Genomic DNA, 72,089 nt, shown 5'->3' on the forward strand with positions numbered 1-72,089 from the left:
TTAAAATATCTCCACTAATTTAAGTCATTTATTATGTAATCTGCAGGCACAGAATAATATTTGGTTGCAGATAAACATGCTGCTACAATCAGCATCTTTTTAGGCTATATACAGTGTTCTACATATAAATGTCACAGATACATGAATGTATAATGTATACAAAGAAACAAATGATACCTATCTCGAAGACTTCTTTAATGAATTCCGAATTGTGAAATTCAACTGATTTTTGAAATAACAAGACATTTTCCTGATCCACTGCATAAAACAATTATGCTAATTTCTATCAGTCCCCCATTTCTGTAAGGCTTATAACTGAGAGTGCAACATGATCATATTTTGGTTGACCGAGTGACTAGAAAAGAGGCACAAACAAAGGATTGTGCCAAACAGAATCCAAGGCTAGTAAGTAATACAGTATTCATTAACAGCTGCTTCCTCCCAGAGGACTCCCACCAGCCGCAGGGTATCTCACACTCCTGTTTTTAAGAAGGTTGGTTTCTGGTTGATGCAGACTCAAACTTTCTCAGTTAATTGTTTCAAGTTACTCAAGCATTTCAGTGGTGATCATTTGCTAGCACTTTTCCATCAACTTATCTTTTACAGACATGGAACACTGACCAAACAGGCATTTATCACAGGTCTCTAACGACCATTACGTAAGCAAATATAATAGATGCTATTGACCTGATCAGAAAAGCAAACTGCAGACCACGTGCAGTAATTTCCTGCACGTGTATCATGTCTGTAAATGGGACTGGACTCAGTTCTCTGAAAACATAACAGTGATGCTGTGAAAATTTCTTGTACAAGGAGGCACCATGCTGCACTGAGCTGTAGACGTAAAACAAGACACGACAAGTAGGAAAGCAATGGCCCAACTGGGTGAAGTCATCAGACTGCTGACTTCCACTACTGATCATCTGTCCTTTTCACTGAGACATGCAAGTGACTGCACAGTTCCTTAACAGAACAAAGTTCCTAGAACAGACCAAAGGAGGGGGTACACGTGCCTTTATGTACAGTCAGAGAGATCAGGTGTTGTTCTGCCCCTTCTAAGACCCTAATAAACCAAGTCCAACAAATTCTCAAATTAAATAAAAGCCTCATTTGAAGTTTGAAAGTTTTGAACTTACTATAACATCAAGCATGCCTAATGCACACGTGTACATTGCAGAATGAAGAAAGAGAGCAAGGTGAGCAGATTAACTCTTAGATTTATTTGCTAAGGGAGCACCCTAAAACTGGGTAATTTCAAGAAAAAGCAAGCAAGCTTCCCATAGATGTGCGAAGTTCATGCCTGTTATTAGCAGTAGCTTCACCTTGCTCAGTACTCCCCTGCCCTTCAAAGATCAAGCAAAAATCTCTCACGGGCTCTGGTGTGTCTGCTCCTCTGCTGCTGCATTAAAAATGAAGTGCACAGATGAACTGAAGGCTTTTCATTTCTTCCCCTAATTACCAGGCACGGCAGCTGCCTGGTAGAAGAATAACAAGCTTTTTCTTTTTTTTTTTAAACTAAAATGACTAAAATCCTTGACTTATTTCGTGTATTTTTTTAATGCTTTTTTTTTTCCCTTTAAGATTTTAATACTTACTGCTATCAACAGTCGGTTCGGTTTTATTATTTTAGTTAAATACTCTAAGACAGTATAATAAATAGGAAATAATTGGATATGTCTGCCCCACACTTAATAGTTACTGCTGTCATGCCTAAGGATAGGCTTTATGGCACCTCACTGCCATTAGGCTGAAGGTTGTACAGCATCTATCGCTTCTGACCTGAAGCCTTGTAGTGATGCTTCTTCACAGCACTGCAGTATGCGCTGCCTATAGAGCAGGCAGCCAACGATCCCATCAGACCTACCCCTGGCTTACTGACTAAGGATAACAACGACTGCAACAATTAATAACTACTGGGGCAAGACTTGGGGGAATGCGGCAGTCTGCTGTTTGTAACTAAGTGACTCTTTCTCGGTAAAGCAGCTCTATGTAACCTGCCTTTCGGTGCCCTGGACTCATAGGTTTTCCCAGTGAGAAATGTGACTGGCACACACTGAGACACCACACTGGTTTGAAACACGACAGATAACTCAGCCCAAGGCTTACATGAAAGAAGTCAAGCAGGTTCAGCCCTGTGGTCAAGCTTGTGACAAGTCTTCCACTGCACTCAAGGATCAGACCAGCCCTGATTGCAAAACACTTTTGTGACAAATTAATGTTGAGCAGAATCCAAGTTTCATTGCTCAGCTTCAGCTCACAGCTGGATAACAATTTCTGCAGGCTTTCTGCAGAAATCTGTGATTCTTACACATGATGTCAATCATGTAATTCCATTTCTCTCCCTCCTCAATGTGAAAGAAATCAGTAATGCTTCATGAGCTCCAGAACACAATTCAGTGTAATGCACATATTATATGTTAAAGTTTAGGGAAAGATAACAAAATTCCTAAGTCAAAACCTTTATGTTATGTTGACTTCACTCTGAGGGACAGCAAGTTTTAAAAAAAAACTGGGACTCCACTCAAATTACTGGACTAGAACTGAAAATCTGGAGCTAGTCATCAGTATTGCTGTACTCTTTGTGCACTGCTTGAACATCTTCTGAACAAGGATGACGACAAAAGTCTCCTTTCCTCAGGTTAGACCTGCCTTGATCTCGCATGGAACTGAGTCCTTGCAGTTGGTAGATCACCAACAGTAAGTAGGTGGAAGTTACTCGAGACAATTTATTTGCATCTTTATATCTTCAGGGTGTGATCAGATTTCTCTGTACAAAACATCTGTGGGGTTTAATCCCCACAAGTAGTGTAGAATCGAGGAAACAAACCCCAAAAGAGACAATATGCTTCTGTGAAATTAGGTTTGTGTAACAAACTACAACACATTCATAAAGTGTCTCAAACCATACATTAATCCTGCATGAAGCACAAAACAGCACGCGACCAAAGATGCATCTAGGCATGCAGCACAACGGCTACTATCTATCACCGAAATAGATGAGAAAAGTTGCCAGCAAGTGCTGCCAACTGCTGTTCTAATAAACAATATTTCTCTCAACACAAAGGCAGCACCATGTGCTGATTTATGGTAAGTGTGCCACTTTCTCTGTGCTATCAGAACTGAAGACAATAACAAGTAGTTTAGAGCACGAGAATACATTTTTATAAAAGCAAAACAAAGGGTGTTGGCACAGCAGCTTATCTCCTCTATGTGAGCGGAGAAACATTTGATTTGCCCCAGTGGACGCCCTAAGATCCTTTATTACACTTATGCTGCTGATTTCCTGAGCACTGCTTAGAGAATGAAGACCCGTAAATCATCGGTGAACAGTGCTCAGCAATATATTTGACACAGTTGGATCTATGGATAGAAAGTCAAATCAAAGGCTGTGAAGCATAGCAGAGGTTACACCCTGCTGCAGAGGTGAGTCATGCATACAGCCTGAACACAACAGCAGACATTAAGAGCTGAGCAAATGCTCTGCTTCACAGATTAATTTGTTGGAATTCTTTATGTGTTTTCTGAATGCCTGCTATTCAATTACCATTGCTCATAAATGGAAAAGGAGTCTCCAGAACAGTGAGTTCCCTTGTCATCATTAACAGCTGATGAGGAAGCATCCCGTTTAGGAGAGTGCATTAGCCTACACAAGTGTGAAGCTGCAATGTTCCCATCTCCCATGATGTTCAAGATGTTGTCACGGTAGGCTATTAGCGTGGTAGCTGTACTAATGCTGTTACTGCATGGTGTGTGATGTAGGTTGCTCAGTCTCCCAAGAACGCCCTTTGGCTGGCTGTTTCCACAAACAAAACATCCTCCTGAGGCCCCCCACAGCTTCCATTCACATTTTCCCAAGATCTAATACCAAACATGAACTCTGCAGCTCCGCAGCTCTGCTCCGAGCTCTGCTGGAGGCAGCTGTGCTCCGTCCTGAGCCAGCTGCCCAGGAGGTCGAACCACATGGCTGTCTGCAAAAGTATCACACTTAGACCAAGAGCAATTACTTACATCTGACTAAAGCTTAACTCATATTTTGCTAAAGTTAATCTTCCAGAAAGATATTTAACCTTAGCTCAAAGACATTTCGGGGCAGAGAACTATGGATCAATCTCAGCAGTTGTAACATATCTCTGATCTTTTTAATTGGCATATGTTTGCCTTTAGTTTCCATTTTACAGTTTCTATGAAAACATTGTTTAGGACTTAACAGATTTTCCCCATGAAAATGCTTCCTCATTGTAATTGAAACATTCCAATCTCTTAAAAAAATACATTCAATAAAAAAGTGAAAAGCTCAGCTTACTTCCAGTTAAACTTGCAATCTTGGCTATATGCGTTTCCAAACCATCCTCCCTTCCCAAAATGGGATTATACAAATTAATTTTGTTTTAATTTCCCCAAACAACAAGGTTTCAACTGGTGCTGAGAAGCATTCACTGCAGCCTCCTAACAGATCCTCTTCTGACTGGAGATAAAAGGCACTCACTGGGGAGAGTTTGATTGACGAGATCCTGCTTAGAGACGATAGTTATCTTCACAGATTATGATTCTAAAATTTTAATTAACCATGCTTGCAGGAAAATAAGATAGGGATGGTAACATTCACAGCAATTACTGCTCAGGCAGATGCTGGCAGAAATTTCAAGAAAGCCTTCAATTCTTTTGTCTGCTTAAAGCTGCCTTTTTGTATGTTGGTTTCTCCAGAAGCAACTCCTCTTATTTATTTTCATGGAAAATACAACAGGTAAAAAGAGCACAATTTGATGGAGCAAATTCTCAGCTACAAAATATTTTTCAACACAGTCATTACCATTAGCTATGCAATTTTTCTGGCAATGAACAAGAGCCTGCATGCAGCACTCACAAAAATCTGAAGCAGCAGAGGTGACCCAATGTCTCTGATGCCAAAAGGCACCACCCACCTCCTCGCTGGCTTACATCCACTCTTTGGTCCCCAAAAGCATTCAGCAAGCATTGATAAGTGTCAGTGGATGCTATTTTCTCCACATGGAGGAATTCAATGGCACACCTTAGCTTCCTACCCACTTCAGACACCATTCTGTCAGACTGCCCATATGCTGCCATCTGTCACATGGCAACAAAATGTGAGGGAATTTTGTTGGGAAGGTTCAGCCTCTGTTTCCATACCACTAGCATCCGCCTCTGACATCATGGACCAACATAATAAAATAGGAGACATTACTTTCAGAGCAGCCCTCGTACATTTAAAGTCCACGCTTTTTCATTAACAAACAACAGGGGTGGGTAAGAGTAGAATAAATGTATTTTGTCCCACAGATTCCCACCTGGAGAAGTGGGCAGAGCACAACAGTCAGCACTGGCAGGTCTCAGGCTGAGGGCAGCAGCAGGCACTCGTGGGGCAGGAGGCCCCGTTTCTTTCCCAGAGCTTGGCTGAATCTCCGGCTAACACAGAGCAATGCCAATGCGACCATAGCTAGGTGATGCTTAAAAGGAGGCTTTTAGAAGCACAAGGAAGATTAATTTTCACATATTGCATATAAAAGGGAATATTCCTCACGAAAAGAATCTTTTTACAACACATTGTCAAAGAGAGGTTCTGTCTTTTTAATTAAGGCTTTCATATCTCTCAAACACAAGCATTTATTTACAGAGCGGTTCTAAAATAGCATGTTAAGGAGAAACTTAGATGAAATTCGATTTTATTCATCTGAAATCAGAAGAGGTCACAACTGGCTAATAAGCTACTTCTTATTCCTCGTCGCATAGTGTAAGTAATTAGATCAAGAGTAAACTTTTACTTGGTGTTTGAAGACTTTTTAAGCAGAAAATTGACTGTACAATATGCATACATTAAATCATAATCATGAAAATATTTCCTATGCAAATTTTAATTTATTTTAAATTGCAGTTAATTTTGTCCTTAAATTTACAATTAATGAAAAATATATCAGGGAATGAAGTAACTTACACAGGACCACATGTTTGTTTGAGACCTACCAAACCATCTAACAGATCTGGGCAGAGAAAACATACAGTCCTTTAAGTGAAGTGTAAAATTGTGGTTGGCATTATTTGAGAAAACTGAAAGCTGGAGTCTTCCACTATTGAAACGGACAGAATACCTTCCTGACCCTGGCATTAGGCAAAGGCAAACAACAGAGGGGCTTGTGCAGTCAGGTGTAATGTGTGGGAATTATCAAAGAAGACAATAGGTTGAATATGTCTTTAATTGCACTATTTAGTACACCATTTGGCCTTCTTTGGCTTGGTGCTCTCAAGTTAAAAGGAAAAGAACACATCTTTATACACATAATGTTGCCAAAACATGTCACATGTCCCTCACAGTTTTAACTTCTAAAACAGGTTTCGGGGAGAAAAAAATAGAAAAAAAAAAGTAGAAAAAGAAGATTCAGGATGAAAAATTATGCAGAAGTGGAAAGAACCACACTCAACATTGAAGTGCAGTAGTGTGGCAGTTTTGGAAGCTGAACCACACTCAACATTGAAGTGCAGTAGTGTGGCAGTTTTGGAAGCTGAAAATTATTTTTCGGGATACATTTTCAGGCAGCCTTAGAAGAGCTGCAAGGCTAATTTAACACTTTTGGTTTTTTATGTTTTGGTTGGCCAGGTCTGAAGTTATTTATACTCATATTGCACTCAGCTTTCTCTCAGCAATACCTCAGTAACATTGGAGATGGTTGCCTAAGGAAGAAACCAGGTAAAAATGCCAGAATAATTGCACAGAAAATAATTAAACACCATGCTGCAGCTTCACACTAAGAAGTCACACTTCACTAGCTGAATGCACAACATCATTTGGGAATTGTATTTTTATTTATTGTGAGCTTCATTATGTCTGAGGAAGATATGCTCTCAGGGAGATAAGTGGGTTGTAGTGGATTTATGGTACAAATACAAAATCCAGTAAAGGAAAGATGTACTGCAGATCTCGTAAGACTTGTGTTTGTTTTAAAGAAAACCTAAGATCAGATGCAGTGTGGAATTGATGTTGGAGGGGATGAAAAGATTATCATTTCCTTGTCTTGTGAGAACAGCAAGTCTCAGATGAACCCTACTAGTCTTCAGGAGTGGTTAGAGCAGATTACCACAGAGGAGAATAGAGTCATTTCTGGCATTACAGTTCTGGCAGCCTGAACTTTAAGACTTGTTTTGTTAAAAAAAGAAGTCTTATAACATTTAGTTATTCCAAATAACTGCTCAGCATAAGCCTTTGAAAAACAATAATATTAGCAGTAAGAAGAAGAAAGAAATGAACTTTGGTAAAGTTGCATCAAGAACAAGTTGTTGTGGAGTGACAGGAAAGTGTTGCTTCATGAGCCTGCCAATACAGAGACTCCCCAAGAGAAAGTCAGCTTTAAATAATCCAACAGAGTACATGTATGGGAAAGGTTTGTGTGGTCAGATTGAGTCATCTTTGTTGGCAGAAATGCACGCAGTGGTTTCTCAGGTAAAGTATCTCAGCAGACAACTGTGCATTTGAGAACAAAGTGAGATTTGCTTCTTGCATTTATAAAATAGTTTGCCCTCTTCAAATGTACTGCAGTTACTGTGCAGTAAAACTACAAGGAAAAAACATGGACGTGCTCCAAGCAGGTATATTTGATGTGGCTGGAAGTATGACTTTTTTATAAGCACAGTTTGTTTGATTTCTTTTTTCCCCCAAACATCCAGCACTAATTAGGCAGGAACAAATGATTCACTTATGGATTTCTTCTCCCCAAAGGTGAATGATCAGCTAAAATCCTCCCTTGTAAGTTGCTCCAAGTTGCCAAGCCAAGGAGAAATGGAGAAGTGGAGAATTTTCTCTAAGCATTAAGTTTTTTGCAAACGTTTGCAGGACAGATTGCAAGCCAGCTCTTTCTTTTGAAGGTCAGAAAGTGTGGTATGAACAACTGGCATAATGTGAAGATCTCTAGATAGTGCTAATTGCACACAGCCTAAAACTTCAGATTCCTTGGTTGAAAAGTATTAGTTCTGTGAAATGTAGGTTTTGAAATACTACTTTACATGTGAGTTTTACTGTAAGTTTCCCTCTTTACACTGAAAAAAAAAAAAAGAGTGAAAAGCGGGCACATTGCACCAGGCTAGCAAATGCCCAAGGGGTAAAGTGCTTTCTGAAGGGCATTTCACCTCCTGTTCAGAGCCAGGCAAAGCTAAGCCTTGGTTTCCAATGTCTCCACTGAACACCATATCAAGAGTTTTTTCTACTTCAAAATTGTTCACTTCCCATTTCTATTGCCCTCTATGTGCTTAGTTGCTTATGTTCAATGCTGCCAATGAAGAATACAGACAAAGTCTGTTTTGTGAGTGAAGCCGTGAAGACTAACACCACAAACTACTCCACTGCTAGAATATATTCCAAACCATACTGACCCTTCGTGAATACAATTAGTTCAATAATTAATTAATGTAGAATGACCCAGAAACAAATATTATCAAGACAGCAGGTTGTCAGGAATCACCCAGATACGAAACAAGCAAAAAAGCAGAGTGTCTTTGCTCTGTCACAGTATAAAGATGATCCCATTCTGTCTCTAATAAATCACGTAATTTTTTGAGCACAGTAAATTTAGGTTCCTTCAGATTTGCTCAGAAGTTGCTAGGTCTGACAGCAGCTTTTTCTTAAGGTTTTCCTCTGTTGTGGAGGAAAGCCTTCCAGTTTAGTCTGCTGTCCTGTTCCAGTTTTTCTAATCCTGATGTCCTCTTTACATGAACTGATATTTTCCTATGTTTGAGACATTTGTTCTGCTGTCAAAGATCTCCCACAAAAGCTTTCAATTTTAGCCTCTGTGTTTTAAAAGAAAATACGTTCTACATCTTCAGCTTAACGTCTGCATTCCACACAAAGTTTTCACTGCTATAGTTCAATGCCTGGTTTGTACCTCAACCACTCAGCTCAGTGATCAAAGCTGGCTGATGTTCACTCAGCTTCGCAGCTCAAACTCAGTCCCTTCACTGGTTTCTGCACACAGAAGTCCAATGATCAATATTCCTAAGTAAAACACAACCAGTTATTAATACGGTGTAATCCTTGATAGCCTTCCTCTGGTACTCCATTTAAAGGCCCTTTAAATCCACTCTTGGGTCACAAAACAAGAGCAGAAATTTAAGAAAGTAAGTACTCTTCATTCCCCTGTTGCTAGCAAGACAATCATACTCTCTCATCTGTATGGGGGTTACATACCCAAATATGCTATTTAACATTAAGAGCTTTTCATTGATCGGCATCTTGGCGGAAGTGCAGAAAAGTGATTCATGTAGCTGTACTACTGTCCACGTTGCTCAATGAAATGCTAATCTTGAAGCTTGTCATCTCACCTGCTGGCAACAGTGAGTTCCCAGGAAATGCAACAGGGAAAGAATAACTGCTCTGAAAAGCAGGGGAAAAAATGAGGACCCTTCAGCAATGCTAGCTTCCTGCATTGCATGTTTTTTATTTCAGCCTTGATAATAAAGAAAAATGTAACCTCAGTCAAAATGCTGGTGAACAAGTGAAACACTCCAGCTACAGAGGAAAACTTCAAAAGCAAATAAAATCCCTACGGCTCATTTTGGTTTTATAGCAGCATAGTTCCCACTCTCTACTCCTTGCTACCTGCGCGCCCAGGAGACCTACTTGAAATTAATGGGATCCTGTATCCTTCACACCACGTATGTGTCAGTGGAAGAGACGTGTGGATTCACAGGATAATTCAGATCAGAAGAGACCTCAGGAGGTCATCAGTTCAACCTCCTGCCTGAAACAGTGACTATGAGGTCTGACAAAGTTAATCGAGGCTTAAGCCAAATCCTTGGGCTGGATATTCTATGTCTTTCAGAACTTCTTATTTGTTACTATTTTCTGAAGATGCTTTTCTTTCCAGAAACTGATTATATAGAAACTGTATAAAGCTTTCAAAAATCAACATTAAAGCATCCTGGAAAATTAGAGGTTTTCTGTGAAATAGCAACCCAGGACATGAAGAAGAGTTTCATTATTCCAGACTTTAGGGATCTGTGTGGCTGATTCTATTTATTTACTTGGTTTTATCAAAGAGTTAAAGAGTTTTACAATATACTAACATGCATAATTAACATTCTCATTTCAGTTTGCATGTTATTGTTGTCCATCTTAACTTGAGTGCCCATTACCAAAATACTGCTGCATGTGCCATAAATTAGATCTCTAAGACATCAATTTTATTTCCCAAGACACATCAAGCACCTACATTATGTTATTGCTTTATTTCCCTTTGAAACACGAACCAGCTGTCTGATCCAATATTTCAAACCCTTAAGTTCTTAACCAGAAACCACTAAGGTACTGAATATAAATGACTTTTACTGGAAGGAACTTCTGGAATGAGCAACTGCTGAGCAGCATTTATTTCCTTTCTGTGTTAACAACATTTAGGTGTGCTCTCCTTCACTCTGACACCTATTTAACAAGGTAAGATATGAACAAGTTTATGCAGATCAGAACAGAAGTGATACAGAGCTAATTATCGAGTCCTTCTGCCTCAGGTCTCTAGCAGTGGAAACCCTTGGGCTTACTGAAGAAGTTAACACTGATTGACCTTCAACACACCTATTTCTTTTAAAGTTCTTCTTTGACACATCAGGTTATTAAAGAACCAGAATCACAGTGTAACTGAATAATTCTGAGATGAGATTGACTGCCTTCGGTACACACATATTCACATTCAGAATGTGAATAAATAAAGATTTAGGATTGCAAACACTAAAAAGCCATGAAAAAAACTTTACTAAAAGTCTCATCTTACAGCTGGACAAGCACAGGCACAACCTGCCTGGGCGGCAGTGCTGATACACAGATCGTTTGGCCTGCACAGATGCAGATGGTAGGCTGCAGTCTCCCTCTGAAGTTCTCCTGTATTATGATGCCTAGCAAAATAAGAAAAATGACTTAAGACTTGGACTGCTTGTACACTGAGACTTCAACTTATCATGCTGATCAATACTGACTTCTTCTTATGCATACATTCCCTAGATGCTAAAATTACACACAGTTTGGAGATGGTAAATGCATCCTGTCTGCGTGCCTGTAGTAACCATAGCAGATTCTACTAACTTAGCACGATGAAGCATCTGTTTTTGCTTCTCCAGTACAGGTAAGTCATATTGACTGCAATGCCTTCAGCAGTTCAGACTTTCAAGTTAAGAAAACCATAACCATTGCATTGGGCAGAGGGGCATCTTTCAGAAGCATCAAGAGAATCTGGACTGTTTTTTTCCAGATGTGGTAGCTCAGTTTTTTTTTCCACTCAGAGCAATAATGCTTTGAGCCTTACACATAGAATTATACATTATGAAAAGCAGTAATTAAAAACAGCAGAAAGAAGCTGTGGAAAGCAACACCAATAGAGGAAGACAGCAGGACAGGCACCACTTTGAACTCAGTGCCGAGATATTTCTGAGTAGAAAACGATGATTAGGTGATGAAAGAGGCATTCTATATCAGAATTTATTACTCTAAGATTTATTAACGTTTTTTGCAGATTGAAGTATTTGAAATAAATCACAGAATAGTTAGGTTGGAAGGGACTTTAAAGATCACCTAGTTCCACACCCCCTACAAATCACTGGGTACAAGTGCATGCCTGAAAGTACAGCTATCTTCTCCATCTTCATCCATTTTCAGAAATAGATGTTACCTCAATCAAACAGCAGAGGATAAAGCATTTAGGCACACTTCAACAAACAGCTGCACTGAGTTTTTTTGTTACTGCACCATGGAAACGCTGACAGTTTATACACAGCAGATCCAGCATCAAGGTCTGACAGCTCCAATGGACTCCTGTGTTCACCACTTGATCCCAGACAAAGTGTGAATGAGAAAGGCAATAGTTGTGTGCTATGGATGATGACAAATCGCACTAGAGAAAAAAAGCACATGAATAAAGTGGCAAATTACATATGGTTTCACACAGACTGATCTGAAGGCACAGTACATACAATACTCTGAAACCACCACCTGTTGAGCATGAAACTTTTGACACTGCTGAGACACTTGGAAGCTAAATATTTAACACTGAAAGAAAAACCTAAGGAGTTTTCATCCAAGAAAACTTGAAGCATTGGAGAGACAAAAAAGGTCTGATTACTTGAACAGGCAATAACAATATGAAGGCCCTTCAGCCTTCTCATTTGATATCTCTCTGAATCATACAGCCTTACAGAAAGAAGACAGTGCAGCTAAAGGTCTTTGCTCAATAGACAACTTCAGGATGCAGACAACAGTTGCAGCATGTTATCCGACTGTGCCATCTGGCACTGATTAATGCATCATCAGCGACTGCTTTCACACTCCCACCTATGAAACTTTTTATCAGGTTACAGTCAATGATAGGTCTTTGGGAAAATATTTTAAAACTAGGTGCAAATAAAATGAAAAATAATCCACAGAACAGAAGATCAAAGTCCATTAAAGCTAATGAGCAATACAAACTGCTGCTTCCTTATCTTTATTTCTCTAGGAATGAATAGTGGTCTACCAGGCCCAAATCTTTAGTAATTATGTCCACATTGGAGTGCAGCACTGATTTTTTCTAAAGCACACAGCATCATTTAAGAGAGAAGGCTCAAAAAGCAGTGGCACCTTAAGAGTAACATTCATTTCATTTGCAAAAAGAAGAATTTGCAGAACCACAAACTTTGCAAGTAACTAGCTTCTACATTCATTTGATAATGTGAAATGACAGCTATTTGTAATCTGTATTCCCTTGTTGTTACTAGTAATAAATACAGCCTCACAATCCATTAAAGCTAATGAATGTCTTCAGTTCTTTAAGTGTGCTATTATAAATAAATAGTAGTGGTTATAACCCAAGCTTACACGAGGCAGACTTGGATCTTCTGACATATGTATAATCTAACAGTGTAAAGTAAAAAATAAAAATAAAAATCAGACAGCTTTCATTTCCTCATGTATGAAGCGTGGTTCTCTTCAAGCAGCAGATGAACAGTTGCCAAGGTTTGGTTAGGAACGCTATTGCACCACAACAAATGGTGCTCCTCACAGGAAAAATAAGCCTATTTTCCACATGCAATAAACTTACTCAGCTATGACCTTCTGAAAAGAAGAGAGGATTCCTCTTAATGGCTAAGAAGAGATTAAATACAATTGGACAGACTGTACCACAGGGTTGGAAGCTTTGTTGCATAAAGAATTCAGCATAAAAACTCCTTGCAGTAAGACAGATCTGCTATCAACTTTGAAGGTTGCTCTTAAAACATAACTATGGTATCGAGAAAGTAGCAGTCCATTTGATTACTTTATCTGCAAGATGGAACATTACTTTAAAAAACAACACGAACACAAGACATAAAACAGAATGCAAGCTAATTTCCAGTGATATTATGTTTTGCAAACAACTTATGCCATGGGCTTCCACAATAACAACAAAAGCAAATATATAACGAAAGCTGAAACTAAGGAATTTGATTAATTATAAACTGAATATATTTTAAAACTATTTAACTTGCTCTTTAAATCTTTTGGAGAGTAAAAGAAAAGGTTTGTTACACATTTTAACTGCAATGTCTCATACACAAATCACCGTTCTGGGGAAAAAACAGCATGAAAACACAGCTACTGCTATAAGAGAATTCAGGAGCAAATTCAGCATTGATTGTTAGTGCTACTCATAAACCTTAATTTACTCTTTCCAGGCAGACAGTAGTAAAATGCCTTTGATGATACAACAGTGAAGATGATTTTGAATAAAGAAATGGAACGGGAAAAAAAGGACAAGTTTATTTAATTTTGTTGTGTTTTGTCATCAGCTGCACATTAAATTCTAGTCCATCAAAATGAAAGTAACTGAAATTTCTTCAACCAAATGACAGCACCTACTAGCTGAGCTATGTTGTTCAGTCCTGTGACGAGGAGTGTCTGATAGAACCTGATGGGCATTTTCAAGGCAAACACCTCAGGGAAAAACATTACACATTTTCCCAGATGCTCCCCACTCCCTTCCCCCTCCCTTTTATTCCTGCTTTAGTATAACATTTTCTGTTTATATTCATGTGCATCTTTTTTCTTAAAATCACCCTCAATAAAGCAGACCTATGGCCAGAAGATCGTAACCAGATAAATTAGTCATAGAAATTGGCAGCTGTGAAATGCACCTACACAGAAGAAAGAACCCAACAGAGGATACATAAAAAATATATAAAAAACTATTCCTCAATAGATATAATGGTTGCATCAAAAAGAAGAGAGCATTTAACCTTATATTTTTATACAAACAAGCAAATATAAGCTTCACGTAAGCAGTAAGTAACTCTCCAGAAATAAAGTAACTAAACTATGAATTACAGGAAGCTTGTAATAGAAAGAGCCAGAAATCCTCAGCCATTACTCTGTTACTCTGCTCCCAGTCATTAATGTGGCCAGTTACACACTACAGCATTGCCATACCTCTAAGTTGTTTACCTAGACACGTTTCATAGCAATTCTGTGTTTAAAATGTGATAAAATGGACTGGAATTACTGTATGTTTTACATGGGGATTCTACAGTAACGGCAGAAGTAACAGTAACATCTGCTTAAAAAGTCATGATAATCTAGAGCATATCTTCTTTAAGAGATTAATTATATACAATTTTAATGTTCAAGTAAAGCTCACTGATTCTATGCATACTTCCCTAAAGAACGCAGCAGCTCTTTCGTTATAAGATACCACTGAGATAGAATAAAGACATCTGACAGAAGTGTGAGTTCACACCATGTTCTGTAATAAACAAGAAACCTTACATCTTGGCTGCAGCTTAAGTAGAGCATTTTCTACAAAAATAACAAACCTACTTTGAGCCCCAGTCTCAAAACTGATATAATGATATGTAAGCTTTCCATTTTTACTACAAAGGACAGTATGTGTGTGTTGATCAACAATGATCTTTTATGGTAGCACTCTCATATGCAGTTTTGTCTCCCTATAACCAAAATAAAGGAATTGAATCCCTTTCTTTGAATTTATATAAATTCCCACCCCCAAATTGCAGCTTCTTCATTGCCAAAAAATAGCACATTTCTATTTGGAACTGCTTACCCTATCTTTGCTTAGTTTTCAGTGAGGTCTCTTAACTCCAGCACTTGAGATTTCTTTCTTTCCTGTTTGACTGGAGTAACACTGGACGCATTCTTTTGGTACACTTGAAATTTCTTTTATATCGCTGAAGGACAAAAAGTGAGGCAAACAGTATTTTTCTTTAGAGTCAGCCCAACACACTTTTCTTTCAAACCTACTTCAGAAATGAGATATAATATGGTTTTCTACACTTTTAGCTAAAGGTAAACTGCATGATACTAGATGACTACAGTTCTGTGATGGAGGAAAAAAAGATAGGTATGAGCCCCAAAAAGAAGGGCTTCCTACCTCCAACAGAGTGAAAATAGAAAAACCAAGAGGGAGAAAGATTCATATTTACATTTGTTACAGATAGCTGCTCTTTCTCCCAGCCAGTTGAGCCAGAACTGAGTGTCTACATGAAATAATACACGCATTCTACTATACAAAGACCTCAAAATAGAAGCCTGCCATCATTTCAGGTTGTATTTTCTTATTAGCTGGTATTGAAGTTCAATGTCTTTAAATGCAGTAAATAAGAAAACACAACATACCCTACAACTAGCACCAAGTTTCCTTTCCGACTATGATGATGACATATATTAGAATAAAAAATAAAAATGGGTTAGTTTACTTACACTTTAAAAAAAAATCTATTACAGATATTTTTGTTACAGTGCAAATGTACCATCATGTGCTTTCTTAAACTAAGATCTCTAAATGTAGTCTGCTCATGTTCCTACATTTTTCCTTGAGTACTTTACAATTTGAAAGTAATCATTGTGCTGTACACGCCTGTTCTTTGAGCAGGCTAACTACATGTGAACAAATAGCCTAGAACATCACTTGCTGTAATGAACAGTGAGATGATGCTAGAGCCCTTAGGTCTCACTTTATCCTCTTTCAAAAACAGACACACACTTGCTCTTACCCATTTCTCTACATTATTTTCACATCACCAAATAAACACACATTAGCTTTTATAGTCTTGGAGTTAGCATATCCCCTCCTGTTCTTAATAATTCAGTGGAAACATTATCAGCACCTGGTGCCGTATTGTTCCTGGGTGTTCTGATTGCCTCTTGATTCTTCTACAAAAAGCTCAGCTGACTGGAAATTCGCTGTTTGTTCGCCTTTATCCATTTTAACATTAAAGAACTCATTAGAATATTCCCTCCATCTTTCTGTAATTGCATTCTTTGTAACTAAGATTTCCATGTTTGTCCTTTATCTGACTCACGCACAGCTCGCACGCTCATCTCAAATGCTGATATCCTGGTAAAATATTCTGAAGTTCACTTATTAGAAGATCACTTCAGCTGCTCAGAGCCATTTCAGTGCTGTATTATCTTTATGCTGAGACACTTGCATTACCAGACTTAAGGAAGTAATGAAACCATCACCGCATATCAATATTAAATTATTTTCATACACCCTCTCGTAAACAGTCTATTGTTTGTCCTTTGACTTCTGATGTTTTCTCTCTTTTTTTTTTTACTACAAGTTTTCCCAAGGGCACATTGTGAGGTGATGTTCAAGCCTGTTCCCATGCATCTCCTTGGTATTCATATTTTCAAAGAGGAACACAATAATGACTTCTCCCTTTTTTAAAACAATAGATCTTTAACAGATTTCCTCACTGAGGGCTGTGAAGCCATCAGATAGTTACCAAAACTTCCAATATTCATCATGAAGTTTGTTCCTGGGGATTTACAAATTTGTAAACTTCAGGAATTTCACTTTTTAACCATCTTTTATTGGATGTGGAACTGCAGGTGCATTACACCACAACTACCTATAAGAAGTATTATGAAGTTTACTTCAACGTTGCAGTTCAGTGTCACAGATATGGTGGAATCCCAACGGATTCTGTTTTCAATTGCTTGGCCACGATTAAAACAAATAACTGTCCAAAGAAAGCTTTAATTTCTTCAATACAGGCACACGGTAGCAGTATTTCTTGATGCTGACACAAGCTGCATGTTTGCTTCCCAGTGTCCAGGCACTGCTTTTCTCAGCCTGCTTTATGTCTTCCCTTCCACGCAGTGATGTCACTACTCTTTGTACAGGATTAAGAAAGGAAAAAAAAAAAAAAAAAAAAGGAAGAAAGAAAAAACATGTGTGTCCAGAATTGTTGTTAACAAAGGCTATGGACCAACCCCCATTTCAGACTGGGAAACATGATGCGCTTAATTACAACGTTTATTACAACACAGACAACTCATTTCCTCACAGCGAATTCTTGAAGAGCTATGCTTTACTGAGGTGAAGAAAGTCATCACGCTGAGGTAAACACTACTAAAAATTCCGTCCCGGACTACGTGTTTTTAGCAGAAGTGTAGTTTTTCAGAGCAGCTATCCTCCTCCATTCCGGTTCCGGGGTTGCTATGCCCCGACTGTGAGCAAACCCGACGGGCTGCAATTCCCCACAGCCGCACGCCCTGGCCGCGCCGCGCCGCGCCGCTCCTCCTGCTCAGCTCCCGCCCGCGAGCCCGCGCCCCCTCCCTCAGCACAGCGCGCCGCCCCACACGGCCTCAGCGCTTTGCCTGACGCACACGCGAAAGGCGCCTCAAGCAGGCCCGAGCTCCCCCCCCCACTCTGCACTTTCGCCACGCCCTTGACGTTAGAATCCTCTCTAGACAACCGATCGTTCTGGTCACGCCGCCTCGAACTACCCGCACCGCGGCCGTTGGCAGCACGGAGTCCGTCCACGCTGCACGCTCGCTTAATTTCTCGCTCGAGTCCCAGAAATTTGAGGCGAATCTATCGAGTGCCGGAAACCAGGCAGTTCTGTGCCCAGCCAGCGGAAGCGGAAGGCTCGCCATTTTGTTTCGGGTGATGGCGACTGTGCTGTCCTGGAGCTGTGGAGTTTAGCGCGGGCCCGGCCTCCTGGGGGACTCGCAGCTCGGACAGTCATTGTTACTGCGAGTTTCTTCCTCCTCGTCGCGCCCTCCGCCGATATACGGAGGGGTCGGGGGCTTTCGACGGATCGCAGAAGAGGCAGGCCCGCCGCCCCTCATGTTGTTGTCAGGCGGGGGAGCGGCTCCCGGGCCCCCCGGAGGAGGTGGAGGAGGAGGAGGAGGTGGAGGTGGGAATAGCCGTGTGGAGCTGCTGGTGTTCGGCTATGCCTGCAAGCTGTTTCGAGATGATGAGAAGGCTCAGTACCAGGAGCAGGGGCGACACCTTATTCCTTGGATGGGAGACCCCAAGATCATGATCGATAGGTCGGTGTAACACAACCCCTAGACTGTGCTGCGAGATCTCCTGTTATAGCCTCTTTCTGTGCCTCCCCTTGTGCTGTGGGCAAGTGAGGGCGGGGGATGAGCGGAGGGCTCGCTGCCAGATGTGTGGGGATCTTCATTGGCAGCGTTGGAGGGCCGCGCCTCTTGCTAGGCTGCTTCCAGTGCTGTGTGTGGAATGCTGCTGTCCTCGGCAATGGGAACTTGGGGTTCCCCTCTCTGGCAGTGTTGGGAAGTTCCCTTCTTTTTGACACCATTATGCGGGGTCTTCCTCCTCCACTTGCTCGGTCTGAGTTTGCGCAGTGGAAGGGGGGAATGATCTGTTTTCCATGCAAACCACAGACATCTTTTCTCACTCGAAAACCAAGAGAACATGGGAGCTTTTATTAGGAGCGTTATGCATTCTCTTAGCAAGCAGGGTGCAGTGTGGGAAGTGAAAAGATGTCTACCCACCTTGCAGAAAATGAGATTTATTTCTGTATAATCTTGACTACAAGCTGTTGATGGAGTACCCCAAGAGCAATTCTTTGTCTGATCGCATTTTCCTTGTGCCATGTGTGAATCACTGTATCAACCAGAATGGCCCTGGTTTTGGGCGCTTGCTTTTCAAATTTTGTGTTGTAGGTGGCTTTTTAGGTTGTTGAGGAATAGGTACCAGAGAGTACCATGGCTAGAGAGTGTATCAGAATCTGGTGGTTTGAGTTTTGTTCTGGTTTCTTAGCAATATCAGCGGTGCAGAGTGGGATTTAGAAACAGTTTATTCAGATAAATTTTCTGAGCATTTACCTGGAGAAAGAAAATTAGAAGTCAAGTTGGGTATACGTGAGTGGAGCTCTAAAAGTACAGTTCAATACAATTTAAGAAGAGTTATGTCTGAGCCTGACCACCTCACTGGGAAAGATGGCAGGATTTTGGCTTGAAAAGGATCACATGGCATACTCTGCATATTTGTTCCCTCAATTTCATTGTTGATTTAATGCTAAGCGTGATTTTTCTTGTTTCAATTTAATGCAACTCAAGACAATGCAACTGTCTTGAAAAAGAATCCTCAAGAGTGGAGAAAAAAGAAACAACCTTGGTGCAATGTTGGATTCTTATGGTTGAAGTTTATTTGTTAAATTTGAGTAAATGTGAATATGTGAAAAAAACCAATTGTATACTGATATTATGTTGCACTTCTTATTTACATGAGAAGTGTTACGATACAGCAGCTCACTTCTGTGGTAGAGGCCATTTTGTGATTATATACAACAGTAACCCAGTTTGTGGTAGTCACAGAAATTGTTGGGAGCAAAAATAAGTATGTGCATGTACGTACATACGTACAATACCCCAAAAATTGAAATAACATACATGCTTAAGTTAAGGAAGCTTGCATTTACTAATCCTATAGACTCCTTTAGAAGCTTAGATTCTTTTTATCTCCAGCAGCAGGAAGTCTTCATTTTCACCATTTTGAGAAAAGCACGTTGCTGTGGGAAGACATGAGTTGAAGGTTCTCTAACAGAGCTTGATTAACCAGACCTACATGTTTCATTAACTTTTTGCTATTAGAATATTTACTTTCTTTGTTTTTGGTCTAGCAAGTTGGCACAAGTCAAGAGTTGTGTGTGGGAAGACACCTCAGCGGAGTGGACTTTACTGACACTTTTCAATCAGTTTCTTTTATGATGCACACACCTTATCCCAATGCAATGCTTTTCCTGCAAATAAAATTATTTCTGCGTAGTAGAAAGGAAGTGTACATCATTGATCTTTGCCGTTTTTACGGTGAACCTCCTTAAATTGCATGTATATGTTACTGTTCCTATGTATGTGTGTCTCTCTATCACATAACCCAGAACTTATTTCCTCAGCCAAATGGCTAGGGGCCGAGCCTAGCCATGATTTTACCTCCAATGGACGCAAGTTTCTATGGTGAAGATATCTCCTGAGAGTTCGGGACTAGCAGAAAGAAGCGAGGAAATTTCGACCGTTTGGTTCTTACGGATAGGTATTTATGTATTCGGGTTTGTGTGAATGTAAGCTATTTGACTTTCCAGAAAACGATATTTTGCAAGTGACGTTGATTGGTTGGTTGAACCACGTACGGTAAGAGCTGTTAAGGAAATGGATCCCGCTTAACTATTAAAGGATAGCTTTGCCTTTAATTGTAATAATTTTTTAGTTTCTTTGAGAGGAATTTAGACTATTAAACAAATTTTCAATAGTTGGTGACAAATGATAAGCAAAATTAAATGTAAATTCTAAAAGGAAATATGCTTTAACATAAAAGTGCTTTTTTTGTTGTTGTTTTTTTGTTTTTTTTTTTCACTTTTAATGGGTAAGTATTTAAGTAGTCACATGAACTCAAGCCCTAAGTTCTTTGCATTGACCAGCTTTTTCGTCCTGCAGGTATGATGGGCGCGGTCACCTGCATGACCTTTCTGAGTATGATGCTGAATATTCTACGTGGAACAGAGATTATCAGTTATCTGAAGAGGAAGCTAGAATAGAGGCCCTCTGTGATGAAGAGAGGTATTTAGCCTTGCATACGGACTTGCTTGAGGAGGAGGCGAGGCAAGGTATTGCTCAAGGAAACTTCCTTAGTTAGCACATGTTTAAATAAATAATTATGAAATTAAATTAACTCCTACTTATTTTATACTCTCTTTTTTCTGATGTTATCTTGACAGTATCCAGTGGATTCGAAAAACGGGAGTCTTTGCGTATGTGAGAGGACCACAGGATAGTTTAAATATAGATCCACACAGAAATTGCCCTGATTCTGAGGGCACTGGGATTTCAACCCCTCCCCCCAAAAAGAATAAAATAAACACATCCTGCTTCTTTTCCAGTGTCATATAACTGAAAGCCATTGTTCTTGTCTGCATAATTGCGTTAGAGTGTCTTAACCAGCAGCCTTTATCTCTTCAGGGAGATATCAGTAGTCAGCATACGTACGTGCTGCCTTTTTCTATTTAATTTTTAATGAAAGTTAAATTGATTAGGTGAAAACGTCTCATCTGAAAACTTAAGTAAGAGTCATTACCTTTTATTTTATTTTATTTTTTATGATGTAAGCTTTTAAATATGTTGTATTAATTGATAATTGTGTTTTTGTTCAAGAGGAGGAATATAAAAGACTGAGCGAAGCTTTGGCTGAAGATGGTACCTATAATGCAGTGGGATTTCGTTATGGCAGTGATTATTATGACCCTTCAGAACCCACTGAGGAGGAGGAGCATCAGCCTGCAAAACAAAGAGGTAAGGCATAAAAATAGTGAGCCTTAGTGAAGGGGAAGAGCATAGCTCTTCTGTCTCCTGTGATAATCTTTAGTTGAAGTCAGTTGCGTTTTAACATGAAATCTTAAGGAACCTTTCAAGTGTCTTAGTGAAGTTAGGATTGTTTGATTAGTGATTGGGCTTGCTTAACTTATGTTACTGGGTTACTGAGATGGGAGATGTGCTTGTTTTACCAAGGTATGGGATATAATGCAGCATTGATGGTCATTTGTTTGTTCTTGCTGTTGTGTGGGAAGGCTGGCTGTGTCAGAGCAGTGGCACTGGTGCTTGCATTCCACCAAGGGGGCTTTCCTCTTCAGTACTGATGTTGAATTTGCATTGTCGTCTTCAATATATAATAATTTGTTTTATTCCCTTATGTTTGGTAGATTGCATAACTGAATACTTTCCATGTCTTCTTTGCTTACAGTTTTTTAGTGTTTCTTGTCACATATTTGTTTTGCATGTTGTGAGGATTTGTGTACAGCTTGCACTTGCAAAAAAATTGGGGATTGTTAAGAACATGTTTTTAGTTTGGCTGCCACATTAGAGAAGTGAATGTTCTCCTCTCTGTTGGTTGCTAAAAATGGAATCTGTTGAACCGTATAGCATGTCTTCATTGGAAGAAGCATTTGCAAAGCTGTGATAACATGCTGTAGTGTTACAGTAAAAGAGTAAGAGTTGTGAGTTCTAGTTTTATGTGGGTTGCTGTACATGTTTCTCTTTCTGGAATGGTGAGATACCTAAAATGATATATTTCAGTTTTAGTGGAATCATTCTTGCAGGAGTAAGGTACAGCTTGAACATTACTGAGTCATTGAAAAAAAGAGAATTATTCCAATCTTCAAGTTAATATTTATTTAATCAATATTTGATACTGCATGATAGCGCCATACTAAACTATTACAAAATCTTTCATTGTAATGTGAGAGTTCTAATGCTGCTGACAAGAAGCAGAAGTCCTCATAGTAGCTCATGGGAGCATTATCTTAGTTGTTAATTTTCTTATCAGACTATGAATTGAAAACTTATAGTAATGATGGATGACAAAGGGGCACGTCCTAGTGGTATTTGAGAGTAGTTGGAGAAGAAGAGAGAAACATCAGTATCATGTTTTGCTGTAGTTGAAACTGTACAGCTTTTTAATAGATTGTTGTATGGTAGCCATTTCCAATAATACAGGACTATAAATCCTTAAATTGGTTATCATAGATTGTAATAGAGTAAAATTCAGTATTGGAAGATGCATGTAACTGTAACGCGAATTACAGACCGTACTTCTGTGAACACTTCAAATACTGGCTGGAGCTGCTGCCAAATGACACAGAGCTGTTCTTTGTCTGCTGCTTCTTCCTTTCCCTAATGTCGAAATTTCTGCGTACCTTTGTGGACTTAAAATGGTTGAATCCATTAAAAAAAAAAAATTGCATATAACAATAGAGAAGTTTGCTGTCTTTCTTGCATGGTAACAGTTTGCATGCGAGCAGTCACTATGGCTCCTGGTGCACAAGTAGGCTGTTCTGTTGCCTGTGTCCATAGTTTTCCTGACCCATTGGAGCTTACTAGTAGTTTACAGTGTGTAAAAGCATCTAGACTGCACGTGCATTTTCTAAAGGGCACAAAATATTGACTTGAACTTTCCTGCATGTATTACTGTACAAATGTCACTGCTTTATTTACACTTCTTGTCCCTGCAAAGTGAGTGCATTTAACTGTTTGTAACTTCTTGAAGCTGACCAGTAATAAAAATGTAACATCAGAATGATACCATGTTACCTTAAAGTATACACATAGACCTCTGTGTCCAAGTTACATTTTATCTCCCTTAGGGTTTTGTTTTATTTGTACTCTCTACATTGCTAGAATACAACTGAAGTTCATTTTTCCTTAGAATGTTTAAACCATAATTAGAAGAATAGACAATACTGAAAGTTGCGTTTAAATGTAAACCACTTGAATTAGTATATTGTATAAAGCAAGATGTTTTTGGAGTAATATTTCTGATACAGCTCGTAATAGGATGCAACTGACCTTTGTAAGGCAATGGCTATTTTAGATGAGTCATTCATGTAATAAATCTGTTAAATATTTGGCTATGCTGAAGTTGATACGAAAGCAACCATAGCAACTTGAGGCTGAGCTCTAAGATGAATAGCAACGTTTATTTAATCAATTATTAAGGCAACTACTGGTGTATCTCTATAGGTTATGAAAGCGGGTTTTATTCTCTCTATTGCGTTCTTCTACAGTTTTCATTAGGGTAAGGAATTGGTGAAAGTACTTTGGCTTGTTTGTATGTACTAAAATGGTAGATAACAAGGAACCGAAGTCAGACCTGATGCGTGGATCTTAATAGCCTTAGAGATGCTGGGTGTCTATATTTTGTTATGAGAAGATTCACCCAATGCATTAATTTTGTGTAGATTTTCTTGTAAAAACAAGGAGTAACAGTAATGAGAGTGCGTGTTTTCAGTTTGACTTGAGACTTATCTGTCTCCAATTCTGTAGTCAGGTCTGATGTGTATAGGTTTCTCTTCTTCCTAATACCTAATCTATGCAACCTTAGTCAAATTGAGTATAAACAGAACTGCATGTAACATCAGGCAGAGGAATCATATCTGCATGTCTTTAGTGTTACTGTTTACAGTTTCATCTGGGAAATTTCTGCAGTGTGTATCCTTTTAGATAAACTCTGTTGTAGTAATTTTTTGTTAACATTTGGTTACACTGTCATGTTATGTGCTTTAATGTTTTCCTCTGTCATTTGTTGTAGAAACAGCTCAGACAGAAAATGCGGAAGAAAATGAAGAACCTTTTGTTGCCCCTCCAGGACTGAATGTACCTTCTGATGTGGAACTGGTATGTGTGTACTTCTAATATATACTGCATTCCTCTGGATTTTCAAGGAGCTTGTGGTGCTTTTTTTTATTAATTTCATTTTGGTGGACTTGAAATTATTCTCAACTTGTAGCTTCATTTCAAATGTACTTCTTTAATTTTTAAGTTTTCTTCAAGTCTCTTGAATCTTCTTGTTCGTGCTGAAGTTATGACTGTGCTTACACTAAGTGTATTTAGTATCACTTCAGGTCACAGATCATGTGGAAAGATGGATGTGCAGTCCCAGTCTGAAGGGTATAGGAAGTGACTGGACATAAAGGCTGCATTTAGACTAACTTAGACAAAGAGGAAAGTAATAGTTTATTTTTAGAAGATTCTGAAATAACTTCAGAGTTGTGGAAGCTTTTCCCTACATGTGATTGTACCAGGATTTGCTACATTCTAAACTATGGGCTTAATGGCAGCTTGCATGTTTTCCTTGAGGGATGCTGAACAGTTCTTTTCCTTCCAAGATCCTTCACCGAAGTAATACCGGTGTTTCAGTACAGTTGTAAACATGAAGACTTTAATTTCAAGTTTCAGAAAGATACTGGAAAGTCTCATAAAATTCTTCTATACTGTGCTTGGCTTTGGCTTGCCTTTTCAGCTTGATAATCTTAGCTAGTCAAGACTTAAAGCAATTTCTTAGAATAACTGATCATGAACACAGCGTATTTGTTTGAGACTGTTCATCTGTTTCATTAGCCATTAATTGAAAATTCCTGCTTTGTTTTGTTTCTAATATATGACTAAGAGCTGTTTAATATCTCTATTATACAACTTTTCCAGCTTTTTTTCTGTGCAATCTTACAGTATATTTCAACAGTTAAGTGCTTGCAAACTTGCTGCTGAGTTCAGGTTTTTGTACATTATTGCCTTTATATTAGCAGTTACCCTTTAGTCTTAGGAGTGTTGAGTTCTTGGTCAGAAACTGCTTATTTGGCATTTGTGTGCAGTTTCCAAAAAGTGTCTGCAGGTGAAAGAAAGTTTTCTTGTTTAGAAATCTGCTTTGCTGACTTTTGTTCTGAAACTACTTATAAATTATACAGTTGCAGACTGGAGTCTGGTGCTTAACGGAGTAATTTCTCATGTAAGTCAGCTATGGAAATTCAGTGTATTCAAATGAACAGAAAGTGAATGGGGGTGTTTAGTTTGGGTTTTAAAACAAACCAACAAATCCAGAAAAGTCTAGACAGTAACTCTAAAAACAATGCGTGCTTGATCCTGGACAGGAAATTTTGGGAATATTTTTGTAGCCATGGTGATGATGATGATGATGTTGTTGTTCCAAGCAAATAATTCAGTTTTAACGTTGAAAGTTTATATTCTGTTGGGTTTTTTTTTGCGTGTGTTAATTCAATTGCTGTGAAGCATATTGCACACTCTACCCTGCTGTCTAGAAATAATAATAATTTGCCATTACGTTGATTCACAATTTATTGGCAAACATGTACAGATGCATTGCATTTTGTAAACACTGCTGTTTAAATGAAGATCCAGAGGCTGAGTTGTTGAATGTTGAGCGTACGGAACTCCAGCTGCAGCAGTGATGTCATTCTGGAACATAAAAAACAAAGAGTTATGTCATGCATACATGTCATCTACTGCTTAGATTGTGGTCTGGGTTCATGGGCAGAGTTTTCACCACTGCATTTTAAGAAGCCTGTGGATGCCATGGAAGTGTGCAACAAGAGGATATTATCAGTTTTATAAAGAAAGTTCGAAAATTGCTGTGTTTTCTCAAAAAAGAGCTTATTTGAGAGGCAAGAGAAGATTTCCAGGCTCAGTCAAGAGTGAAGGGTTGTTGTTTAGCTAGCAGTGAGGAATACTCACTCGGGAAAAATTTTTTAATTACCATAGTAATTAAAGATTGGAACAGAATATGAGACTAGATGGTAGCACTTCCATAATTTGACTATTTTTCTGTGTTCTGGCAGGTAGTCTTGCTTTTAGAAGTTATAACAAATAGTTCTAATTAGTTTAATTCAGTCTTTTTTATTAAATGTTGTAGGAAAGTAAAATATATCTGTGACTTCTGCATTTACTTGATGGTGATTTAATGCATTTTGCTTTGTAAAATTTCTGAAGTTGTGCAGATCACTGGTGTTTCAGAGCTTATAAACAATATCAGTTTCCAATTCAAAGCCAGATAGTAATTTCTAGTACGATATTTCTTGAGCTTCCTTGCTGATTTGTTGCCTTGTTCGTAAATCTCTAGGCCTTGAAATGCACGCTATATTTCAGTGTAAGAACTGCAGGAGAGGATAAATTTCATATACGACTAAATTGTGAAACAGGCAATGAACAAAACAGTCCATTTGTTGAGAACCTCATTATCTCTAATTAAAATAATCTTCAGTAATGTTCTAGAGGGACAAGTGAAATTTGAAACAACTAATTATTTTTCCTGATTGAACATGTTGTTCTAATATAGATTCCAAAATAATTTCTAAATATGTGCTGCTTAGTGTCATTCAGACTTTCTCCCTGAATAGAGCACCACTATCTCTTGTGCTTCTGATCTTCTGAAAAGGATTTTCTGAGATCTGTGGCATACATCTGCGTTTGGACCAATAAGAATTCAAAGCTGAAATGAATTCTTAGTGTGACATTTCATTTGCTATAGGAATGCACAGTTTGTTGAGCACGAGAAAAAAAGACCTATCAAAGTATGAAATTAAGAACAGTTAATGGTAAATTTATTCATTCTTGCTCTTCTCACTTCTTGACATAGCATAGGATTGCAGGAATGGAAATGCATAGATGCTACTTAGATTTCTTCATTTTCTTTTATTGCTGAAGTAGCTAATGACTCTTTATGGGACATGATAGCACATAGAACTGCAGTATGTTTGCCTTACAATGCAACATGTCCCTTCCAAGAAAAGATAGAGTCATGGAATAGCTTGGGCTGGAAAACACCTTAAAGGTCATCTAGGCCTGAGCTCAGTGCTCCAGATTGGGCCTCACGAGGGCAACGTTGTAAAAGATTTTTATAGCTAGGGGACAATACTTGTACTTTTAGAGATAAGACCATGCGTGGTGGATCTCCAGGATCCATGGTGGATCTGAAGGTAGATCCGCTGTACGTTGGCACTGCTATGTCAACAAATATGTCTGTCTCCTCTCGTGTGCTGCCTGTGGTACGGCTCTGGACTGTGCCTGCCTTTAAAGAATGTTTTTGCTGCATCAAGCTCAACCAGAATTTGTTCCCTAGTTCAGTTTGGTGTGAAAGATGCAGAGCGTTTTGCAGAAGAAAATGAATGAGCTGCTGGGGGAGGTGGGGACTGTTCTTTTCTTTCTCATTGTTGATATGCTTCCACCAGTTGAAAGTGATGATGATACTGTTGGTAGAGAAAGCTGAGAAGCTGGTCAGGGAACTGCTGCTCTTTCTACTTCCTTCTGGAGTTTGGAGACTCTACAAGCTGCTTATGAAAATATAAATACATGTTATTTTACTCCCACAGCCACCAACAGCAAAAATGCATGCGATTATAGAACGAACTGCAAATTTTGTCTGCAAGCAGGGAGCTCAGTTTGAGATTATGCTGAAAGCCAAGCAAGCACGCAACTCCCAGTTTGACTTCTTGCGATTTGATCACTACCTCAATCCCTACTACAAATTCATTCAGAAGGCTATGAAGGAGGGGCGATACGCTGCTCCTTCTGAAAATAAAGCAGACGAGAAAAAACGTAAGTAGTTGCTTGTTAAATAAATGGCTTTGGGGTGTGAATCGTTGGGGCATCCACTGATCTTTTTAGGTAACATAGCCATATATTTTGGGGGTATTGTAGTAGCAGCAGTTACACTGTAGCTGACATTGATGTGATGATTCAGAATTTTCCTTAAATTGGATAAACTTTTCTAGAAGAAAAAAATTTAGGAAAACTTGCTCACACAAAACTGCTGCAGTCTTGGAGCTTTTATAAACACTTCCATAGCACTAGTCCAACAGAAGGTTTACTGATGACTGGCAGTGTCATCATTTATCTCTGTTTTTGTGAATAAGCAGATTTATGAAAAATGTTGTTACTTAAAAGAACATATGCTTGTCCTGTCCCCTCTTCCTCTCCCAATAAAAATGTGTAGCAAACCCAAGTTAAATTCAGACATTGCTTTTATTCAGATTCGAAAGTCAAATCTGAGGAGGAGGATGATGACGATGATGACGATGATGGAAACTATCTGCATCCGAGTCTCTTTGCATCTAAAAAATCCAGTAGACTTGAAGAGCTCGTGAAGGTACTCCATTGTATTAAAGTAACTTTCTAAAACATCTGCTTACAGGGCATAAAGGTTACGATGTGCAGGTGTTAATCTCCTGCTGACAAGTTTAGCTGTCCTTGAAACAAATTTATTTTGATAAAAACTGAAATGGAATGTTTTCAGATTTTAGTAAATAAAATCTTGACATAATGTAACAATTTTAATGAATCGCTTTTCAGCAAAATTATTGCTGCTCTTAAAGTGTAGGTCAGATTCTGTGTCTTATTCCAGCACTGTATGTAAGCAATAAAATAATAAGCACTTATTTATTCATGATATGGATCCGTGTTTCTATCAAATTAAAGTTTGGGGTTTGGTTTGGCTTTTGTTTTTTTTTTTAACACAAGTTTTTGAAAAATAAGCCAATTCTGATATAGGAGCTACAGAAACAGTAATTTCAGTATTTGGACGATATTATTGATATTTAATTAACGTAACGTAATCCAAATTAGATTGACCATACCATGTCTTGTTAAATATGTACTTCAAGTTTTAACCTATTCTTACTCTCAAAATTTGTTCAGCCTTTGAAGGTAGTAGATCCTGATCATCCACTTGCAGCGCTGGTCCGCAAAGCACAATCAGATAATAATTCATCAACACCGCAATCAACAGATGGGGCAGCTGTACAAACATCACAAGTGGAATATTCCTCTGATTGTAAGTGCATTGTGATTAGGCAGCTGGTGGTGTGCAGAGGCTAGTGGGAGGAAAATATGTTGAATTCATATTTGATCACTCATAACTGATATTTATTCTTTTCCAGTCTCCTCAGTCTTTGAAGGCGCATTCTTCCACTGAGTAGTCATCAAATTGCTACCATCTTAGAAAAAGCTTAAATGGAGTGGGGGGGGGTGGGCAGATATTTAAACCTCATGCAGTTCTTGTGAATTCTCATAACCAAAAAAGTGAGGTCAAAATTAGTTGTATTTATGTGCCTCTAATTCTTTTCAAAGTCCCTAATGCTGAAAACCTTTGATTTCTTAAATATAAAAATACACCTTTTTCATTTATGTAAGTGGATATACAGTTGTAATAACATTGATACCAAACCTGGTAACACAGATGTATTTGCCAGATCAGAAGAAAAACTGTTTAAACATTCAAAACAGATTTTTACTAGCTTTACATAGCTGTAATACTTTTATTTTGACCAATAGTATTTAGAAGGGTTGTTAATAAAGTGAAACTTGAAACAACAGAACTTTAAAGTTAGTTTTCTGTATTGAAAATACATTTTGCTCTTATAGCAATGCTGTAATTTAATTAATTGGCCAGTGATAATAGCCATCTAATTCCTCAGTGTTAGTTTTGAATATATGCTCATCTTTCTTAATGCATATACAATTTTAACTAAGCTAAACTGCCTGAGGTGAGTTAGTTTAGGAGGAATTATTTCATATTAGGTTGTTTCTTGTAGGCTTCCTCTGGTTCACTTTTTTAAATTATTTCTACCTATTTGGCTTCCAGCTGTCTCTCAGCTGGAATATTGGAAATAGCTGAAATATATTCTGATTCTGTCTTTGTACCTATGCATTCCTTCACTTTTTAACATGATGAATTAGATACCATTTCTTAGTGTGTTGCATGAATCTAAATTCTTGTGGTTTTGTACTGATGTAGTTGTTACTTTATTTTTTTTATTAGATGTCCTTCTTTTAAAAGAAAATTATTCTTAAATAAGTGTTTTAAATGTTTTCTTTATAGCAACTGTGGCAGCCATGTATTATAGTTACTATATGCTACCTGATGGAACCTACTGCCTCGCGCCTCCACCTCCAGGAATAGATGTTGCCACCTACTACAATGCCTTGCCTGCAGGGGTGACTGTATCCAGCACTACAGGGGTAGGAACTGTACCTCCACCACCTGGTACGACACCTCCACCTCCCCCTGACACAACTGATAGCAGCAGTGGGTTGACCTCTACCACAACTTCTACAAGGTACCACGTAATTTTATAGATATGCTTGTTTGGTGGAGGAATCCTTTTCCTACACTGCAGTACAAAATATTTAGTGGCAGCTTTGTGGTTGGTGATGCCTCAGTCATGTTGCCATTATCAGTACAGCTTTGGTTACCTGGTTTCACTTTGGTCTTTGATATTATGAGTGGTTATTTTATTTGTCTTCTATGAAGTTTTTGCTAGTTGGAAAATCAGCAGTTACTTTAACTGCATAATGAGACCAGAACAAGCCTCTATTTCATGTTTTTTGTTAAAACAGGAGACTGAAAGGTGTTTATATTCTATTTATAAAAACAGTGTATTTTTTATATTTTCAGCACAATTACTCCAGTGGTTGCCATTATACCTCCACCCCCAGATATCCAACCTGTTATTGACAAGCTGGCTGAGTATGTTGCTAGGAATGGGATAAAATTTGAAACAAGTGTTCGTGCCAAGAATGATCTCAGGTAAGAGAAAACATTATTTCACTCTTTATTTTAAAAGTTGAGGATTTTATTTGCAAGTATATTAAAATGGCGTGCAGATCTCAAGAAGGGGATTACTTTTATTTATTTATTTATTTTTAATGAAATTCGGGGACCTACTGAAAGCTAATGCCAGAGTATTATTGCTCCAGTCGTCAAAGCAACCAGGCAACCAGAAAGCTTCTGTAGAAACCATGCTTTCAGCATACAAGACCTGGAAGTTTATGCATACATTACAGTCCTTCCAAATACCGAATAGGGTTCCATCTGCAAGAAAGATTTAGACAGCAGTGGATTGTTGGTATTTACTGTGTTCATGTGCATTTTCACAGATTCAGTTTTCCTTTAACAGATTTGAGTTCCTACAACCATGGCACCAGTATAACCCATATTATGAATTTAAAAAACAGTTCTTCCTTCAAAAAGAGAGCAGTGACAACTGTCAGGTATGTGTGTTAAACTGCAGTGTAAGTGAGCAAAGGACTTGCTTACTGAGTGTATTGCTGTGAGACTTGTTAAGAATTGAACTCTGAATGATGGAGAACTTGTTCAGCAAAGGATGTGAATGCTTTTTTTGTTGCTTTTTAATTTTGTATAGCATTTAATTTGGGATATGTGATATTTAGTTCTTGCTTTTTACTGTGATCAGCCACTCACTGTGGTTGTATTCTAAAATGGCAAGCCATGAATGTTTTGAATATATGCCTTGTGGAGGTCTGGAGGCTTGTAGAATTAGGATTCGTGTTCTTTTTTCAGAAAGGTGAGATATAAATTTTTAACAGCTTCATGATTCTTTGTAAAGTAGTAGCTAAACTATGTTTTTGGCATGATTTTTTTCTAAGGGAGATTTTATAAGAGAAGAGTACTGGCACGACTGACTGAAAAATACTGGACCTTCAAAATCTCATACAGCTTATTACTTCCTTTGCTTACTCTACTCGTGTAATTAGAAGATAGTATCCAGACTTGGCATCCTTATTTCTAACCGTTCTCATGTTAGCTAATAGCATTAGATTGTTTGTTCTCTTACTGAAAAGAAAATTGCAAATATTATCAGAAATATTTTATCTGATGTTAACTTTTCATGGGAAAGAGCTATTTTCTTTTTAGGCCCTATGTCATTTGTCATCTCAAGGCTTATATTGGAGTGCTCAACAATTAATTACTTAAACTGAAAGAAGGTAGGCCTGTGGGTATACTCCTCAAAATAACTTTCTGGAAAATGAAGAAATTCAATAATATTCAATGTTTGAAACACTTGTCTCATATTTTAACTGTGAAAAATGCTTTGAAAACACTGTTCTTAAAGATAAGGTGTAGTAAATATAATCTTATTCAGTTGATAAGTTACATGCAAAATCATCCTGTACCACAATGATAGCTTTTATTCTAGAATTTCTTACTTGCAAACTAGTTTGTTGAATTCATACTAGTTACCTAATTAATTAATTAATTGGGACTTAATATTTACTTTCTGGGGAAATAAATATTACCCCAACCGAAAATGTAATGACAGGAGTTTCCTTTTAGGTGTTCCTTTTAGGAGCCTTTTCCTCCTAGGTGCTTGCTAAGAAGTGAGCAGAAAAACTGGTTCAGGTTCCCTGAGGTTGTATCTGGCAGTGTATATCATCCTACTGCAAGATTTTGTACATAATGCCATTCTTTTTAATTTTTTAGAATAAAGATTTCAATATTATTTTTATGCTTTAATAACATAAGTATAGGCAACTAATGCAATTGTTTATTCTCAATTTGGCCATTAAAGTTAATAGAGAATTGTACTATTGGCTTCAGTAAATACACGAAGTCCATTTCTTCCCCAGGGATTTTCAGTAATTAGTTCTGTTGGTAAGGGAAGGGCTTCAGGGAGCAATGAATCTCTTCAACACTTTGTATTTCAATATTAAATATATTTAACACCATGTTGAGAGAGACTCATTTAAATGTTAAATTATTTAATCTGATCACCCAACTTGCTGTGTAAATATGTTTAATATTCTACAACATCTGTCTTAGTATTTTTATAGTATGAGTTTAGAAGTTTTCTTGAACGATTCAGTCACATAACAGTGACTGCTTACTGTTCTGAAAATCTTAGAAGATCTGTACTACATCAATTTAATGCCACAAAAGCCATCAATAGGTCTGATGTTCTTCAGCAAAAGGCTAGAAGTCATCAAACATTAACCTGTGTTCATCTCTATAATAACTTGACTTTGTAAAGAAAGTATCGTGCAATTATATAGTAGCAAAAAATGTCAGGAGCTTTCATTCTGTCACTGTCAGTCAACTGTAATGGATTTTGTCCTGGGCCGTGGAGATCGAGACCTAAAAGGATATACTTTGGAAAGAAAGTGTATGCTTTTAGGGTCTAGTTTTAAAAAGCACCATTTTTAAAACAGTTGTTTGGCAGAAGTGTACTGGCTGAAGAACGTTTCCTTACCTGTAAAATAACATCTTGCTGCAGATCTTCTGTCTATGCAGCCTGTGGGTTTATGTGAAGCAGTGTGTTATAAGAAGCAGGCTTTCAGTCTTGACTGCTTACTGAGTACAATTAGCTGTTGATAGTGATTTTTGAAATGGCTGGCAGAATTGCAGCTCCCCAGGCACTGTGTTAACTCTGCCATAAGCTGTTCGGTTGGTAAGTTTGCGTATTTCTTTTGAAAAGGGAGTATCTTCATCCGAAGATGTTCCAGCAGATTCTACCACTGATGCACCAAGTGAAACTCAGCTTGCAGATGGGCATGCACCTGAGGATGGATCTGAGCCGAGTGCTAAGGGAGCTCTAGAAACTAAAAAGGATGTTCCTCCTAAAACTGTCAGTGATGGCAAATTGGTAAAAGGTATGTTGGCACAGTTTGTTGGCCATAAAAATATTTGTCAGCACGTATTGAAGAAAAAAAAAAGGGGGTGGTGGAGGTTGTGGGAAAGAATTTCAGCATGCAGAAAGCATTTTCATTAAAAGCATCAAAAAGAAACAAATAATCAATTTGCTTGTTTTCATATTTTTTTATCAGACTCTGAGGTATTTACTGTCTGACAGAATAAATTGTTTTGTTTCAATTTTGTGCGAAGTTGAAAGCTTTCATCAGTGTTCACAATAGAATCTTATTTTTGTCATTTAAAACTTGACAGTTATAACCTCTGCATGAGAAAGGAGTTATTCCTTCTGAATAAAAGCAACACTCTTAGAAACCACACGTGTGGAGGAAGTGCACTAGGCTTATTACTTGGTTAATCAACATGTTGGACAATAGTCATACTGGGAAAAGACCGTTTTTGTGTCCAAGTGGACTGTTGTTCCTCTTGCATTTGTAGCAGCAGAGGGATAATGTGGAAGGATTTCTTCAAAGACAGTCACTAACACACTCTTGTTATTGTGTGAGACACATAATTTTGAGTGTGGGAGACCCTCAGCTAATTTTGAATAAATGGAGAAACATTTTAACAACCATATAATATGCTTGTGTCTAGAAGATGGTTTGTATCTGAAATATGGAGATTTTTAATTTGAGACTGAACATTACAGGGCAAATGAAGTTTCCAAAATTTCTTCAATGAAAAAGAGAAAGAATGGTTATGTTGTCTTCTCCACCAGAATAAAATCACAGTGTGAGGATTATACAAGCTTACAAGCTTTTTTTGTTTGGTTGGTTGGTTGGTTTCTTTCATAGTACAGGCTACAGATGTTATGGATGGTTAAGTCAAATTCAACTTGCATTCCACTGTAGTCTAATGATGTGTAAAATCTAACCCATTCATTCACAGCATCATTTGCTCCAATAAGCTTTGCAATCAAGGCCAAAGAAAATGACCTTCTTCCTTTGGAGAAAAACCGTGTCAAATTAGATGATGACAGTGATGAGGAGGAAGAAGAGGGCAAGGAAGGCCAGGAGAATGCTAATAGTGCTTCAAATAATACTCCAGCTGTTACCACTCCTTGTGTTGCTGCTGAAGAGAAAAAGCCTCAACTTACACAGGAGGAGTTGGAAGCTAAACAAGGTATCTCATGTTACACTAAAAACAAAATGACAGATTGAGTCCTTCGTAAAGCATAGCATTTGGAGTATTTTCAGTCATCACTCTGTCATGATAGTAGGAATTGGGTTCTTTTTTCCTATTCCCACAGTTCCTTGTTTATTTTTAATACGAATTTTCATTGGTTGCTCAACTAAAACTGGCACTGTAATATGTTGTCACTGAATGTTTTGACCTAATGCGTGATCTTACTGTTACTTATTTTATTCACAGCCTTGAAATAAAGCACTAAACTTCTGGTTTCCAGTTTGCATTAACACAGTCCACAAAAAGACATGTCCATTTTTCATTTTCTTCGCAGAACAGTGAAATGCTTCCAGCTATTTTTCAATAATGTAGCGTGCCCATATACACTAATATCACCTTGCTGATGTTTTGCTGCTCTTACAATGAAGTGCCATTAAATCTTTGTATGGGTTTTTCTGTTACTGTGTTTGTGTATGTAAGGGCACAAAGGTAGGTTGTGTGAATTGGAATGAAATGGTCTTTTAAAGGAATCATCCCCCAGGCAGTTGCACAGTAGAGATTGTTTAATAAAGTAGAGATGCTGTTATGTGTACCAGCTTAAAAACTTCATATTTTTTTAGAACTGTAAGTATGCCAGAGGAATTTAATTTTTTCATTTTCAAAATATACTTTTTTCACTCCTGAGTGGTAGTTTCTTTCAGTATGCTGTAGTGGTACAGATCTAAAGCAAATAGGAAATATTTTCCATGATAATACATGAAGCGTGAGAAATGACTGGAAAAAGCTGTATGGGGGTAAACTGCAACTAACCAAATAAGTTATGCTGTATGCACACAGAACACAAAACTGGAAGTGTAAGATGGAACAGGTTAGGCAAAATTTCCATTAGATGCATGACTAAATGAAGTGGGTTGTTTTCTTTCTTTAATCACATAACAGTAATTGTTGCTTGTGACAATGGCAAACAGTTTCTGAAGCTATCTGGTAGTAAGTACCTTTTACTAGTGCTTTGAAAGGAGGTACTAGAAAAGGTTTGAGTATATAGCTGGGGAACTGTTTGGCTAGTCTGTTGGGTTTTGTTTCTTTGAAGGAAACTGAAGTTGCAGATGTGTGGTTCACACTAAACTTAATGTTTGTCTCTCTTAGCAAAACAGAAACTTGAGGATAGACTAGCAGCTGCAGCAAGAGAGAAGCTTGCACAGGCCTCCAAGGAGTCAAAGGAAAAGCAGCTACAAGCAGAGCGCAAAAGGAAAGCTGCACTGTTCTTGCAGACCCTGAAAAATCCTCTGTCAGAGGCAGAAACCGAGAAGGTTGAGGAGAATTCCTTCAGTGTTGAGGTAAGGAGATAAATTTCTCTTTACCATAAAGCTAGCAGAAGACTTACTTGCAAGATGTTAATCTGACAGTATTTTTTATCAGATTGACTGAAGAGATGGAAGATGTTTCCAGAAGGAGAGAGAGTTATATTTTAAACACTATTAATCTTTTTCAGTTATCTGAGATGTTTCTTACATGTCAGTTGAGTACTGGTAGAGAAATACAATGTGAAACTCAGAGTTCAGTTTGTCAGTTAGAGAAAGCAAAATAAGCTAACAAAATTAACTCTGCAGTAGTGGCCCCTGAATTTGAATGTTTCCCTTTCAAATTTATTTAGGTATTTATTTTAATGTTTGCTTATTTAATGTGTTTTGTTGTGAGTAGACATCTTCAAGATTTTGAGATAGTTCTCAGCAACTGAGCTTACTTTTCACTTATTTTGGTGCGTTTGTTGATTATTTTTTAATTTAATTTTATTAATTTAGCTGATGTAAAACTGTGACAGAAAGGTAGGGAATTGATCCATACAATTTAAGGCTTCTAGCTTGAGAAAATAAATGTGTAGATAGGAAGAATCTAGACTCTATAATGATTGTTACTCATCATTATGTTAGTTGAATGTTTCATGCAGATGCTTTAAAAGACAATGCTAAGAGATTTTCCTCTTAGGCTAAATTTTAGTATGAGACTTAGTATAAGAGACTTATTATTGCTATTGTTATTAGATTTTAAAAATAGTTTATGAACAGTGGTGCAAAATTCAAACGTGTTTGTACATGCTCCTTTCTGGGCAGATTGTCAATAAAGAGTCGAAACAAGAAGTTCAAATTGAAATGATTGAGCTCACCAAGTGAGATCAACATTGGTTCAAAATGCTTATTTCTGTGTTGTTTTAAAAAGAAAGAAATAGTCTGCAAGAGAAAAGAACTCGAAGTACAAGCTACTGAGAAATTCAGATTACAAATCTGTGTTTTATGTTAATGAAGACAAAACTGGAATTAAAGTCTCAGCTTTTCCTTTGGTAATTTTTGTTTATTGTACTTCAGTCACGTTCAGCACTCTAGTAACAGTGAAATAAGTTTTGTTGACTTACTCCAGTAGACTCTTTACTGTAACAGTATATTCATAACTTTGATTTGCATCTTCAAGATCACTATACAGAAATTGAGAGATGGTGTTTCCAGAATTTATCATTTCCAGTTTGTTGAAATCTGGATTAGATAAGAAGCATACAAATACTGCATTCTTCATCTCCCTTCTTTAGCTAGTTCTAGAAATACTTCTCTGCAAATTTTATTCTTGAAATATAAAACAAACTCTAAAAAACTTGATTAATCAAAGCCACAGATCTGCTTTTTTTTCCTGTTAATGAATGAAAATTGCCATTCATGATAACTAAGAATTAACATATTTCACATAAACCCTTTTTGATTTCAGTAAAATAATCACAATTTTAAAAGCCTAAATAAGGGATTTACATTTATTATATAGGAAAATCCTTCTAGTATTGATTTCTTCATACACTGTAGCTCTGTCCTGAAGCTTTTCTCTCCATCTGTAGGTTTTGGCAGCAGAGCTGTAATTTCAATCCAAATATCACATTCCCACATGCATTGTGTATTTTCCATTCAAGTTTTTCTTTGCTTAACTTCATCCTTTCCCTAGAGGAGAAGGAGCTGGTTTTCTTCTTGGCTTTTGTTCTTTTTTTTTTTCTCTCATTCTGGCTATTACAGTGAGCCACTCTGTTTCTGCCAGTGCTTGTCATAGTTTATGAAGTGATAACTTTACTTCCAGGAGTGTCACCCTTTTTTTTTCTTTCAGCCTGAACATTGTTTCATCATAACACATTCCAATCCAGTGTGATGTCATGCATGCCTGCCAAAAGATGTGGCTGTGTGTTTTCAGCATCTGCATGGTCACTTCCAGCAAGTCCAGGCAACCTCTTTTCCTAATGGGAAAAAAAAAAATCACGTCAAAACCAATTTTCAGTGAAATAGGCTTAGACTCAGGGCTTTACTGCAGTAGCTGTCAGTGCCTGTGGGGAGAAGATAGGAATGAGATTTGGTGTAGGCTGTGTAGGTACCTGTAACTCAACATAAATTGGGTCTGAAGTTTATGTAGTTTCAAGGTATCGTTATGGGTCTTACACCAGCCAGAAAGATATTTTTGTGTTTGTCTATATGTGCTGCAGTTAGACTTACCGTGCATATTGCAAACACAAATACTGTTGGGAAATAGAACCTCAGTTTTCTGGTTTTGGAACTATGCCACTCCTAGAAAGGCCAGCAAGAAATTCTTGATTGCATTGATCGAGCAAAACTTTGGGTAGTGATTGAAAATTTCAGGTAATAACTGTGACATGCTGGAACATGAGTGAATGATGTGGCTTTCAATCATGCCCACTCCCACAGAAAGAATTCCAGTGCAAATACTTCATTGTCCAGTTCTTGATTTTTTTCCAAATAAATCATGAATTATCCTTCAAAAAACTTCTAGGAGAAGAGACATGTGAAAGAGAATTACATGTATTTTAGTTAAACCATATCAGCAATGTCTGATTGGTGGCAGATTTGTGAATTAGAAGTGACCACGTGCTAAAAGAAATCCTGTTCAGGATTCTCATTGCTAATGCTAATGAATTTTCCCTGTGATTGGCACACATTCAGTATATTTTTCCAGTTATCTGTTGAAGTGTGAATGCAAAGAGACCATGCCAGTGCAGAATTCTTGAGTCTTTCAGTCTGTTCTTCTTAAGGGATTTTTTCAAGGACATAGATATTTCTAAGCTAAGATTCTTTTGTCATTTTTCTTTAAGGGAATGCTTGAAAAAATCAATAATTTTTCAGTAACAGTTGTGTCTTTTTCAGAAGAGCAGATGAGTGCCCCCACTCGCATCTGAAATTTCTGAAGTTCTAAGTTGAACTTATTAGAAAACAGGTCAACTTGGCAACAAAATCTCACTCTTATTCCACTTCTAAGCAAGCTTACTTGCTAAAAACATCTGTTTTTCTTCTACCACGTGTGTGCAGTTTCAGAGAAGGCATTTCTTTTTCTCACAGATGAAGTCTGGTATATCTCAGAATTTTAAAGCAACCTTTTTCACTGCTTCTTACCAGTAGAAAAGGTTGGGAAGAAAATTGTTTGTTTGTAAATGGGCTTATTTAGAATTTCAACTGTATATTGAAGTGTTACTGATGTGACCTTCGTTTTTGAAATAAAACTGGGAGTGCCAGTACTGGCTTACTGAGCAGGCATTTGCTGTAGTCAGTGCCCAGAATCCAGTAAGCTGCATCATGATATCCACGTCTATTTATAAAGGAATACATAGCACAGTTTTGTTTTGTTTATTTTAATTTATTTTAATTTAATGTTTTATTTTAATGTTTTTTATTTTAATGTCTTTTTCAGTCATGTTTTAGAAAGATTCATTTGAGAACACAGCTGGTCAAAGTATTCTCCAATAATAAAAGGTCACTACAGTAGCTGTAATCAAGGAAATACATGCAATCTGTAGAAAGAGAGATGTAAAACTAATTTTGCAGTTTGGTCAGTGGAACTAAAAGAAATTTAGTAAAATGAAAACATAAGCATTTTAGTCTACCAAAAATACCACTTAGCATATTTCATCTCCCTTTTGTGAATAGAAGCAACCAGTGTGGATCCAGGGAGCAAAAGTTGATACGCAGTGGTCATAGAGTTAATGTAGTACAGTGGTTTTTTGTAGCTTAAAATCTGTCTCAAACATTGCATAAGTGGTTGAAAAATACAATAAGGCATGAAAGTGGGTTGAGAATTTCCATGGGAGATGCATAATTCCCATGAGATTGTCCTTGCCAAAATACTGCATAAAAACTAGTAATGCTATTTATGCGTATTCTCAGCGTAGAGTGATGCTGAAAACCTTTATCACACTGTGTAGAAATGCATTAAATGAGCAAAGCTTTTTTGACCTCTGTCAGATATTCCTGATACCTTGCTTTTCTTAAGAAAATGGCTGATATTGAGTATATGTTACATCTTTGAAAACAATTGATTGCACTAACTGCATGTGAAGGGCAGTCGATACCATAGAATATAGAGCGTGGAAGCTTTTTGGCTTCAGATGGATCACAAAAACAGTTAGATCCACTTTTTCCCCTAGCTCAATTCTTTGTTTTATATTGTTTCCTGCTTTCCTTTAAAGTGAAATGAAGCAAGAGGAGCAGAAAGCTAATAATTGAGCTTGAGCAGCGAAGCAGCACAGCTTTTCTGAAACAGATCCTCACCCTTCTTTGAAGTGTTGCAGGAGAACAGTTGGGGTACAGCCTAGTCCTTCCTCTGAGCAGTAAAACATGGCACTAGCTCAGTTTCCCAAGCTGATCAGCTTCCAGTAACATTGCAGCATCCTTTTTGGAGACATGAGTAACAGCAACCGAGTAGCCTCTCCCTTTCTGTGTTCATGTATGTGATCAGTGCACGCTTTTGTAGCAAGAAAATCATGCTGAGAAATCTACGGGGTTTGTCAATAAAGAGAAATTGCAGTCAGTCAGACACAAATGCAGAGGTATATTCTTTGTCAGAGGAAGAAGTCTTAAGCAACCATTGGAGTCAGTTAAGAGAGAAGGCATCTCCTAGAATTTACTGGTACAACAGACAACATGGGACAGTGGTGACAAAAATAGGAGGGGGCAGTGCTGGTGGCTGGCTGGGCAGAGCTTTATGTGCTCCCTGCAGCTTGGTCTATTTGACTTCTTCAAAGCAGCTATGTAGTGCACTGGCGGGTGTTCTGCATGTGTAGGACAGTGTAATTTTTGTATACGAGGCATGATTTACCTAATAGCATGTCTGGTGATGGTTATCACTGATGATGGTTATCAACTAGTGAGTATTCTGCTCATCTCTCGTGCTTTATCTTGTCAGAAATGCTTTATGGATAAGTACTTTAATCTGTATGTAAAAGACAGTTGGCTGTATCCAGACTGTTACCTATATAAACTCTAAAATCAAACTTAAACAAGGGGAAAAAAGTCCACTATCATAGTGCTGCAAAAACAAGCAAGCACATAATTTGATTGGCTTGTCCCTAATGTCATCTGCTATCATGCCTCTAAATATAAAGATTCTGTAGAACAAAGCAATACTTAACTTGTTTTGGCTCTTTCATCCTTTCTCTTTTGAAGACCTGGTTTTTGCTTGTTTCTCAGATGGCTGGTCCTTACTTTCGTCCTGTGTATAACAGTATTCTTTTCTGTGTGTGTGCAGACTGGGCTGTTTACAAGAGACACAGAAGTTGTAGTACAGGTTTAAAAACAAGGTGTTATTCAAGTTTTTCCAAGCTTAACAGGGTTATCAAGAACTGCAGGTCATGTGCATCTTTCACATTTTCTGCTGTAGATGATCCTGCTTTCTGAGCAATAGGCAGTAGGTGTTACTGTGTGCTTCCCTAGAATAATGATCATTTATAACATAATATTCTGTTTGCATGTAAATTTAATAAAAAATCGGTTTGTGATCAGAATGTAACTGCATAATGAATCCCAGAAGCTTAGTATTCAGAGGAACAAAAAAGCTTTCAAACATTTTAGGGTCATCCATTTCTCACTTGACATTTTGTTCAGAATATGTGTATCATTATCTTCTGTTTAACATGGAATGATTGGTGGGTTGTTAGCTAGTCTGTTTGGAAATTTCCTTTATTTTACTTTTTCAGAAGACTGCATACTGGTGTGGCACTGGGGGCACAAGTAGTGGAGATCTTGCTGGCATTTAGAACTTGTTGTTTTTTTTTTTACTGAAAGAACCTATCATTAAAAACAAAACAAAAAACTACTTGAGAGTTGTAATTCTTTACACTGTAATTACTAGGAATGTTCTACGGCTTGAATTTTATCCTTCGTGTTACTGAGGGTAAAAAGGCATACAGCTCCATGTAACTAACACAGATTCACAACCACAGGTTTTTTGGTTTTTTGGTTTTTTTTGCAGTGGCCTTTCAGAATTGAAAATGAGAAGTTCTGTTTTCAAAGAAATTCTCATGGTCAGTGCAGTGTTAATTGCTGTACATCCGTGCAGCAGCTGAACAGAGATGAAACAGTTGGGTCTCTGAGTATCTAGTATTTAATTTGTTCTATAAGAACAAGTGTTTTTATCACTCTTTTAATTGCTTTGGGGTAATTTATTTTATTTAGGGTAGGACTAATGAAATCTTCTTAAGGTAATAATTCTGCTCTCTTTGGTGCACAAAGCAATACTATGTTTTCATTGCTGGTAGACAGTTACTTATTACTTCTCTGTCAGGGAATATTTCAGCATAGTCTTTGGGGGAATCTGCAGTGAAAAAGGTTCTGTGGTAGAGCAGGGTGTGAAGCGATTTCACATTTCAGTAGAGTTATTAACTCTTTGCAGTTGTAACATCCTTCTCTCTTTCCAACTTTGATCTAATAAAGATTCAAATTAATGCAAAATAAAGCTGTTTGGAGCAGAAAAAATACTGTCCAGCTGCAGGAGTGTTAGTTAAGTTGTAATGCTCTTTACCAGTTAATTTAATTTGCACCTGGAACAGTGCCAGTGTTTTGTTCTGCTGTGATAGGCACCTTTTTGGTTCACTTCAGATGTTGCTTTTGAGTATTGATTAGGTAATGTAACCCCTGAAAAACTGTGTGTGTCCTGCTCTTATGGATACTGCAAATAAGTGCCTTGTTATGAACTGGTCTTCTGGTTTTGTTCTCACGTAGCTGTAAAGCCTTCCTGAGAGAGAGCTCTTTCCTAACCCATTGCTGCTAAAGAAGAGTTGTTTGGTCATCTTTGTTTTCTAAAGAAGCATGTTTGAATTGTTTCTCATAAGGAATGTTTATTTTAGGAAGCTTTCTTTTAGAAGAATTTCCCTCAGTGATCCAAATACAACACTGAGGAGGAACTCCTATAGTCTGACACTATATATTTAAGGAGGGCTGAAAAAAGAGGCTGTTGTCCTAGGTGGGCAAAGAAGTGTGGTTCGTTGAACGCTTCCTGGAAAATTTCCTAGCAGAGCTCTCAAAAAATGTTAATCTGTCTTCCCTTGAGATGCATCATAAATCTTGTCGGGTAACCAGCTTGCTGCCACACTTCCTGAAATTGCATTCTGCTGACCTGCAGGTTTGCACAGTCTGATCAGTAACAACAGCATTTTGGAAATGCTTAGCCAGTATCTGCACTGGCTTTGAGTTTTTGTTTATTTGCTCCACTCCTCCACTCCCGCTTCCAATCTCTTGCATCTGTTACCTTAGTTTGCACGGATCAGTTTTCCCTTGTAAAAGCTCAAGTCGCTGACAGCATCTTCCATTTGTGAGACACAAGGCAGTTTTGTTTTCTTTCAAAGATTTATTCTGAAGCAGTATTTATATACACTGAAATTTTTGTGTGTGCCCTGGCAACTTGCTGGCATTTAGTTATTTCACAGAGCTCTGCCTCCAGGTCTGTTTCCAGCCATTTTGTTGATGATTTTTGTGTTGATGGCAAACAGAGCTGCAGCTGAGGGGCTCAGCATGCTTATTGGCAGCTGATCCTGCTGTTGGAACCTGAAGACTTCTGAGCACCTGGTCCCAGCAGTGCTGCCTCAGCTTGGCTGATACGTGGCTTCTCTCTCTGTGCTAGCTGTAGTCTTTCACTTGGGACCTACGTGTTCATTTGGAGGATCTTTCCATTGTCTCAGTATGGTTTCTGCTGGAGCTTTCCAAATATGGTTCATTAGTAAGTTGGAGCAGCTAAGAGATGAACACTCTAGGAGTGGTGAATGTCCTGTAAGACAAGGGGAGACCTCCATTTCAGCACCCAGTGCTTTTGGTATCTATGTAGGGATACTTAGCATTGGAGGGAGTTCTTCATTTTGATTGCTGAAATAGTCTCTGAGTGTAAGCTAAAAGTACCCGTGTTGTTCAGTTATTAACTTCCTTTTTGGTAGTGGTATAATAGCTGATGTTTCATGCAGCCAAATAAACTCGGGCACTGAAAAATGTTGTTTTTTCTTTCTCATCTTGTTTGCCTCTTAACTCTACTTTGCCTACAGCTATTTTGTTTCAGGCTATTAGAGTTATCTACTTCAAGGCAAAATGGTCTATTACATATTCAGCAGTGTTCAAAGAAAAGACTGGGGTACTGTATAAAGACATGAATAACATTGTAAAGGAACAAAAGTAGGCTGCAGTAGTCTCTGAGGAAACCCTTGAGTTTGGAAATGAGGTGTCTGGAATTGCACGTGGATTGTGAAGTTAGTGAAATTGGAAATAGGCCACCAGTAAACCAGTCACTCAAATGATCATGACTGAAAATATTTACAGCCCTTGAAGCAAACCACTTTAGTGCTGCTTTATTGCTGTTCTTGTAAATATTGTGATAACAGTTATCAGTTAAATCTCAGGAAAGAGTCATTGCTCTAACGTAAAGCAAAACCAAATTTCTTATTATTCAAACGTACTCAATTATTGCCTTGACATATTCACAGTAGGAGAGGGGTAAAGAGAGAGGAAAAGATCACCTGCTTGTAATTTGGTTACTTTGGCTTTTAATGTATTAGTTTCCATTCCGGTCACGGTGAGCGTTCTTGTATCAAACAGTGAAAGTGTCAGATCAGGTGGAGCAGAAATTATGACAGGGAAACTGTTTTTTCCAGTTGCCTTGAAATGGCAGCTGAGGGAATGACAGATTTTGAAATGAGGAGCATATCGACAGTGCCTGACTTGAATTGTTCTACACAAGGTGCTGAGCAGAATACTTTTGGGTATGGGCAGATAATTTGAAAACTTCTTGGAGTGTGGTAGGTTTTGCTTAATTGACTTAATTGTAGTCAGAATTACTGACTGACTAAACATGATTTGAGCAAGGACCTGCTCCATCGTTAGGATTATAACTTTTGTCTTTGTTCCAACCCTATACATGCAAGAAAACTTATTTCAAATGACTTCTATCAGCTGTATTTCATTTTGCTGTTTTCCTTGAGGTTCTTATCAAACTAACAGAGCTCAGGGAGGAAACTGACTTTAAAACTTGATGTTGAGTATCAGTAGATCCTGATTGTATTCTTAAATTTAGCCCTTTATAAATGAAGGGACAAATGGATAAAAAGCTATCTGATAGTACCCATTTTTTAGAATACATTTCTTCTAATAGTTAAAGATGAAAACTTCAGGACTATGTCCTAGTTAAGGTGACAGCCTTAGCATGTGTATTACAGCTTGCCTGTATAACTGTGAGGGACTGTATGAGCCTCCATTAAATGCTTTTAGATCCGTACTTTTGGAGATGTGAACCTTACTTACACGTGCTTTACGTAATGCTGATGCACTGAGGATTTAAAACAGTAATGGAAGGTTAAACTGTTATTGATTTAACAACTGTTTTCTTAAGATGGTTGTATTTTTCACAAAATGAGTTAAAAAAAAAAATAAGAATATTATTAGTTACTATCTTCCTTGCTGTTGTACTTGTTATCCTGCTTTTCTTCTATTTAAATGTATATAAATGTATATTGACAAGGCTACCAAGTGGGATATCTGAAGTTTCTTTGCTGGTAGTGTGTACTTATGTGTCATGCACAGTAGTAGATGTAGCCCTCTGTTAGTATAAAGGATTGGAGACGCTTACGCATTGCTTGCACGTGTATGACTTTTTGAAGATCTGTAGGCAACTTAAAGATCTGAATGCTGTTGTTCTTTGTTTACGTTTAATTTCAGAGTGTCAGTAGTATATCATGTCCTGTGACTGCAGTCAGAACGTTACCTGCCTTAGAAGTTAGCAGAACTTCTGCAGCAGAAAGGCCTTCAAGCAAAAGCAGAGATCCTCCTCGGGATGAAGAAAAAGAAAAAAAGAGAAAAAAACACAAGAAAAGATCTCGGTCAAGATCTCGATCACCTTTCAAGTATCATTCATCATCTAAGACCAGATCTAGATCACATTCAAAAGCAAAGCACTCACTTCCCACTGCCTATAGGACTGTCAGGCATTCAAGGTGGGTTTGGAAACCAACCATGTTCTTTAGTGCTGTGTGGCTAATACTGAAAATGTTTTTGCACTTCTTTAATTATGTTTCATTTTCATACCCATTAGATGAGATATAGTCACCCTGAAGACAGTGAGCAAATATGAACGGTGGAAAAGCTCTGAAAATATTTTTTAATGAACTTTCTCTGAAAATATTTTCTAATGGAATAATCATTCATTTCTAATTACACAGTGCAAAATGTTCATCAGTAAATTTCACTCTGGTCTGTGAAGTACTTGGCAATATTGTGTAGGAGTCTGATTATAACAAAAGGAAGAATTTGTGGCTGTTGCTGCAGTACAGTAACAATATGTCCCAGCTGAAACCAGGACACAATATTAACGCAAGAAATAAGGAAAGAGAACCAGGTAGTTGAACAGCAAAGTTCAGAAGGAAGGCAAGCAATTGGGTAGCATATGAAAAGATGTGATTGATGAATTGACTGGAGAGATGTGGCAGGCATCCAAGAAGGGTGAAAACAGAGTTGGTGAAGGAAGCCATAGGAGAGTGTAGCCCAGCACAGTTCACTGTATATTTGGTTATTAATAAGGGTAAATACATTATGTTAATTATCCAGCTGTAAGCTAATACATATTATGTTCCATTAATGTTGTTAATTACATCTAAGACTTTTGAGTCTCAGAACCTTTAAAGTTTGCTGTGTGTAAACTTTGTGTTGTCCTAATATCAGGCCACGTAGCAGTCACTGCAGTTGGTCAGAAAGGCATATTATTGGGGTTATAGTCTCTGGATCATGCAACAGAATACCTAAACAGTATTTCTGTAACTTGTAGTTCAAATGAATTGTGCCTATAAATACTACCTTAGCTATGTGTGTGTCTGATGCAGAATTATTTATTATCTTAGTGGACATGCCTGTGGCTTAAATGCTTCTTCCCCAGAAACAGATGGCCCAGTTATTTCTCAATTTTTTTCTAGCTCTTGATGGTGATGTGACAGATCTGCTCGTCATATATCTTCCCTGTACTTTTGTTGCTGCTGTTTATTTAACAAAGTGTCTACGTATGGTAATGTGAGCAAGTGTTAATGCTTTACAACATGTTACTTTCTACTGGTTTTTTTTAGGTTTGGTATGGTACTTTACAGAGATGAAGACATCTCTGTTGTTCAGAGATGAAAGAAATTAAATGAGCATAACTTGGCCTTAAACAATCAGTCTGACACACTGCTTATTCAACTAACTGGAAGTCACAGTACTATGTATGTTATTAGCTGCATTCCAGAATCTGGTACCATTCCTTTTTTGTACATAACTATTGTGTAAATGGAATGGTGCTAAATTAAGCTTTCCTTGCATATGAATTGAATATGAGTCTTTTCAGAGTTAAAGATATCTTGAGGAGAAATCTCATCAACTGAATCACTTTCTTTTTTTTTTTTGACTCCCTGTCAAGTATCTTCACTCGGAGCTCCAGCATATCTTAATTCAAGCTATGATTCGTATTTTTATCCATTATTTTATTTATCAGTGGTAAAAATAAGAATAGAATTAGTAACATGAGTGTGATGATTTTAAAAAAATATATTCTTTTCTAGCACCTTGAAAAAGAATCATCTGAGAAGATTCTTATCAGCACCTGTGTATGCTGCTCAGTGACGCTGATCTTTGTGTGCGATGCTGAACACACCTTCTGGCACAAATTGATTAATAGTTACATAGTAGTCCTAACGTAATGAATCAACACAACACCTAATTAAGTTTGGATGGATTTTTCCTAGGTCTCTGTTGAATGATACACTTGAGAAGTCCAGTGTTTTTGCTGGCTGGCTGAATTTTCAGAACTGCACCAATTCTTGCACTGAGAACATTTTGCAGATCATAAAACTTTAGCCAGGTTAGAACTGAACAGGAGAGGACTCTCATTTATCATATTTTCTGATCCGAGTGTACCAGATCAAAGACCTCTGGAGGGTCTTCCGTTCAGAAACCAATTGAGTACGGGAACTTAAGGCAGTATCATCAGTGCTGAGTGGTCACCTGTTCACTTTGAGATTTCTGCAGGACACGTGTGAGACTTCTGATCAAGAGACCTGTTAGAAATCAAAATTTACCTTACTAACTACAGCATATCACAAGACTGTAACTAAACTTCTGTTTGAGGTTCTCTAATTAGCACAGAATACCTTCTTCTTGGATCTTGATGTGGTGACTGTATTGGTTTACTTTTATGGAAACGTATCATTTTATCACATATTTTTTGTTATTTATCGGTGAGGAGTAGGCTGATGGGAATATAGTAAAAATTTGACATTGGAAGAAGTCAGGCAAGACAAGCAGGTCTTACATAGTGTTGATAGAGTGAATCCTCAGCTAGAAGACAAGTTCCAGAACTGCAAATAAGATTTATAGAGATATGTTTAAAATGGGAAATATTTTTATTGTTGATTTGTTTGGATTTAGATAGGGTGAGGGGGAGAGAATTAGAATGATGACTGAAAAAACTGGAGAAAGATTAATTGAGTCATTGTGTATGCCAAAAAGAGAGGTGTAGAACATTCTTCTTCAGTCTCTAGGGTTTGGACAGTAAGTAATGGATGTAAATTGATAGAAGAGAGACTAGAAAGCTTTTTATAGTTTCTCAGTGGTTAATACAGCTTGTAAAAGCTTCATCATGGGAAATTTCTGCATTAAGAATGATGGTTTGGAGAGTATTAAGGAGTCTGATTTCTTGAGGTTTTTCTAGCCCTGTATTTCTAATTAGGTCCTTGAAAAATTGTCCACACAGTCTGACATTGTACAAGAAACGATTGTGATAGTTAGCCAAGCTTTGCTGAAAGTGTTTGCTATACCTTAACATAAACAGTATATTTCCAAAATTAAAGCTCTTGCTCCTGAAACTTGAAAGGTGTTAAAATAATCAAGTAATCAAGAGTGGGAGGCTGATTCAAAACCCATTGAGACACTGAAGTGTTTTGTCTCTCAAATGTTTTGGAAAAATAATGCCTTGTCTTAGTAATTTCCCCAGAAGAGGCAAATGTTGGTGCCTAGCTAGATGTGATTTTTTTCTTTCTTTTCATATTCCCGTATTTAGTGTAGAAAATTATTTCCATTTGTTGTCTCATGCATGGTAATTGCCAAGTTATGGCCTGAAACAATGGTTGAGCACTGGGTGAGAACTTGTGGCTAATTCAGGGAGCTGGGGTGCAAACAGTCCCGTAAAGCTCCTCGGATGGTCCAGCTTTAATTCTAGACCAACATGACAAGTTAAACAAAAGCCATAGAAAGAGTAAGCCATGTAAAAAAACTTAATTGTAGGGTATTCCAGTGTGGCTTATTTTGGAGATGTTAGTACCAAAGAGATAACTATTATAAATAAGTAATTAATGTCAAAAATGAGGCACATGTGTTAAATCTTTATTGGCAAACAGACTTGGGCGCCTTCTGGTCGATTCTGGTAAATGTTTTGTGGTACCTTTCTTCTAATCATCTTGGAGGTGCCATAAAAAGTCCATGTGAATTGTGTACATTGTCAGTTGCTGAAGTTTGAAGTATGCTGCCTCAGTGGGAAGTTTGATTTCACAAGTGGACAGTAAGAGTAAGGAACGACTGTGTTTATCTGCATCAATTTTCTATCAGTGGATCTCTCTGTAGCGCGTCTGAGCTAATGATGTATGGTTTATGTGAGAGGAGGAGATGGAGAAATGCTCTTTGCTTATTGAATGGTGTAGTGATTTGGTTAGTTGAAATCTGAAGGTTTATTTTGAACAAGAGTAGAGGTGGAAATTTGGAACTGTTGAATATTGATCCTATTTCTTTATACTGTCTTTATACCGTGTGTGTGAGAGAGATACTTTCTGTCTCATCTGCAGAAAAATGAAACGTGGAAGTAACTGCTCTTTGTTCCAAACCAATTCTCTTACTTTTGAGGCAGTATCAATTCACTTAGTTTTAATTCTGATGTTGTAATGAGACATGCCAAGCTTTGTAATCCTTTGAACTTCTGGGACGCTTCTTAATACAAGTTCTATTGACTTTAAAGGAATGGAGTGTCTTGAAATAATAGTGTAATGAAGGTAATAATTGTAATGTCACAGTAAAACTGTTAAGCTGTTTTTAATTGTTTGAAACTAATGGCCAAAGTTCTTAACGTTTAGCGATTGGAAGAATGTTGTAAAACCAAAACCATCATATCCAGTTCATAAAAATGAAGCTAATGCATTTTTCTTTCTGATTGTTTGGACTTTTTTTAGGCTGGTCCATATAGGCATGTTTCACTAAGGTTCAGCTTTTGGTTAAGGGAGCCTTTTCAGGATTCTAGTTAATACCAAAACTAGCACATTTTATTCTGAATGTGAAGTGTGTGCCTCCGTATCACAGACTCACAGCATCCACAGGGACACTGAGCATGGAACCGAGTCTGAGCAGCTCATCAGTGGCAGCAGCAACAGAGCGGGAAAGTTATCAGGCAGCTTCGACAACGAAAAGATTTGACTGCTGGCGCTCTTTTGAGGGAAATCCTGGTAAAATGTCAAGGTGTCTGACTGACCCAAACTTTATGATCTGTTGTTTTTATTCCTTTTTTATTCCTTCTGAAAGGCCTGGTAAAGATCAGATTTCTAAGGGACTGAGCAGTTAATTTGCAACACTTAACTGCCATTGTGATTACTTATTCATTTTCAATCGATCCATTCTGTTGTAGGTATAAGAGAAATGGCTCAGGAACGTGTGTATATGCTAAATATACAGTTTTAAGTCTTCAGAAGATCAGTGATTTCACAAATTGCTTCTCTTTTGGTCACTGCAAGAGAATGAAAGAGAATGAGTGCTTGGTATACATGGAATGGTGTACCTGTAGTACGTAGATAAACTTGAAAGCAAACAAATTATTAGAACTATATAGGTCAGTGGGATCAAAATTAACTGCAGCTACAAAGAATTGGGGGTACATCTTGGGTCTGGTGTTTTTTCTTTCTTTTTTTTTTTTTTTTTCAAGCTGGAACCTTATCTTGTCCCCTTCTCAACCTTATCTCCCTTTCCCTTCCATCCTTCAGGACTTTTCTCATTCAATTTATTTGGTTATTAAAAAATACTCACTTTTTTTTCATATCCACTTAATTGCAGATCATAGAAAAAAAGAGTTATGCTGTTAAGTTGATCTCTGATCTTAACTGGGCATGCATTCTTTATTTTCATCTTGGTCTTTTTCTAGGAAAAAATACTTTAAGTTGAAGTGCTAGTGCCAAACAATGCCAGTTGTGGGTAGTTGGTCACTTGCACAGGTGAAAATATTGGCTATATTAGGTTTATTCTGCAGCAGCGGGGATAAAATTTCCTGGACTTGTCAGTATTGGAGATGCATTGAAAACAAAAACTTGCATTTATCTCTATGATGCAGCAGTTCTGAAAACATACCATTAATCTGAGAAGACAAGGTTAAGCCTGGCAGTTCCAGGCTTCAAGCCAAATTGGACTTCTGTGTACTAGCATTAGTAAACTCTGTTGCCACAATAGGTGACTGCACTGAAGAGAAACATTCCCACCTACTAATACAAATACTGATGTTAGCACACGATACTGGAAAAAAGAAAGAAAAAAAGTTCTTTTTCCCCACTGTTGGCACTGAAAAGCATAACTACATCCTAAATGCGTGAGGTGGGTAAGAAATTCTTGTGCAACTGACAAGTCTTGGAGAATAGGTACCCCATGTTGGTATAAAATAAAAATATGAATGGTGATATGTTTGCTTTTGGTGACAGCACAATTCCACTGAAATAAAAATAGCAGTGCAAATAACATAAGTAACAAAAAGCAAACCTTTGGATGTTTTTTCCTGCTTAGGTCACGATCAAGGTCACCTAGGAGGAGAGCTCACACACCAGAAAGGCGGAGAGAGGAAAGGAGTGTTCCAACAGCTTATCGCATTAGTAATAGTCCTGGAAATAGTAGGAAACGTGCACGATCCAAGTAAGTACAGCTCATCCAAGTGAAGGTTATGTTCTGGAATCACAAGATACTTTAAATGTTGCCTGAAGTATTGCATAGTCCCTACGTGAAATTCAAATGTTTTTGCTATGGGGCTCTGTTTTAATAAACAAATACGTCTGTGGAGGATAAAGAAAAACCAAGCACTGGTTCCTCTTAACCTGATCTTGAGTATGTTTGAACGCTGAATGTACAACTGATTTAGCAAGCATTAATACACTACTGTCTACAGACTGTGAAACTTGAGATTTATTTGGAGTTTCAAATCTTCTTTGGCTCCCTACAGAGGTCATATGCTATGTTATTCTTACTGGTATTTGAAAGTTGCTTGGGTACTCACTGTATCTGCACAAATAAGGGGAGAATCCAGCTTAGCAGATGGTATGCTTTACATTCAACAATTATGTTACTGGCTGAATAGAATGTGAAATATGAAACAAGTAATGTCTGTTTTGAGAGCACCTTGCATGCAGTCTCTCTGAACCTGCTATCATCGAGGTAGTATAACCGCCGTTATTTCTGATCAACAGTTGCAAAATAAAAGCATCTGGAAAGTGTGTGCACAAAAGGCTTGAAATATTTTGTCTCTAAAGTCAATATGCAAATGAATTTTTAAAATTCATTATATGTGCAGCTAATGTATATGCAAAATACAGTAATACCTTAAGGTTTCTAAACTGAGCATACAGAATTTTTTTGTCATCCATTAAGATTAGGCTTTAAGGTGTTTTTCTGTCTCTCTCATGGAGTAGGAAGCAGCAATCACTTTCACCTGCGATTTTTAAAATATTTGTATTGTTTCATAAGATAGTTTTCCATCTTTTGACAGCCCCCAGTGAATTGATTTGTATGAATGAGAACATCATCAGTATAGTTCAGCTGATTGTTTTTCATATTCATCAACTTGAGATAATTTTAAAAAGCAAGCAAACCAACTGTGGATTTGCATTTCAGATCTTTTTCTTATCTATAGTTCCATGGTTTGTTCATTTATGGGCTAAGAAATACAGGGGAATATAAATGCTTCCGTTCCTCATTATATTCCAAGTGACTCATGTTGTTTGGAAAGGAACTTACTTCTAGCAAAGTTATTCCTCAAATTTTCAATTAAAGACTTTTCATTGTTACCCTTTAGACTATCAAATACTGTCTGTAATTCCTCTGTACCTGGGAAGTAGTATTCCATGTGGGCTCCTTCAATACTAGCAGTTGCTTATTGCAATTTATTAAAAAGAGCTTCTGATACAGCCAGAGAAATGCAGTATTGGACTTAAAAGTATGATATCAAGGTACAACTGTAATGCATCCTCAGTGCATGTGCTCTATGGAAGAGGACTGCATAATCTTTTAGAAGTGTGAAAAGTGCCTTCCACTGAGCTAGTTTCATGCTGCTGTAGATACCCTTCAATGGAGTATTTTCTCCTCACAGAAGTCCCCATGAGAAGAAGAAGAAGAGGAGGTCTAGATCACGAACTAAGTCCAGAGCTAGGTCTCCTTCACCTGCTGTGTCACCAGGCAAACCATCCACACACAAAAATTCTGTGCATTCAAATAGTGTCTCTCCTGTGGAGAGCAGGGAATCCAGCCAGGAACGCTCCAGGTAATACGCTTTCTTATGCTGATGACTCTTGACTATGAATGTGTCTTTTGATATATTTTGGATGGTAAGAAGCTCTGTGTGCAAATACATACATGTGCTTATTAAAAGTAGAGAACACTGGAAGAGCAGTGCTGCGTACATCAGTCTAACAATGACACTGTTGTCTGCTGGAGTTTTCACGTAATCCAGGATCAGATTTAAAAACCTGGAAAACACATAACGCTTTCTGTGCTACACTTGCTATTTTAAATAGAAAATCCCTGTACAAATTTAATCTGTCAAAGGATTTTTCATGTTGCATTTGAGATGAAATAGGATCACTTATGTGTGGTAAACAGGTTCTGCTTCTTGTTCAAGTATACATCTTGACGTACTCCTACAATAACAGTTGTGTGGAATATCCCACAACATAATTCTAAGTTTGTAATTCTCATTAAGCAGGATAACTCTTTGAAGTAAAAATTTTAACAGAATGGTTTAAATTTCAGGTCTCTGAGAAGTTCACAGTTAGGTTATTTCCACAGAGTATTCTACAGTCCTGCTGATAATCCCTAGCCTGTTCAGATTTCTTTTAATCGGTTGTGTAGGAGTTAGTCTTGTGACCTTGACTTATCCTGCCTTCTGGTTGAATGATAGAACTTTTGACTAATGCATAAGATAGTTGTACAGTGCTCCAAATTGTGGTGATGAGTGAAATGCATTTTGAAAACATATGCTGTAGAATTCTAATTCTGATTGTACTTTTTAGGGGAGTTTCTCAGGAAAAAGATGGCCAAATCTCTTCAGCGATTGTGTCTTCAGTGCAGAGTAAAATCACTCAGGTACAAATAGACAAATTAAACATGTTGCTTAATTATGTGTGTCCATCATAGGAAATTCTTAATACTTTGTGCAGTTCTAGCTTTGCATACAGCATAGAGACATGTTTATTGTCAATCTGTTTGCTTATGAGAAAAGCAATTTTGTTGCTTATGTAGCGGCTCTCTTTTCAAGTTTAATTAAACCTTTAAAGATCAAGCCCTGTTCATCATGATGCAGCATACTGTTAAGATATGAAAGTCCACGTTATGCTAGAACAGTACACCAACTGCAAACAGCAGATATTACTGAGAGTCCGTCTTATCATGTAGTGATCTTAACAAGTTCTATGAAAGGATGAAGGAACGTCTTGGCAAACAAAGTTTGTAGTGTTGTCAGTGGAGGAAAAATGTATCCTCTTACACTCAGTTTGCATGCTTTGCATTGAGCGATATCTGCAGCTCATTTGTCTTACCCTTGGTGCTGCTTATGCCTATGAACTTGTTGTTGCTATATTCAAGCCTGCTGTGGCTCACAGCATAGCTTTCTACAACCGTATCAGGTATGTGTATCTATGTGGCATGCCATAAATTAAATGCATTCACTATCCTTATCACAGTTTTAAGATATCTATTCTGTCAAAATAATACAGTTTCTTTTTTAAAAGCTACTGCCTGGTAAAAACTGTTCTAAAATTTTTAATTTTACTCATCCTCTTAGAAACTTCATGCGTTTTGAACTTCTTTCGATTCAGTATGCCAAGTGTAGAGGAGGAAAGCTCTTTATTATGCTCTGGGAAATTTACAATATAGAATCAGAATTGCTTTTTATATTCCCTTTTTTTTTTTTTTTTTTTAATGAGTAGATTATCCTTTCAGTATCATTCCAAGATTTAGTTCCTCTAGAGAAATAGAAGTAATTGGAAATTAATACAAGTAGACTAATATCTTACATAAAATATGTCATTCATTTTGAAAAGAAACCATAAACAAGAATATGCAATCAAATAGGAAGTGCAGGCACTGGCAAAAGAAAATGGAATACTGACACCGTAGCACTTCATTAACTACCAGAGAAATGCATGGAAATTCCTGGTAAGAGTAGAGACATTAAGTCTTAAAAGTACAGTAAATGCCTTACCTATTTAAAAACATACTTCTTTTAGACAGAGGTAAAGTTCATGAGTTTCTGGGGTTAAATATTGTTTATGCCACCGGATTTGCTAGCTAGTATTCATCTGATTGCACAAAGGAGCTGGAATGGGCTGCCCAGGGAGGTGGTGGAGTCACTGTCCCTGGAGGTGATCAAGAATTGTGTAGATGTTGTACTGAGGTACATGGCCTAGTGGGAAATATTGGTGGTAGGTGGACGGTTGGACTGGATGACCTCAGAGGTCCTTTCCAACCTTGGTGATTCTATGATTCTGTGAAAGGGCAGCTCTAAGAGGAGCATATATCACCAGCACTGCACATTGACTTGCAGTACAGTTTAAAATGCATCTGTTCAGTAGCTTAGAAATGATATTAAAATGCAGTTCTTACAGTTTTCAAAAAGTAAGGAAGAAGAATTAGACTTCTGTGCATCTCCAAGATATTTCCTGGCATGATTTAGTTTGGCGTGTTTTTATCTGTGAAGGTCCAAAGAAATTTTAATTTGCCTCATTATTAGAAAGATTTTTTTGCTGCCAATCTGCTAGTTTACCCTGGTTTTAGTATCTTTTCTCATTCACTTCCTTACATCTGCAAAGTGAAATAGTGATGCTGAATTCTACCATCAAGTGTTTTGAGAGCTTTGGATGAAAAATGCTTTAAAAGTACCAAGGATTATTTACGTTACATGTGTGAAGAACTGTGTTAATTAATCTGTAATTTACTACTGATAAACACTCTTTATTTTCTGATCATGTTTTGCAACCCAGTTATCAGATGTGTGTACGTGGAAAATTTTGTAATGCTGTTTCCACTGGATACTCAGACAAGATGGAGAAATGCTCTTGGGTTCACAGTAGTCTTAATGTTTCTTTCACTGTTGTATGTAAAAATAGTGCTGCTATGTAAATTTTGGGCTCAGCTTTACAAAAAGCTCTCTGTTAAAGAATTGTTAGTGCTTTCATCTTAATGAGCTCTTGCACTTTTTCTTTACCTTGATTCGTTAGTAGTTTTATGTATTTATTACAGTTTTGAGGAAGATATAATTTCTTTCTGTTTCAGATAAGATGATTTCTGTGTTTTGTTGTTCAGAAACGACTCCAATTACTTAAGCACAGCACTTGGTAGCACTGCAGTGAGAACAGACTTGCAAGAACAGTTGCTGTGATATGAACGTTCTCCAAATTATTTCACTTCCTTAGCCTGGAAACTGTTATTATCCAGTGATCATGAATTTCAGTATTTTACGTGATCAGAGTCCTTCATGCAGTTGTTGTTTTTTTTTTTTCTGTCACATGCTTTATCTTTATTTAAAGCCCAGACAAGCCTGATCATTTTTTCTCTTGTGTTCTGCAGGATCTTATGGCCAAAGTGAGAGCAATGCTTGCAGCTTCCAAAAACATTCAAACTAGTGCCTCCTGAGACCTGTTGATCTGATCATCAAGAAATTATGTAAAAGAACAACGTTAAAACTGCCTCATCTCAAATGTACAGCTGAGCATAGCTCACTTGGTTCACAACTCTCTAATATTACCAGAACTTGAGGAGCTAAAACCTGTCTTTCTGTACAGAACTGTCTCCTTGAAATTTCATTAAATTTTTTCAGGCAGAATATCTTTGGGAAGTTTTTGGTTTTTGTATATTGATTTTTTTGACTAATTCTTCAGTAACATTTTATGATCAGCAGTCTATATGTGTATATTTGTAAATACTACGTTTCTGTGATAAAAGTATTACACAATAATAAAGGACGAAACATCTTTCATTAGCTCCAGAGTTTTTGTAGAGTCCTTAACTGTTTGAGGTTGACTTCTGTTACGTATTTCTTTTCTTTAATTCTTTCTGGTTTTGAAATAACAACTGTCTAGCTTCTTTAGGATGAAAAATAATTTTAATCTCACTTCAGGCACAGGATTATCTAAGAATGCTTGTTTATATGGATGTTAGTAGTGGAGATTTCTGAATAGGGGGACATAATTACTATCTCTTATTTAGAATGGTCTGTGATCTGATCTGTAATCAAATTGCAGTTACTATGACTTTGGTTCTAATTTTCACTAGTTTCTTATAGTTTAAGGGGTATATGCATAGTATCTATTACTAAAGATACTCTATTTTTAATGACTTAGCTTTCTAGTTGGCTCTTCAGTCAGCTGTTGAATAACCTGTTAATTATAAAACCAAAAGTCGATTATTTGGGGATCTTAGTGTAGAACGTTTAAAATTAATTTTCCTTCAAGTAGAGAGACCTTGCTTACACAAAGTGCAGCTACTATCAAATTGAGTTAATGGTTTGGCACTGAACTACTTGGCTCTACGAAGAAGCTGACAGCTGTTGAAATATACCTGCAGTGTCTTGGCGTTGATCACGATTTCACATCAGTTGTCACTTGTAGCTCTTCATATTGTAACACTTTGACACCACCAATAATTTTGGAACATACACTTTCTCACTTGTTAACCTTCATGCATTAAGACAGCTGAGACCATACTCCCATTTTTTTTAATGGAACAACAAATTATAACATTAGAATTAATGTTTTCCTGGATTTAAGGCAGTATCATCTTCTGTGAAGAAAATGCATCGCAAAGTTCCCTTTAATTAAATTTCTACTTAAATCAAGTTTACTGTATGCTTAACTTCTCCCATCCTTACCAAGTGACTAACTCCATGAAGCAAAGAAGTAGAGCTGTGGATTGAGGTTAGTAAAGCATCATCTTCTTCACTAATTTTAATTTTGCCTCATATTCTGAAAGCATTCAGTGCAGCATTACACTGTTAACATACTTGTTTTTGTTCCATAAGTTTATCTGACTATATTAAACAGTCTTTGGAAATTCTCTGAAGCTCTTAAAAGTTGGAACTTCAGACTTTGTTTCTTCTGTTGATGATTTCACTGTGAGCATGATCTGAATATTTCATTTTGGTTATAGATGTGCTCTGTCAGCACTGAAAGTGTATTTCGTGTAAGGGGAAAGATGCTATTGAAGCAGTTTGGAGGCTAATACCTGCCTACCGGCTGAATAGCTTTCTGTCTTTCTGATGGTCAGCTGGTGTGGTATTTTGTTTGTTATTCTGTTTGTTCTGTCAGAGGATTCCTGATAATTCTTGATGTAAAGTGTCTTTGATTTCACCTTAATATTCCCTGCTCTGGATTACACAGGAGGTGAGTGTAGATGGAGAAATACCAGACTGGATTTTATGCCATCTTAAAGCAAATTCCTGACTGCTTATAACAAATCCACTTCAACTTTCCAGTGAATTTTGAAACTTCTGTGCTATTAACACCTTTAATTTGAATGAAGATGATAATCTCATGGCAACCATTAATCCTGATCATTTAGCATGATAAACATAACAAAAAGCTCTGCCAGGCCAATTTAAAAGCTGTGCTAATCTGCCATTTTTGGATTGCTGCCATACTCTCCTCTGGAGATGAACTGTGTCTTTTTTTTTTTCTGGTACAGACAAAACGGCCACACATGTATATGGATGCTGACAGACTTATTTTTAAGACTGAATACTAAACTGTTAATCTCTGAACAGAAAATGTGATGATTTCTTGATGGTACTTGACAGTATTATAAATACTATTGGTGATAAAGTGAGGAACATCCCAGCATGCAAGACTGGAGAGGGACAGATGCTGACTTCCCCAGGCAACACAATGAGTGGCAGGTGTGATACATTTCTTCACTGAAACTGGCACAGTTTAAGGATACAAGCATTTTCTTGTCCAGCATTTTTAAAAATATATTCTAAGAATGTGTTCTTCCAGGGAGAAGTCTTGTGTATGCTCATATTTCATCCTTAAAATGCAGCCTTCAGGTTTTCTTGTTAAAATGCAATCCGAGGATGTCTGTGCTGCTTTATTTATTAGGAGGTGGTAGCCTTGGTGACTGTGGGAATGTCTCTTAAGCCCTCATTTGTATAACAGCATTTTTTTTTTTTTTCTTACAGATATGGCAAAGCTTGAAGAAAACTAACCTTTAACTGCGATTAAGAAACAGCTCACAGTGTTTGGCTTTACCAGGAAGGAAAAAGTAATGGCTATTCCTTCTTTCTGAAGCTTTAATGTTTTAATTCATTTTCCAAGGATGATTGCTGAAAAGATAAGTATTTTTCTAGCCTGAGTAAGCTTAAAAAATATTTCAGCATTAAGCTATTGAAATAATCAGAATTGCATTGTCCACAGGTCTCTGAGTGCCCTACCTTGTGCATAATGGTTACAAATCACCAAGTACAATGATTAACAGACTTTTATCAAAATCACATGTTGCATTTAAAGAAAGGTTGGGAAGTGGGAGAAGCCTATGTTACAGCAGCATTACAGTCCATTTACAGCAAGCTGCCTATGTTGCAAGAGGGGTTAGAAACCTGTAGCAACTCGTCTTCACCTAGAAACCTTCTCCCAGTGTATTATCAACATAGTGAACAGGCAGCTATTAAGAGGTGCAGAATCACCAGAGGGAAGCCTCTTAATTCCCTTGGATTGTTATGGTGGGGAAGATATGTGACATGTAAGTCTGATATAGTAATGACATACAGAGGAATAAAAGTTCTTTATAGATGCTCCAATCTATTGTTTTGTTTTATATTTCCAGAACAAAGCATTTCATGTATTTGCATAATAAGAAGCCACCAGTTTACTCTGTTGAATCATGAATAGTGAAGGCGTTTAAGTTTGTAAGTTAATGGTTTTCTCAGCAAAGAATAGATGATCATTATTCTTTTGTGCAGGCCCCTTATCTGTTTGCGTTCATACTGTTCCTGTGAGCAGTGCTGCAATCTATCAGTGGGAATATATTTCTATTTCATTTGTGTTCCCCCTGTCAGGGCCCTGAATGTAGTAATAGACCTTAATGGCTCAGCATGGTCCATTCACCCACATCCTCTGACCAGAGGCTCTATTTCAGCTCAGCCCTGGCCTTTCAGTTCCTGCTACACAGGCTGTGGGTACGCCCATTTTCCCAGTCATGCCTGTGCAAGGCAATGGGTCTTGTTGCTCTGGTCCTCTGCTCTAGTCTAATTCTCTGGCTGCTGTTGTCTTCATCCTTGCAGATGGTTAGTACCTATCTGCACACAGTTATGAGCACTCTGCTCCAGCTCACCCTGCTTTGAGCTGAGGGCTCGGGTGAAATGATTTCCAGATATCTCTTCCAACCTCAGCTGTCCTGTGATTCTCTTCTAGTAATCGAAGACTGGCTGTCTTAATCAGGATTGAAATGACTGCCTTGCCCTGCAGTCTGTCTGTTTCAAGGGAAGCTGTCCTGTGTGTCTTTGTAATAGCTTTACAGAGGAATATTAACTCCAAAGGTGAATGATCTCTGTCTTACTACAATAGGCAATAGAAATTGTCTCAGTGGCTGAAAAAAAGCCAGTATACTAAAGCAGCCTTCATTGAACTCCCTTCCCTTCAAAAAAGGATGCTTTTTAAAAATGATAATATGCTATGTAATCTGAGAGTTCTAATAGCAGGATATTGGCACATTCTTAGAATGTGATCCAATTAAAATGTTCTGTGAACCCGCACATCTCATTGCCAAAAACTTCCTATGCTTTAAGTCTTCATACATCGCGTAGCTATTTGTCCTCAACTGCATCCTCTGTTCATGCTTCTTGAATAGCTGTAAGCTTATCTGATGGCTTTTAATCAGGAAATGGCAGAAATTGACAGCCTCAAGCTGTCACTGCACACAAAGGCATCATGAGGCATGTATCTATTAATCCTGTGAAAGGAGCCTGTTCAAGTCCTGCTGCTCATAATCTCCTGTTGGAGCCAATATTGGCTAATGACTTCAGTGGTATCACACTTGGCAAAAATTAAACACATATTTTATCCTATCCTAAAGCTATTTCTATTTTCAGGCATCATAGATAAGGATGCAAAATGGACGAGTATTGATATTCCATGTTGAATTTTAGACAATACTGTAAAAAGAGTGAGCAGTGCTGGCAAATCTGATGGCATTTGTCTGGTGATGTTTAGCTGGCAAAGAAGTATCAGCTCAGTTCTGACAACCTAATGATTCTAATGGCCTTATAATGGTTTTTTGAGAACCTGTTGTTCTATTGTGACAGTGACAATTTCCTGAGTATTAAGTCCTATGCCAAAGAACCTGAAGAGTAAGGTAGCAGGCAGTATGCATGCGGTCAGCTGCTTGCTGTACAGAATGGTCGGGCTACTGACCTTCAGAATCACTGTCCTTGCTGCTGCTTTTTGACAATCCTCCAAGGCCGGAGTAGAAGTTATGATTTAAGAAAGTTAGGAATATGTTTGGGAGTAGGACCCTGCATTTTACAAACCTGGTTGACAATGTCCAGTCCTCACATGCTTATAAACGTGGGGTTTTTTCCCTCCTTTCGCCTGTTTTCCATTTGCCTAGCGATGCATTTGGATCAGCTTCATCCTGGGCTTCCTGAAAGTGCCTGTCTCATGCTGGAAGGAATGACATTTTTCTGGTCATCAGGCCAAATGTGTTGATGACCCCAAAGCAGCAGTGGCATGCCACATCTCTGTGTTTCTGACAAACACCTTAAACCTATTCCAACTCTGAACTTCACAACCCATTGAAGCCTCATTTTTCTGAGGCCTCATCATCTTAATACTGGAATTTTCAAGACCAAACTTCTTCTCCTTTTATCCCTTCACTGGTAATGAGTTTTACGCCTTAATAAAAGATACAACAAAGTACAATCTAGCTGCAATTTCTTTTAAGTCACTGTGGAGTCACTGATTTCATTGTGGCATTGTCAGCAGTACAAAAGCAACTTCCCAGCCATCTTCTGTAAATTAAGTATTACCTTAAGAAACAGCTTTCTATTACCTGTTCTTATGCAGTTACTTTTTCTATCCAAATCAAATAGTTTGAGTTCAACTGAACTCTTGCTCACTCTGTTAGAAAAAGCTTTCAGTACCATTTCCATTGCCTAGACAGAAATTTGCAGTGAGGAGGTTTTGTAGAACCTCCCTGAAAACGTGTGATCTTTGTAGAATGGGCCGCTTGTAAAAAGCCTTCCAAATCCTGCCATTGTTCATACTGCACAGGCCTGGGCTGTGAATGATCTGCCAGTAAATAAAAATGGCATGCCGATCTCTTGCTTGTCCCCACCTTCTCAGAGGGGTATTTTAGTTCTGACTGCATAGCTGAGCACTCTGAAAAGCATTCCGGATGAGCAGCATGTCGACTTATGCCATGTTATGGAAAGAGGCTGCTGTTTGCTGGTGGGCAGCTGTAATTTGAGTCACGTGTGTGGGTTTATTAGGCATGGCTTCAGATAACACTGTGAAAAGAGGGAATTATTCCCTATTTTACAGCCCAAGTGGTATAAAAATAACTTAAAAAGAGCTGGTGGTGGCTGGGCCTCTGGCTGCCATGGGGCTGAGAGGAAGGGATGCATGCATGGCTGTGCTGCACTGTGTGGGGTCTCACCTTCTGCTGGTTCCCACAGTGCTAAGCTCTGACATGGCTGGTAGAACTCAGGGCCATTTGAGAAACCATTGCTGATAACCAAAAGGTTCAGGAGATTTTAATACATTTAAGAGGGGAGGAAGGGATAAGAGCTAAATCTTGAAATACCTAAGAGCTTGGTTCAACTGTGTGGCTGTAACTGCAGCTATCAGAAAACCTGCCTTTATGAGGAAAATGAAATGCTGTTGCTGCGATGTAAAAATGTTCCTTTCCAAAAATTCAGCAGTCTGCAAATGGAAGTCAGGCCAATGAACAACAAATCAGATAAAATGGATTTTATTCTGCCAACTGTTGATGTAATGAAATAATGAGGAAAAATGCTGTAAACAGTGCTTGTATTAAAACACTGCATCTTCAAATCTAACTTTTCTTTTAATTGGACTGTCAGGATGGTGAGACCTCACAGTGCTTACAGGAACCCATGAAAACTCAAAAGGGACAAAAGAAATACAGTAAAGCAGCTAATTTCTAGCACAGTGCTGGTCTGTCTGTCCCTTTCTCCCTATCAATATAGATCATAACAGACTGATTCCTCACTGCAAAACATTCTTTGTTACCAGTGGGTCTGAAGCTGATGGAATGCTGCACTGAGTGGGAAGTGAGGAGGTAGCTGCTGCCAGCACAGAAAGCAATCAGCTTTTCCTTTTGAGTAGAGCTGATAAAACATTCACCCTCACCAAAGGGATGGAAAAATCTCTCAGCTGTCTTGTGGGAAACAGAGCACTTTGTGTGAGGCTTGTGTGTGAGGCCTTGGGCATAAAAGGGTTAAGGATATCTGTAGGAAATATTCTTGAGAGGTTGCATTATAGCTTCAGTTTTAGTTTATTACAATTTCTATGTGTACACAATTTAGCTTAGCACTGTGATTGTTATTACCTGCTGCCTTTAGTTGTCAAGATTCCTGCAAACATGTTGCCATTTAACTAATTAAAGTTGGGCCAACTGCACAGCATCAGGCTGTGGACTCTCCTGCTAATTGCACTGAGCTTTCTACCTGTTAATTTATTAAGATAAATATTTTCAGAAGGCTTTGATAATTAATAGCTATTTGTGAATTGTACCTCTCACCTGTCACTGTCCTCTTAGCTTACCTGTTCCCGAAACAGGAGATTGGAGCATTATTCCCTACAACATCCTAATAACGTGACAAGCAGATCTGAGAGAGAAAATGAATTTGGAAATTGGAACTGTCTAAAAGTAGGGCAGGACTGGGTGTGGGCAGAGCATCAGATTGGTGGGAGTGTGCTCTGATCCCAGCTCTGCCGCTGCCTACTGGTGTGATTTCATTCTGATCGCATTAGACTTCTATGGCCCAATTCAACATCAGAAAAGTTAAGATCATTGCACTGTTTGCTGTGCTCAAGTGACACGTAACCTGGGTTGAAGGGCACTGTGCTGATGGGGAGACCTTTCATTGTAGCCCCGAGGTGACAAGAAGGAAAAGCTCAGGCTGAGCCCTGCAGGGAGTGCAGAGGTGACACTGCATGATTGGAGGCTGCTGCTCAAAGAAACGTGCCTTGTACATTTGTTGGATGTATCTTCTGGAGGCCACACTGTAATGGCAGCAGTAACTACAGGGAGATGTCTGCGCCTCTGTTCTACAGATGTGATGCTCTGACACCATGCATGCACCCATACTTGATGTGAAATTCATTTCCAATTGTGTGGAGATGGATTGAGGGTTATGAGTACCAGAGATGTTCTACAGGACCTCTAACTTTTTTTTAACTGCATCCTCTTCCACCTTTGCTAGAGCCTGCAGTTTCAGTTGCACGGCAACATTAAAATTGACTTTGGAATTAATTTTCAATAGATTAAATACTTGTGTCTTGGAATCTCACAGCAAAGGCCCATAATCTGGCATAGCAATTTTCTTTGATTTACGTCCTAAAAATCTTCATGTAGATAAGAGGTGTTTTGTACCCATTTTTAAAAAAGTGGCTCAGTGATGAGTTATGAAGAAACTTTTCTTGCCTGGCTTCTGCCGCATGTTTTTTTCTTCTTTCCAGCAGCAGCAGAACTGAAGACTTACATGACTGATGGATTCATTCAGGGCATCTCGGAGGTAGGTAGGAAAAATAACTATTGACTTAATGGATGATGGTGGTTGATGTGAACCTAAAAGATTAATGCATAGCTAAAAATGACATCTCAGATCTTGAAACATGTAGTTTTCTGGGCTGTAAATATTCTCTATTTAATACCAAAACGTAAAGTTGAACCTTAGTAATAATTCTTTCTTCAGCAGTGATCTGTCTGTGCCGAGATATTTTTATAATGCTAGCCATTGATCTTCTCAAGAGCTGCTGTGTTTGAAATAATTATTTCAGAGAAACATTGAAAAAGAAGCAGGATCATCTTTGCACGAGATATTTTTTCATCTCTTAAATATATTCACTGTACAAATACCTCCCTCAGAAGAGGTGAAGATCATTCCCAGCATCCTAGGCTGCTTTTTTCCTGCTCCATCTGCCAGAAGTTTTGCAGCTGGCACAATTCGTTTATTCTGTTCAATCTGTGCTCTCTTAAACCAGCAATGAATTTGATGATCAGTGTGCTGGGTTTTTAGCGTGCAGTTTTCTTTCCACTCTGAGCTACTCATTGACTATTACCACACATCACAGTAGCTTTTCCAGTGCTTTCTCCTGCAAGGCAGAGTGGAAGCAGTAGCAGATGGATTGAGTGATGGGGTCTCTGCCTTCTTGGTAGGTACCTGGTGAGTGGAGCTGAAACCTGGCACTTTGTTCTGTTATTGCTGTCAGCACAGAGTCCCCAGCTGCAGTGCAGCGATGAGAGTAGTGACAGTCTGCTTTTGCAGACATGAAAGTTGTGAGGAGCCTGTTAGCTACCAGAAGGCCAGTCTTGGGAAGTAGTAGTCCTAAGATCTGGAGGGTAAGACCAGGAAACAGCACCGTGTTTGAGGAAGCTGTTGAGCAAGGAATATGAGTCACACAGCTCTGCTCCTGGCTCCGTTGTTTGGCTTCTGTTGATCAAACAGCCCTGGCAATGGGCTAGTCCTGTTACCTCCCTTAAGGGAAAATCCTGCGCTTAACAAAATGCCTTGGAGCATCTGAGTGAAGTCAGAAAGAGACTGAGAGGAGGGAAAAATTTTCAACAGGACAGCTGGAGAACGTGGATGGGGATGTAGGGACAGGGAGGAGCTACAGGAGCAGCGGGATTGGGCAGGAACAGGGAAAACTGAGCAGTCAAAGTGTGAACAGATACAAACAAGGAAGCAGGCATTTATGACTATCTCCATAACGAATTATACCATTAGTACAGTCTTCACAAACATACTGCCTCCCTCTTCCTATTCTCCTGAAAATTATTGCCTCCCAACAAAGCCCCAGCCCTCCAAATGCTCCTGATACATAATTCATGTACATGCAGGACTGTCATTTTTTTTTCCCTTGCAGATCTTCCCAGAGCACTCAGGAGAGACCCATTTATCAGATCCAAAGCAAAGCTTTGTTTTCCTCTCTCCTCCCAGACAAAACCCTCACGCCCAGTGCCAGCACTCTCAGCAGCCTGTGTGTGTGTGTGTGTGCGTGCTCAGGACCCTGGCAGCTCTTGGTGAGTGACAACCTGCTGTCGTTGTCATCTGCACACGTGTGCAATGTTAATGACTGCTTTGATGACCTTCACGTTTTCTTTCAATGTGTCTCGGTAGAATTGAAGCGATACACAATTTTCAACAAGAAATTACAGGCAAGTGGCTTAATGGAGAAATCCACCCACTCCTTTCCACTACCCTGTACAAATATTTCTAGAGCTGCTGGTGAATTTGTGTACACTAACAAACTGAGAGCAGCTTTCTAGGGTGGGAGCCCAGCCCGAGCCCTTGAGATTGATCCTAGGAATCAGTGCTTTTTGTGGAAAACTGGTAGTGTGCTTTATTCCCCACCCAGCTCTCATCTCTTTTACACCCCTGCCCTCCACCACTACAGGAGTGTTATGTTCAAAGAAGTTTTCATTACGGCTGTTTTACCCGTGCCCTTTTTACATTCTGGCTTTGCTTTGTACACAGCACAGAAGAACAAAGAGGTTCCTTTAAGTAATTATATTCTTCCTCTGCTAAATATAGATTAGTTTGGTTTTTTTTTTTCTGATGGTTATTAAAAAAAATCATGCTAATTTACACTGCTAATGACAGATTTACTGGCATTCATGCAACTCTTACTGTCAATATAGTTTCTGAAAAATGGCTGTATGTGTGTTATTTCAGAAGCCAGTGCTTCTGAGCTGAATTTACAGCTGGTGGGTGCCATTCTGCTGCCTTCCTGGCATCTCTGTATTCATCAGCTTCCTGTTACAGACCCAAGTGCTCCTAGGGTGGTTGCTACAGAACCTGGAGGGATTCAGGAAGTCTGCATTTAGTTCTGAGATTTGACCCTAATAAATTCCCTGAGTAACTTGCAGCAAAGCAGCCTTTTGGCTCAGTTCTTTCGTAAATAGGCACGTAGTTAATAGGGCCTCTTGTCCCATGGTCACAGCTCCAAAGGAAAATGGTGGTTGGCCCTGGCCAGCAGCGAGACATCGCCACAGCCATCGCTGAACTAATGTTTGAAGCTTCTCTACAAAGCAAGTTTCCATGATCTGAAGTGGGTTTTTCCTTTCTTTCCGCACCCACAAAGACACATCAAATGGTTCTTCATTATTTAAATCCTTCTTTTCAAGAGGAATTAACAACTGGGCAGGATGCTGGCTGTTGAACAATGTGTGGTGTTTCCAGTTTTAAATCCCACATAATTAGCTAAGTGTACCGGAGGAAACCCTAATTTGCATAAGATTGCTAAATAATCGCTACATTCTTTTAAAATTACTTAGACTGGAGCATTTTCTGTTCTGTCTTTGCAGAATAGAAGTGGTGGAGACCTGGCTGTAGCTGAGGACAAGGACCCTGGGCACAGGTGAAACAGGACCTTTCTGCTGCTGGGGCACTTCCTCTCACCTCAGCACACCAACAATTTCTGCACAGGAGAGCAGGGAGCTGGGGAAGCACTGGAGAGTTTCAGATCATATAACTGACTTTTTTCCTCTTCCCTCCCCCATCGTGCTGAAACACCTGTAAAGGAGCCATGCCTTCTTCTAAAAATAAGCAAAAGAAGCAGCCTCTAACACCCAATTATCTCAGGCTGGGAGAAACAGATGTGATTAAGGTTTTAAGGCAGCCTTCAAAGGGGCATCTGAAAATATGTCCAAACTGCAAACGACAGCAGATGTACGGTGGAAGGGAATGTGGATGGCAGTCATTGACTTGAGAAGTGCACAGGATAATAAAAGAGGTGTTAACAGATGGGAGATTTAAAAAAAAAAAGAAAGAAAGAAAGAAAGAAAAGAAAAAAGAAATGAAAGAAAGAAAGAAAAGAAAAAAGAAATGAAAGAAAGAAAGAAAAAGAAGGATGTGGGAAGAGCAAAGCCTGTGAAGTAACTGTTGATAAAAGAGGAGAAGTGGGAAAATGTGCTTGGGTGGATATGTTTGGAGGAGGGGTCTGAGGCCACCAGATCTTGTCCAGCAGAATTAGCATTTTCCTTCTATTGGGAACTGAAAAGCTCTGGTCTGGGGAATATTTTTTCCAGGTGTGTTTCTGTATTCTGGAGTAAAAACACAACTTCTCTGTGCCATGCTGTCATCGAGGCAGTCCCATACTGCCTGGCACCAGCTGTGTCTGTCCCATGGACTGAGTGCTGTGCTGGCCTGCATGTCATGAAATGTACTCAATTCTCAAGCCCTGTCTAATTCCACGAGCAGACAGCTAATCCAGATAATCCTTTTTTTTTATCCCCCCCTCCCTGCCACTAGAAATGACACTGCTGTTTTGGTGCCAGGTTTAAAGCCTTCTCCGAATGACTCCCAGGTACAGGGATGCTGAACAGTCTGAAAGACAAAATAAGTTCCCCTCCTGATGCTTGTTGCGACCTAACTTACCCAACACATTCATGATTGCTGCCAACAACCAGAACAGCTCAAGTGTCTTTTTATGACACTTGCTTTTCTTGCAGAGGAGATGACATCTGGCTCTTCTCTCGGTAACAAAACTCTCATGACAACTCGAAGGACTTGCTGAAATTGCCAATGTCCTCTCACCATGCACCAAAGCAACAGGAGCCAGGTGAGGCTGCGGGGAAGGGAGTTGCTGCTCTCCACCGACACCCATCCCAACGTGAACAGTGAGCCCCAGAGATAATAATGAAGTCAGCAGCTCCTTTTCTGCAAAAAATATTTCACAGTCGGACCATCCAGGATTTGTTTTTTTTGCATCACCAGCCTTCAGATGTGCAGGAAAAGTGATGTTTGCAGAGGACTTTGCTGCTTGTGCCAGCAATCAGAGCCGAATTAAGGGACTTGACGCTGAGAGGGGATGAGGACACTGAGTCAACGTGCAATCTAATCCGATATGTCAAAGAGAAAGAGGGGCTTTTGTGCTGGTTAATGGACTGTCCTTTGGAGATGCAGCACTTGCCTCCGGGAATGACGCAGGCACCGGCCAGGCTGGAGTGCTCAGAAGGAATTAGGCTGTATAATTTCAGGTTGCCTTTGACTCGAAGAAAGTTTTTAGAGATTCATTCCTTATTTATTGACGTGTTTGCTTTTGCTGCAGAGAAAGAAAAGTCCTGTGAGATGAAAAAAATAACAAAACACTTTCCATCTTACTTCTAAAAAGCGCCTCAGGATTTTTTACGAAGTCCCAGTTACAAATTGCCTGCAAAGTTAATTGGAGGACTGGACAAAAAGCATGGTTTTTTTTTTTTCTTTACATGAATTCTTGCCTTTGCTTTGCCTAAGTGCACTCTGTGCTCATGATATTGAATGGGACCATGTGCAGAATAAAAAATGATTGCTTCTGGAAAGTTCTTTTTCTTTAAAAAGGCAATAAAAAGCATCCTCAAGTTGCTCAAAATAATTCTTGCCTTGTATGTCCTCGGCTTAAGGCTGACAGTGGCTCAGAGGTACAAAACAGACGAAGCAGCCCTCTTTCACAGAGCCAACCTGAGCAGTAAGCATAGCAAGCTTTCACTGTGCCTTCATGCAGCTGTGGCTGGAAACCACTGATATGTGGGGCTTTGTACCTGAGACCCATCCTGAGTCAGTGCTGGCATCCCCAGTGCCCTGCAGTGCATCTCGTGCCCACTGCGGCTGCAGCTTCCTTCCCACTGCTGTCAGTGCAGCCATTAAGCCCTCTGCATAGAGCCCACCTTTTGGTTTTGGCTCCCGCAGCAGTGGAAGAAGCAATGATCCGTGCTGAGAACAAACAGGAGCTAACAGGCTTCAACACGCTTTGCTGCACGGGAGTTACAGCAGCACAGCAGCTGTTATCATTCATTTAGGGGCACGGAGGCTGGCTCGTTGGAAATAAGCTACAAAGGTGAAATCTGCTCTATTATTTTCAATAAGAGATGCGCAGAGCATAAAGAGGTCAGTGTCTTCAATATGGACAGCAAAAAAGCACTGGTTTAACTGCTGTGCATTGCCCCACTTTATTTACTGCAGCCTGAGCGTGGTTCATGCAGCACGTGTCCCCAGCACAACCAGTGTCCCCACCTGCAGCAGGCTGGTGGCCCCATGGCTCTGCCAGTGTAGTAAATGGGCTTTGTTCCTGGGACTCCTCTCTTGGCTCAGCACAAGGCTTGTGCAATTTATGGCAAAGAGCTTCCACACCGATAAAACAGGGTAATTACGTGTGCTGTCTCCTTCCTGCTGCCTGATGAGGGGTTTCAGGCTCAGGATCCTTTCTGTAGCTGTATCCTGTACCCATTATTGCACAGCCTGGTCCCGGTGAAGCTCTTTCAGGGTTGTTTTGGTGCCAATAAATCCTATCACACGCAGGTTTGCTTTAGGCTCGGTGGCACTGTTATATCCCAGGCACATTCCTGAATGACAGCCAAGGTTTCCTGGCTGGTAAAGGAAAATATATAGCAGCCAGTTTTATGGCTTCCTGAGCTTGCAACAGAGGATGCGAGGTGGAAAGGCCTTCTTGGGGCACGCTCCATTTCATGTGAATGAACTGCATCTTGAAATTAAAAAAAAAAAGAAAAAAAAGGGTAAAAAATGAGCATGGAGGTGTTTTCTGGCACAAGGGACTTTCTCATCCACTGCAAACCACTGACCACGCTGACAGCTGGAGTTCAGCAGCCAGACCCTGCTAATGGCCCAGCTCTGCCTGAAGTCCACGTGGCATCGTGGTGGAAAAATGCATTTGTAGCAAGAGAGGACACTGGGGAAGGGCTGGGTCCAGAGGGAAGCTGCCTGGCTTCTCCCACTCCCCCACATTGTGCCCATGTCCTCCATTCCTCCACTCCAGGCTGAGCTTCAGAGCTGCAGGGCCTGGCCAGGCTGCACCATGCCAGCTAAAGTGGCGCTGCTTTGGTTTGCATTGCCAAGATCGTCTTGGGGGACAAATTCTGCATGCTCTTCGTCATCTGCATGCTGATGGCTGATTTTCACCTCCCTTAAATCTGAGTGAGGTGCAAGAACCCCGTAATCCTTTTTGTTAGTTGAACTAACAATTGTTGAACTAATCCTTAGTTCAAAGCCTCATGAATCTCTATTAAATCAGGGTGAGAACATGGAGATAGTTTGCAGCTGCCTTGTTGATTTTGTATTTCCTCTCATTGCTGTGCCTTGCCATGAAGCTGAGGGTTAAATGGCTGATAA

General features: G+C 38.6%; 1 protein-coding gene across 5 annotated transcripts; it reads left to right on the forward strand.

The window, feature by feature from the left end:
• The first annotated feature begins 17,699 nt into the window (after positions 1-17,699).
• On the forward strand, positions 17,700-57,728 carry LOC125701930 (splicing factor SWAP). Of its 5 annotated transcripts, none has more exons than XM_048964542.1 (19): positions 17,700-18,298; positions 20,708-20,877; positions 21,422-21,559; positions 24,351-24,436; positions 27,922-28,147; positions 28,582-28,697; positions 29,246-29,381; positions 30,429-30,666; positions 31,005-31,136; positions 31,507-31,600; positions 33,823-33,997; positions 34,923-35,156; positions 36,306-36,496; positions 46,163-46,437; positions 50,810-50,952; positions 52,271-52,396; positions 53,844-54,014; positions 54,763-54,835; positions 57,317-57,728. In XM_048964542.1, exons 1-19 carry the CDS (start codon positions 18,093-18,095, stop codon positions 57,333-57,335), a joined length of 2,949 nt encoding a protein of 982 aa, XP_048820499.1. In that variant the 5' UTR covers positions 17,700-18,092; the 3' UTR covers positions 57,336-57,728. The 5 variants fall into 5 exon arrangements, with proteins under 5 accessions (XP_048820499.1, XP_048820498.1, XP_048820502.1 ...); XM_048964541.1 differs by having other exon boundaries at positions 17,702-18,298; positions 50,810-50,965; XM_048964544.1 differs by having other exon boundaries at positions 18,181-20,306; positions 20,708-20,830; positions 50,810-50,965.
• Positions 57,729-72,089: the final 14,361 nt, after the last annotated feature.

The sequence above is a fragment of the Lagopus muta genome, chromosome 17, assembly GCF_023343835.1.
Source record: "Lagopus muta isolate bLagMut1 chromosome 17, bLagMut1 primary, whole genome shotgun sequence".
Classification (NCBI taxonomy): Eukaryota; Metazoa; Chordata; class Aves; order Galliformes; family Phasianidae; genus Lagopus; species Lagopus muta.

What these genes read in the sequence shown, in the direction of transcription:
- LOC125701930 (XM_048964541.1), top strand. Translation starts at nt 18,093, where the DNA reads ATGTTGTTGTCAGGCGGGGGAGCGGCTCCCGGGCCCCCCGGAGGAGGT. An exon ending in TGATGGCAAATTGGTAAAAG is followed by an intron (nt 33,998 to 34,922) that starts GTATGTTGGCAC and finishes ATTCATTCACAG; the next exon opens with CATCATTTGCTCCAATAAGC. An exon ending in GGAGTTGGAAGCTAAACAAG is followed by an intron (nt 35,157 to 36,305) that starts GTATCTCATGTT and finishes TGTCTCTCTTAG; the next exon opens with CAAAACAGAAACTTGAGGAT.